Source organism: Garra rufa, chromosome 15, assembly GCF_049309525.1.
Source record: "Garra rufa chromosome 15, GarRuf1.0, whole genome shotgun sequence".
Taxonomy (NCBI): Eukaryota; Metazoa; Chordata; class Actinopteri; order Cypriniformes; family Cyprinidae; genus Garra; species Garra rufa.
Genome location: NC_133375.1, coordinates 37,328,191 through 37,400,279, shown reverse-complemented (window position 1 = coordinate 37,400,279; position 72,089 = coordinate 37,328,191). Strand labels below are relative to the sequence as shown.

The 72,089-nt window shown below is 34.1% G+C and overlaps 3 protein-coding genes across 4 annotated transcripts; 2 read left to right on the top strand and 1 right to left on the bottom strand.

Moving 5' to 3' along the window:
• Nucleotides 1-15,043: 15,043 nt before the first annotated feature.
• Nucleotides 15,044-29,139, bottom strand: LOC141287565 (uncharacterized). Its single transcript, XM_073819729.1, has 5 exons — nucleotides 29,022-29,139; nucleotides 27,468-27,618; nucleotides 25,430-25,546; nucleotides 21,346-21,591; nucleotides 15,044-17,440 (listed from the first exon to the last, which is right to left on the bottom strand). Exons 2-5 carry the CDS (start codon nucleotides 27,595-27,597, stop codon nucleotides 17,181-17,183), a joined length of 753 nt encoding a protein of 250 aa, XP_073675830.1. The 5' UTR covers nucleotides 27,598-27,618; nucleotides 29,022-29,139; the 3' UTR covers nucleotides 15,044-17,180.
• Nucleotides 29,140-31,351: 2,212 nt separating this feature from the next.
• On the top strand, nucleotides 31,352-42,479 carry LOC141286928 (CXXC-type zinc finger protein 1-like). The gene is made up of 15 exons (XM_073819057.1): nucleotides 31,352-31,545; nucleotides 32,767-32,879; nucleotides 32,960-33,060; nucleotides 34,813-34,940; nucleotides 35,068-35,223; nucleotides 35,860-36,003; nucleotides 36,308-36,415; nucleotides 38,564-38,751; nucleotides 38,840-39,047; nucleotides 39,997-40,104; nucleotides 40,232-40,281; nucleotides 41,503-41,599; nucleotides 41,688-41,840; nucleotides 41,957-42,104; nucleotides 42,221-42,479. The coding sequence occupies exons 1-14, from the start codon at nucleotides 31,543-31,545 to the stop codon at nucleotides 42,101-42,103; spliced, it is 1,704 nt and encodes a 567-aa protein (XP_073675158.1). The 5' UTR covers nucleotides 31,352-31,542; the 3' UTR covers nucleotide 42,104; nucleotides 42,221-42,479.
• A 1,746-nt stretch (nucleotides 42,480-44,225) lies between these two features.
• mbd1a (methyl-CpG binding domain protein 1a) lies at nucleotides 44,226-70,262 on the top strand. 2 transcript variants are annotated; one of them, XM_073819161.1, is made up of 14 exons: nucleotides 44,226-44,296; nucleotides 52,968-53,424; nucleotides 55,450-55,561; nucleotides 55,992-56,503; nucleotides 58,005-58,081; nucleotides 58,188-58,228; nucleotides 60,885-60,941; nucleotides 61,101-61,139; nucleotides 61,262-61,300; nucleotides 62,436-62,621; nucleotides 62,735-63,019; nucleotides 63,467-63,547; nucleotides 64,489-64,737; nucleotides 67,949-70,262. In XM_073819161.1, exons 2-14 carry the CDS (start codon nucleotides 53,201-53,203, stop codon nucleotides 68,414-68,416), a joined length of 2,370 nt encoding a protein of 789 aa, XP_073675262.1. In that variant the 5' UTR covers nucleotides 44,226-44,296; nucleotides 52,968-53,200; the 3' UTR covers nucleotides 68,417-70,262. The 2 variants fall into 2 exon arrangements, with proteins under 2 accessions (XP_073675262.1, XP_073675263.1); XM_073819162.1 differs by lacking the exon at nucleotides 60,885-60,941 and having other exon boundaries at nucleotides 61,104-61,139.
• Nucleotides 70,263-72,089: the final 1,827 nt, after the last annotated feature.

Sequence of the window (72,089 nt, the reverse complement as noted above, 5' to 3'; positions counted from 1 at the left end):
GTAGCTTCAGCATGGAAGAAGACTTGTGACGTCTTCAAACCGGACGATAGTTTTGCTTTTTGTCGCAAATCCTGCTTGCGCACTCCGTTGTCGGCCAGTAGAGGGTAATGTTAAGGTCTTTAGATATCACTGTACTGTAGAAGTCTGAGATCTTCAAGACTTGATATGGAAGTATAGAAAGACTTCAGGAGGAGACGCTGACATTTAGATCTTCGTTTATTATCTGGACCTCTGAGAAATATATAGAAGAATATATGTACATAGAGTAGATTTAGTGCTAAACATCTATTTTGTGTTTTTAATATGCAGTTGTATGAAAAGTAGCACTATAATATTAACTCGAGGACACTCACCTCATGAATTTATTAGACATGTTGAGTAGAAAAAAAGCCTGAATTGCAATTCAAACTTCACTCATATAGTCGGCTCCAAAAGTATGAGATTTTTTTTATTTTATTTTATCGAAAATTATCGAAGCATTCAAAATATTTTAAATTCTGCACTTAAAAAGAGACCAACCAAATACTAAGAACTTTTAAATTATTGTGCTAATAATACAGATCATTCAAAATTTGCAGTCAGTAAGATGTTTTGAAAGACATTAATACTTTTATTCAGAAATGATGCATTAAATTGATCAAAAGTGACAGTAGAGACATTTACACTACTAGTCAAAAGTTTTTGGACAATTTTCTCATATGTTTTTGGAAGAAGTGCATTTATTTGATCCAAAGTACATCAAAACAGTAAGGTTTTGAAGTATTTTTTACTATTTAAATAACTGTTTATCTATAAAGTAACTGCTAAAAATTCAGCTTTCGAAATTGCAGGAATAAATTACATTTTAAAATATATTTAAATAGAAAACCGTTATTTTAAGTAGGACAAATATTTTTAAAAAATTGCTGTACTTTAGATCAAATAAATGCACTTTTTAAAAAACATAAAAAATCTTCATCATCAAAAACTTTTGGCTGATGTGTGTAATGTTACAAAAGCTTTCTACAAGGAAGAAATTGATCAGTTTTCACAAAAATATTAACTTTAATATAAAAAATCAATATAAACATTAAAATATATATTTTCCAACATTGTAGAAATGTTTCTTAAGCAGCAAATCAGCTTATTAGAATGATTTCTGAAGGATCATGTGACACTGGAGTAATGATGCTGAAAATGTAGCTTTGATCACAGGAATAAATTACATTTAAAAATATTTTCAAATAGAAAACAGTTCATTATAATAATATGACTCTTTTTAACAACTGTAATTTCCTATGCAAAATGTTATATTAAATTACAAATGTCTCAGATTTTTGGAGCTGACTGTATGTCAGTGTTTACAGTAGTAGCTCATCAAATACAAAAGGGACAGTTGTGTTTTTTTCCTTGGCAGTAAACCTGTTCCCAAACCTGCTTTTAATGTCCTCAGGAAAAAGCAACAGACAGAAAAGAGAACATCCTGTTCAGCTCAGCTTTCATTTCCTGCTGGGATTGTGGTGTTTGATTATGGATAAAATTAAAGCCAGCTTCATGTCGAGGGGTTGGAAAAATTAACAGGGATCACAAACAGCATGAAAAAACAGGTTAAGAGTCAAAAATAGTGTTTTTACCGTGATCAATAAGTCATAGCAACATAATTGTAACTCATCAAAATAATGTAATTCAAGCTGAAATGACTTGTACAGCCAATTTGATACTTAACATATGCTTACGATAGCACCTGAACTTAAGTACGTTTTTAAGTTGAAGTAGGTGGAATTTGTTTCCAGAATTTTGTGCCATTGAACTTTGATTTGATCCAACTCTTCTCTGGTTAAATCGCTAGTCATGTGCTGATGTCAGATTGTCTATGCAAGTACTTTCATAGTGAAGTAGCAGAGGTTCTTGTGAGCAGATGACAGTCGTGTTTCCTTTGACATTCAAAGACCTTTCAGCTCAGAATATTGTTCTTGTTTTCAATCCAACATCTTTACATCCCTTATCAGGATTATGATGACATTCAGAAGTTGTTTTTGTTTCTACGAAGACTCATTATGCTATGAATGGCTTTTATATATGCTTATGATCAGATGCTGTTTAATAGACCTGTTTTTGAGCTGAAAAGCAAAAGAAATCGGAGGGAAACCATTTACTGGATGACCATGTTGTTGTTTTTATTAGTGCTTTCAAATCAATCGCATCCAAAATGAAAATTTGTGTTTGCATGAATTATGCGTGTATACTGTGTATATTATCAATACACACATACACGTATATATCTAAGAAAATATTTATACGTGTGTGCGTGTATATTCATATATATACTACCAGTCAAAAGTTTTTGAACAGTAAGATTTTTAATGTTTTTAACAAAGTCTTTTCTGCTCGACAAGGCTACATTTAAAAACATTTTTACTATTTAAAATAACTGCTTTCTCTTTGAAAATATTTTAAAATGTAATTTATTCTTGTGATGCGAAGCTGAATTTTCAGCATCATTACTTCAGTCTTAAGTGATACATTTCCTTCAGAAATCATTCTAATAAGCTGATTTGCTGTTTAAGAAACTATATTTCAATAAATCAATATTTAAAACAGTTGAGTACATTTTTATCAGGATTCTTCGATGAATAAAAAGATCCAAAGATCTGCATTTTTCTGAAATAAAAAAGCTTTTGTAACATTATACACTATACTTCAATAGCTTGGAGTCAGTATTAGTTTTCTAGAAGAAAATTATAGAAATAAATACTTTTATTTAGCAAGGGTGCTTCAAATTGACCAAAAGTGATGATAGTGAAGTGATTTGAGATAAATGCTGTTTTTGATAAATGAACTTTTTATTCGTCTAAGAAACCTGAAAAAAATTCTACTCAGATGATTTTAACAGAATAATAAATGTTTTTTGAGCAGCAAATCAGAACATTTGACTCAAGTAATGATGCTAAAAAATTAAGTTTTAAAATCACCGGAATAAATTAAGTTTTTAAATATATTCAAATAGAAAACGGTTATTTTAAAAAATTAAAATATTTCAAAATTTTTACAGTTTGTTCTGTACTTTGGATCAAATAAATGCAGGTTTGGTGAGCAAAAGAGACTTATTTAAAAGCATTAAACATAAAACACCTTACTGTTCAAAAACTTTTGACTGGTAGTGTATATGATTTACATTATATGAAAATATAAATATATATTACCTATATTTCCTAAAAATATACATGTATGTGTGTATTTATATACATATACACATAATTATGCGCAGTACACACATATTATGTAAACACACTTATTTTGGATCCGATAAAGTCCATTTACTCACGATTAATCAATTTGACAGCACTATTTTTTATATACACAGATCTAAAAAAGAGAAAAGTAGTTTTATTGTGTACATTAGCAATATCAGCTTGGGAAACTACTGTAGTTATACAACATTACAGCTCATCTATGTGTTAATGTGTCCTCGTGAACTGTAATATCCATATATTATAAGCTGATTTAGCTCTATGGCTAACACATTCGAAAAAGAGTTTTAGTTTTTACCACATATATCAAGTTATATCATATATTTAATATTAAACAATATATTTTCACTGCTATTTACTGAAAAAAAATAAAGCAGAATTGCATTAATATCCACAGTGATGGATCGTTTTAGTACATGGCTGGTGAAGAGGGAAAGATTTACTTTTCTAAACAAATGTGTAGAAAATACCTTCTAGAAAAATCACAAAACAAAAAAAGTTTTTTTGTTTAAAACCCAATTAACCCTTGCAAAAATCTTGTGGTTCTCAGTCAAAAAGTCCAAAAACAGCATTTAAAAAATATGGTTGTAAATTTCTTGTGCTCAGTTATTATCAAATATTGGATTCAGTCTTTTTGTCAACATGTTTTCTTTTAATTACCACAGGTTTTGTATTTCCAAGATCATTTTTGAGTGAAAAGATTGTTTTTAGATATGTTTAGCAAGGTTCACTTAAAAACTGAGGTGGATAAGCTCAGATTAATGGTAATAATATAGCATAAAAAGACATTTAAAGCAATTGTAGGCCAGTCATTTTTGACTGGGGACACCACTGGGAGAGAAAAAAAAATCCTAAAAAGTACTAAAATTGTACACGTTTTTGTGAAGTTGTGAGCAAAAATCTAGGTTTTAGTCAAATCCAACATTACCAAGCATTTAAAAAAAAAAAAAAGAAGATCCCCGGATCAAAATGACCGGTTTAGGTTTCAGATCTATGCAATGTCAATGTGATCCCTGTATCATCGCGTTTAGTGACATCGCGTTAACACTCCACTTTTTTTTGGAAATAGGCTCATTCTCCAACTCTCCCCGAGTTAATAAGTTGATTTTTACCGTTTTGAAATCCATTCAGCCGTTCTCCTGTTCTGGAAAATGTAAAGCTGCGATTTTCTAGGCCGATAAGATTAGGAACTACACTCCCATTCCGGCGTAATAGTCAAGGAAGTTTGCTGCCGTAATATGGCTGAAGCAGGCGGAGTAATATATGCTAAAAGTGATATCGCTAGAACAGGAGAACGGCTGAATGATTTTCAAAACGGTAAAAATCAACTTATTAACTCGGGGGGAGTTGGAGAATGAGCCTATTTCCAAAAAAAGTGGAGTGTTCTTTAAGGTGGTTTTGTCTCTGGTTAAGTCGTCTTTTGTCTTAAAATGTCCACAGCTCGTGTTCAGCTGCCATAGGGAATCATCTGTTCTGTGGCTTTTTTACCTAAATTATTGAGTACCTTTGTATATATTTCTTTGACACCTTCGTGTTGGATGTCCAGCGACTGGATTTGGGCATTTCTTGGTTATTTTGGAGGTTGTCTTGCAGTTTCCGCCTGATGAAATGTCCTCAAACTTGCCATCAGTTGTGTGGTCGGTGCTGTCGAGAGCTACAAATTGTCTATGAATTCATTATAAATCCTGACAATTCACTGTGTAAGTGTCCTGCTGGAGACTAGAGAAGAATTAGACCGCGTTTACATTCATCTCATGATTATGTACTTGATGATAAAATCCTGTAGATGTCCACTGTCCGTTCAGACTCGAGCAAAGGGAACGTGTTTATCATTTATTCTGTATCTCATCATGTCCTCAGTGCTTGTGGATGTCTGTTCCTGTATTTTCTTAACAACATTGAAACAAGCAACAGTTATTCAGATTCCTTTTTATACTCTTCAATATATTGTTTTTTTTTTTTTGTTTTTTGTTTTTTACTTTCTAGGAAAAGTGTATAAATAAAGTTGTAAAACAGCTATGCACTTGAGTGTTGTTGTTTTTTTAAGCAACTTCTGTATTTTTGCAAACATCTGTTTGAGAGAATGGTTGAAGATTACAGCTAACCACAAAATTAAAATGATAAATATGATTCCCACTTTTCAGGAACATTCAGGCCTTAGTCTGCAAAACATATCAAGGTGAAGAAGTCCAGGTCAGTTTATGTATTTATTATATTGTATTTATTTATTTATTTTTTACATTAATTATTTTGTACTTTTATTTACTTCTTTATAGTCTTAAGTTGATAATTTATGTATTCTTTGTTTTTGTTTTTTTGTAAATTTCATTAATGGTTCTCATCAGATTTCCACAGTATCAATATCAATACAGTAATATCATCTTGTCAGGACTCAATTAGTGTTATTTTTAAAATTATTAAATTATATTGTTTGTTTTCATGTGTGATTTTATTTAATAAAAAAAATATTTATTTTGTGCTTTTTTTTACATTATTGTTTATTATTATGAGTTTGTCTCATTAATGATTCTCATCAGATTCTCATTACTGCAATACAGTAATATCCTGTCAAGACCTCATTAGTTTTATTTATTTTTAATTATTAAATAATATTATTTGTATTATTTATTTATTTTAAATATATATTTATGTGCTTTTTTACTTGTTTATTGTTTATTGTGATTATTTTATTTTTTGTAAATTTCATTAATTATTCTCATTAGATTCTCATTACTGCAATACAGTAATATCCTGTCAAGACTCAATTGGTATTATTTGTAAAATTATTAAATCTTGTTATTTGTTTTTATTTATTAATGTATGTATTTATGGTGATTCTTTTGAGTTTTTCTTTTACAACTTTGTTTATTTTTGTTATTTTTATTATTATTGTTTATTTTTTGTAAATCTCATTGATGATTCTCATCAGACTGTCAATACTGCAATAATACAGTAGTACAATAATATAATAACATCTGAACTCAATTAGTATTTTTTTTAATTATTAAATATTATATTTTACTTATTATTTGTATTGTTGTTGTTTAATTTTGTAATCTCATTGATGATTCTCGTAAGATCTTCCTGTCAAGACCCAATTAGTATTATTTTAAAATGATTAAATATTATTATTTTTACTTATGTATTTATTTTTTATTTAAAATATATATATTTTTTGGGCTTTTCTTTTACTTCTTTATTGTTTATTATTTTATTTTTTGTAAATTTCATTAATGATTCTCATCAGATTATCATTACTGCGATACAGTAATATTCTGTCAGGACTCAATTACTAATATTTTGTAAATGATAAAATATTTTTGTTTTCATTTATGTAAAAATTATTTATTTGAGCTTTTATTGTTTATTGTTATTATTAATAATAATTATTATGATTTATTTATTGTGAATATCATTAATGATTCTGATCAGATTCTTATATACAGTAATATCTGGTTAGGACTCAGTTAGTGTTGTTTTAAAATTATGAAATATTTTTTTTATTTTGTTCTTTTATTTTACTTATTAATTACCTTTTAATATAGTTAATATTTTAATTATTTATTGTTGATGTTTTATACATGTTTATATGTTTAAATGACAATACATATTCAAATAAAAATATTTAACGTCATATGTATGTATGTGTATATATATATATATATATATATATATATATATATAAGTTGAAATGTTACATTAATACTTGTTAATTACTTTAAATGTTCTTGATGTGCTTATTTTTAAATATATATATATATATATATGTATATGTATATATATGTATATACATGTATATATATACGTGTGTGTGTGTGTGTGTGTGTGTGTGTGTGTGTACAGTTGTGGCCAAAAGTTTTGAGAATTACATAAATATTGGAAATTGGAAAAGTTGCTGCTTAAGTTTTTATAATAGCAATTTGCATATACTCCAGAATGTTATGAAGAGTGATCAGATGAATTGCATAGTCCTTCTTTGCCATGAAAATTAACTTAATCCTGAAAAAAACTTTCCACTGCATTTCACTGCTGTCATTAAAGGACCTGCTGAGATCATAATCGTCTTGTTAACTCAGGTGAGAATGTTGACGAGCACAAGGCTGGAGATCATTATGTCAGGCTGACTGGGTTAGAATAGCAGACTTGACATGTTAAAAGGAGGGTGATGCTTGAAATCATTGTTCTTCCATTGTTAACCATGGTGACCTGCAAAGAAACGCGTGCAGCCATCATTGCGTTGCATAAAAATGGCTTCACAGGCAAGGATATTGTGGCTACTAAGATTGCACCTAAATCAACAATTTATAGGATCATTAAGAACTTCAAGGAAAGAGGTTCAATTCTTGTTAAGAAGGTTTCAGGGCATCCAAGAAAGTCCAGCAAGCACCAGGATTTTCTCCTAAAGAGGATTCAGCTGCGGGATCGGAGTGCCACCAGTGCAGAGCTTGCTCAGGAATGGCAGCAGGCAGGTGTGAGCGCATCTGCACGCACAGTGAGGCCAAGACTTTTGGAAGATGGCCTGGTGTCAAGAAAGGCAGCAAAGAAGCCACTTCTCTCCAAAAATAAACACCAGGGACAGATTGATCTTCTGCAAAAAGTATGGCGAATGGACTGCTGAGGACTGGGGCAAAGTCATATTCTCCGATGAAGCCTCTTTCCGATTGTTTGGGGCATCTGGAAAAAGGCTTGTCCGGAGAAGAAAAGGTGAGCGCTACCATCAGTCCTGACTCCTGTGTCATGCCAACAGTAAAGCATCCTGAGACCATTCATGTGTGGGGTTGCTTCTCATCCAAGGGAGTGGACTCTCTCACAATTTTGCCCAAAAACACAGCCATGAATAAAGAATGGTAACAAAACACCCTCCAACAGCAACTTCTTCCAACAATCCAACAACAGTTTGGTGAAGAACAATGCATTTTCCATCACGATGGATCACCGTGCCATAAGGCAAAAGTGATAACTAAGTGGCTCGGGGACCAAAACGTTGAAATTTTGGGTCCATGGCCTGGAAACTCCCCAGATCTTAAAACTTGTGGTCAATCCTCAAGAGGCGGGTGGACAAACAAAAACCCACTAATTCTGACAAACTCCAAGAAGTGATTATGAAAGAATGTATTGCTATCAGTCAGGATTTGGCCCAGAAGTTGATTGAGAGCATGCCCAGTCGAATTGCAGAGGTCCTGAAAAAGAAGGGCCAACACTGCAAATACTGACTCTTTGCACAAATGTCATGTAATTGTCGATAAAAGCCTTTGAAACGTATGAAGTGCTTGTAATTATATTTCAGTACATCACAGAAACAACTGAAACAAAGATCTAAAAGCAGTTTAGCAGCAAACTTTGTGAAAACTAATATTTGTGTCATTCTCAAAACTTTTGGCCACGACTGTATATATATTATGTGTGTGTGTGTGTGTGTGTGTGTGTGTGTGTGTGTGTGTGTGTGTGTGTGTGTATTTTGCTATTATATATATTTATGTATTTAATTATTTCTTCATATTTATCGTTATTATGTTAATTATACATGTTAATAAATAAATAATACTTGTTATAATAATAATCTTATTTATAATTTATTTATTGTAAATCTTTCTATTGATCTATTGATAATTCTCATCAGATTATCATTAATGCAATACAGTAATATCATCCTGTCAGGACTCAATTAGTATTATTTTTTAAATGAAAATAAATACATTTAAGGCCATATAACATTTTTTTTTTATTTAGAGTGAAATATGACCCACATATGCATTTTAAGAAAAAAAAAAAAAAAAAAAAGCGTGTGAAAATTAATATGGACAAATCGTTAATATTAAAACACTATTTTTACTACTTGTACTAATATTTGTTTTACCCTCTTTTTGAGGATAAAACAGCCAGAAGTTGCTGATTGCAGGTGTTTTTCCAGCAGAGGGCAGTAACATCTCAGGTTTTCTGTGTGTCACTTGCATCACATTTCAATAACCTTAATAACTCTTGTCTTTATAAACGAGCCAACTAGGTTAATTAGTTTGCTGTTGTTAGTCAAACCATAGGGAATGTTGTTTAATTGTCAAACGCACTGCGTCTTCCTGTTCTGTGTCAAACTCTGCGCTGAATATGTGTTGGTTTAGCCTGACCACAGTATAACACCATATTATTGTTATTCCAGCTATCCTCCTCCCTGCTATAAAATGTGTTTCTGTTTCTTCTGAAATTTCACTTCCCCACATTTAACTGTGTTAGTTTTGGATGAAGCCCCGCGCCCACCCGCAGACCTGTCTGGGCTGCGCTGCATTCTGGGTAGATGTTCTCGATTGTGTGTTTTAATAGTTCACTTGATCCTTCATCAGGGAGTGTCATTTTTTCTTCTTCTTTTTTTTAATATCACGGATAGGATATAAAACACTCGGACGGGAAGTGTCTGCTTTGTTCTGAGAGGAGATGCCAACAGGGTTGTTTTTATTAGCACTTCGTGGCAGGACAAAATCATTTTCCAAGTGTGAAAATAATCAGATTCCCAGAGTAACTGAACCGTAAATCAAAAAGAAATAGCCTGTAATAAAATGGACGCCAAGCTGTTTATTGCAATTAATTAATTAAGCAAATGAATTAATTAATATTAAGTAATATTATTTTTTTATTTTAAGTTGAAAGGTTGTTTTATTAATACTTCTAAATTTATTGTTCTTAAATTTATTGTTCTTTATGTATTTAATTTTTAACGTGTTATATTTTTAACATAATTCAATAATTGTATAAATTTATATTATGTGAATATATTTATCATTTCAATTTTATATTTTCTGAATATATTTATTTAATGTAATAATATTAATGTTTTTATAATAATAATAATAATTATAAAAATATACGACTCTACATGTAGGTATTTATTTATTCATTTATTGTTAGTTACACGTGTATTAATATATATTTAATAACTTAATATTTATATATTAAGTTATTTAAAGTAATATTTTTTTATTTTTAGTTGAAGTTATTTTGTTAAGACTTATTAAATTATTTTTTTTTATTATTATTAAATTATTATTAAATTAATTGTTAATTACTTTAAATATGTTATGTATTTATTTTTAATGTATTATATATTTAATATTTAAATTATTGTATATTATTTATATATGTGAATGTATTTATCATTTATATTTTTTTATGAATATATTTATTTAATTGAATAATATTAATGATGTTATAATAATAATCCGACTGTACTGGCAGGCATTTATTTATTCATTTATTGTTAGTTACACGTGTTATATACAGTATGTATGTGTATATGTATATATATGTAATGTCAAATATGGCAATATTTCAAATAATATTTAGTTTTAATGAATAGTTAAGTAATTAATGTTTTTATTATTTTTAATATAGTTAATATTTTAATTATTTATTGTTAATGTGTATGATATACATGTTAATATTTAAATGGTGTAAAAAAAAATCGAATTTTCAGTTAAAATGTTACATTGTTAATACTTGTTAATTACTTTAAATATGTTATGTATTTATTTTTAAATATATTATATATTTAATATATTTAAACATATTTATGTTTTTCATTTTTGAATATATTTAATAGTAATATTTGTTGTTATAATAATAATAAATTAATTATATTTATTATTTATTTATTTACATGTTATTGTAATTATACATATTATTTAATTTAACATGTTGCAGTATAAGTTATATATAATTATATATATATATATATATATATATATATATCTGTATGTGTATATATATATATATATATATATATATATATATATATACACACACACATACACACACACACACACACACACACATATATATATACATATATATACATATAATATATGTATGCAGTTAAAATAATCTGTAAATAAATAAATTTTTACCTAAACAGTTGTTCTTTATTTAGTCTACCTAGCATTGCTCAAACAAGAGAAGCAGCATTAACATAACAGACAGACATATTATAAGTGTGATTTTCAACCTTGAAGGGCCAAAATAAAGGAAGTTCAGATTATTTCTTCACCCCGTTTGAATGTTGTGGTGCTCCTCAGGCATGCAGAATCTGCAGAGTTTGTTGTTCTTCATAGGTGAGAGTCTGCACAACGTCAGCACTCTTTCTTCTCCAAAACCTTGAATGAACAAAAGGAGGATTGTGGTCAGACGTCTAGCGAACCCTTCACGCAGCCCCCGAGGAAAAGACGTCACAGACTACAGGAGATTCGCCAGATGGTCAGTTGCCACTAAAACAAAAGCATCTACTAAATGGATAAATGTCGAATAAAAACTTGACTTCAGTTTGATTTCTGCTACTAGTATAGGAGAAATCAAATGTAGTGATGTAAGCAGAGCAGACCCACTATGCTACTGACTTCTTCAGCTGTGCCGTGACATTTGGGCTTTGATGTATGAAACTGTTTTGTCTTTTTTCGTGCAGTGATGCTGAAAGCTGCTTCCTGTCCCTCCAGACACAGAGTGGCGGCAGCTCTTTGAAACAGCGGGCAGGAGCGCTGGGTCAGAACCGGGCCTGGATTAGGGCTGTGTGGCCTATCCTGTCGCCCCAGCACTGTCATTTCAGTCACTTCCTCCATTTCCTGTTGACGCAACTTGGCACATCTGTACAATAAACACTGCCTTCCTGCCTCCCTGCAGCCTACGGTCCAGGCGGTAAGATTCATCTCCACATGCTCCCAACATGATTGCTTTAAAGCAATAATATGGGTCAAAAATGACTCACCCTATTTTTGTAGGTCATATCATTGATATTACATGAGAAGTTGAAGAAATATGCTAGAAAACTTAATACAATTTAATACATGGAGGGAGTAAGAACATAAGGTAGTCAAAATGATTAAAACGTGTGCACAGTTCATTAAATGATAAAGTTTACCCTCTTTAACTTTGTTGTTATGTTGTTTTTTTGTTCATCTGCTTCTCCCATTTGCTCGTTTTACATTGACTTACTCTATAGGCCAATACAATCAGATATAACAATAATTTCTCAAATATTTATTACAATACTGATCAATCTAACATTCACTTCAATGGCAAAAACAGTGCAGCTCATCATATTAATGTTTGTGAGTGTTTCACTATTAGCTGTAAATCAGTTACCTCATCTGAATATTTTTGTTGATTTGTGTTGAATGTACTTGGAATGGAAATATGGATATTTTATTTGAAAAGCATCATACTTTTTCACTTCTTCCAGTTAATGTCAAAAACTAGAGAGCTAATTCAATAGCAGTACTGACAATGCTGTGTAAACATGGCTGAAGACGCTAACAGAGGAATGGACAAACTGAATCAATTGAGTGAGTCATTTACACTGGAACCACTCTGATTGATTCAAACTTGTGACTTCGATCATTCAGTTCAAACGATTCACTTGCAAACACCAGATCAAAAGAGTCATTCATTTTCGAATGTCCACATTGCTAAGGATTTTAAAAAGCATGTATAATGATAGGTGAAATGGAGCTTTTCGAAACTCTGAATCAGTTAAACCATTGCGTCGCAAAATGAGTCACTTCAGAGTGCCTATTGGAAATCTTTTGATTCAGTTTGGACCGAACTTTGGAGTGGGTTAGCGAATTGAATGATTTGCAATCCTTGCTCCGAAGTTCAGATCTGAAATGATTTTTCGAGAATCATTATTCAGATTGAGACTAGAGTGCGGATTGCGAATCATTTGATTCAGATCAGAACTTAGGTGCATGGACTGCGAATCATTTATTAGATCGAAACTTCCGACCGGGTTTGTGAGTCATTTGATTCAGGTCAGAACTTCAGAATACGGATCACAAATTATTTCATTCAGATCGGGACTTTGGAGCGGGTTCGCGAACCATATTTCGCAAAATGAATGATTTGCGATCGTGAATCATTTGATTCGGATCGGGACATAGAAACGCAAATTTCAGCAACCACAGACAGTTTGTATGAAGTAAATACATTTTCTGTTCATATAAAGTAAATTCAGATACCCGTCCGCGATCGCAGGGCTTTGGTGTCAAACCAATACATTTCATAGTTTTGTACTGTAACATCAACTACGTTTCAGCAATCTCATGCGTTTTGAATGAAATCCATTTTTTATTCATAAATAATAATTTCAGATACATGTCAGCAATCGCAGGGGGTTTGTCAAATTAAAAAATTTTCTATTCATATACTGTAGCTTCAAATAACTGTCAGTGATCGCAGGTGTCAAATACATTTTTTATATTCAAATACAGAATCTTTAGGTACCTATCAGCAAACCGCAGGCAGTTTATGTCAAATAAATACATTTTCTGTTCATATGAATAAGTTCTGTAAAAAAAAAACACAATTTGTTGAGTCAATTTTAAATAATGTTACCCCGCTACCTTAAAATTTTAAGTTAAGTCAACGCAAATTGAAATGTTAAGTTGTACTAACTTTTTTGCAATTCATCCCCTCAGTTTATAAACCGTACTCATGAATTCTTAAACAGTTCCCTTGGTTTAACAAATCATGCCCACGGATTAAAAAAAAAACATACATTTTTCAGATTTTGTAAACTGTACCATCAGTTTTTGCAATCCGTTCCCACAAGTTTGTAAACTGTATTCACGTATTTGTGGCCCCGCACCTGTTTAGGCATGGGATGCTTTGTATTGTGTTTATTAAACTTTTTTATATGAGACCTTAATATAATAAAATCACCAAAATAAGTCTTAAATCTTAAGAATTAATAGTAGGCAAGGTCTACACAAACACATTTTATAAAACTGTAAAAGGTTATTTAAAAATAAGCATTCATTATTTTTTTATGATAAACATTTAGCTATTCTAAGTGCACTCATTTATTTAGCATATACAACATTTATAATAATATAATAAATATAGAATCACTACTATTATTATCACTATTATTACATTTACGTTACATATGCATTTAGAAGAATGTTTTATCCAAAATGACTTACAAAAGAGGAACATGAGTCCTTTGTCCTAAGCTGTTCAACTGCCTGCTGTTCTTCAGAAAAATCCTCCAGCTACTTTTACACCAGATGTAATGGGACACAGACCTTCCATAAAGTTCAACTTTTGTCTTGTCTCGTCAGTCAAAGTATTTTCCCAAAAGTCTTCAAGATGTTTTCTGGCAAAACTGAGACGAGCCTTTATGTTCTTTTTGCTCAGCAGCGGTTTTCGTCTTGTGGATAATGGCTCTCACTGTGGTTCCCTGGAGTCCCAAAGCTTTAGAAATGGCTTTATAACCTTTTTTTCCCTGAATTTCTTTGGATCTCAACATGATGTGTAGTTTTTGAGGATCTTTTGGTCTACTTCACTTTGTCAGGCAGGTCCTATTTAAGTGATTTCTTGATTGCAAACAGGTGTGGCAGTAATCAGGCCTGGGTGTGGCTGGAGAAACTGAACTCAGGTGTGATAAACCAGTTTGTTTTCCCTTCATAAAAAAAAACCTTCATTTAAAAATTGCATGATGTGTACTTGTGTTATCTTTGATTAATATTTAAATTTGTTTGATGATCTGAAACAATAAAGTGTGACAAACATGCAAAAAAAAATAAAAATAAAATAATCAGGAAGGGGGCCAACACTTTTTCACACCACTGTATATATGTATAAAAAAAGAAATATGCTCAAGAATCATTTTTATGGTTATTATCAATGTTCAAAATAGTTGTGCAGCTTAATAGATCATTGTTGAAACGGCAATATCTTTTATTTGTATTTTTATAATTAAATATGAAATAGTATATTTAATTATAAATATAGTTTACACACATATATATATACATGTTGTATGCATACATGTTTTGTATTATCAATTCACTGGTTTTTTATTATCAATAAATCAGTGAAGGTGGGCAGATATGGTGTTTTTAACTAATATTTATAATGTGGAACCCACAGCAAAATGAAGTGAGGAAGGTGGTGTCAGTGGAGCTTGTGAGCTTTTGTTGGCCTCACAGATCTCTGTCCCTCTGCCAGATTCAACATCAGCTCTCTCTACAGCAGTGCCCGTTGTCTAAACACTGGGCAGAGTCATCTGGAAAAAGCCTGTGAAATTCAACATGCCCAGAGGAATATGCGAGCACTTTATAGTCATCCTGACTGGTTATTTTTGCATCGCCCAGCCTTCCTGCGGCACACACTTTAGATAAGAGTGCTGAGAACGGACAAAGATCCTCACGCCTCAATCTCAGCTGTCACGCTAAATCCTTTAAAATAGAGAATGCATTATTAAAACAAAAATGTTTTTTTCAGAACAAATTACTTTCTTTAAAATATCACAGTTCATGACAATGTTTAATGCAGTAATAAGGCATTTCAAGCATGCACATGTTTGCGTCATTAGTTCATGAAGATGAGAATGTAGAAGAGTCTGACACATCTTTAAGCTTACTGCAGGAATTATTCCACATAAAGGTGGATTTTCTCTCACAGTGGCCGCTATTTTGTGATCACATCATGACCAGCAGAATAGTAATTACTATACCTAGATAACCCTCTTGTTATTAAGTATTTTGGCTGCAGACTAATTTATTTATTAATGTTGAACTTAAGATGACAAATACATAAATTACCATTACATGAATTACCATTAAGTTTGTAGTTGGTTCGATTTTTTTCTTCAGCAAAGATGCATTAAATTGATCAAAAGTGACAATACAGACTTTTATAATGTTACAAAAAGATTTCTATCTCAAATAAACGCTGTTCTTTCGAATTTTCTATTCATCACACAATCCTAAAAACAGTGTATTAAGGTTTCCACAAAAAATGAAGCAGCACAACTGTTTTCAACATTTATAATAATAAGAAATGTTTCTTAAGCAGTAAATCAGCATATTAGAATGATTTCTGAAGGATCATGTGACACTAAAGAATGGAGTAATGATGCTGAAAATTCAGCTTTGCATGACAGGAATAATTACATTTTAAAATATATTAAAATCGAAAACAGTTACTTGAAATTAAATTTAAAGGAAAAATCAAGATTTTTATTGATTATTTTTATGTTTCCTGTTTTATGCATAAACTTGTTCAATTTTAATATTTAAGGCTTAATATTTTAAGTTTACTTCCTTAAATGTATCTTAATTCGTTTAGATATTTGTGACCCTGGACCACAAAACCAGTCTCAAGTCGCAGGGGTATATTTGTAGCAATAGCCAAAAATACATTGTATGGGTCAAAATTATAGATTTTTCTTTTATGCCAAAAATCATTAGGAAATTAAGTAAAGATCATGTTCCATGAAGATTTTTTGTAAAATTCATACTATAAATATATCAAAATGTAATTTTTGATTTGTAATATGCATTGTTAAGAACTTAATTTGGACAACTTTAAAGGTGATTTTCTCAGTATTTAGATTTTTTTTGCACCCTCAGATTTCAGATTTTCAAATAGTTGTATCTCGGCCAAATATTGTCCTATCCTAACAAACAATACATCAATAGAAAGCTTATTTATTGAGCTTTCATATGATGTATACATCTCAGTTTTGTCAAATTTAACCTTATGACTGGTTTTGTGGTCCAGGGTCACATTTGTACTGGAAAACAAGACAAAAATAAAGTAATAAAATCATTTTTCGCTGTCCAATCTTACCAAATCCAAACGTTTGAATGATAATGTAAATGTAAACAATTGTTTTTGCTCTTCCAAATGACTTTCTACACCGTTAAAGATAATTTGTTTTCAAATAAACAAAGCAATGCTTCACATTAAAACAGATTTTGTGTGTATTTTAACATAAAAAAGGAACACTTTCGATTTCAGACCTGTTGGAATTCAGAGAGTAGCTTCGTACAGAAAAGTCCCAACTTTGAATGATGCAACAATTAAATTTTTTATACTAAATAAATACAAAATGCAGGAAACAGTACATTATAAACCCAACGCTTACAGTTATTTGAGCACTTGATATCATTCCTTTGAGAATCCAGTTTAGGTAGGGAAACAGATGGAGCAGCATTCCAAACAGATCTCCAGACAGTCTGAAGACTGGCAACAGTCCTCCAGTATCCCACAATCCAGCAGGGCAGAGCAGGTGTCCTCAGCGCAACACACCAGACCACCGGTGGCCGCTTCCCCACAGCAGCAGAGAGCGTCACACTCCAGACCGCAGGCCAGACACTGAGTCACAGCCGAACACCACGACAGCATCTCGCAGAACAGACAGGCTAGTATGCAGTGCGCACAGCAGTCTGAAGACAACCACAAACATAGTGTTTATGACAGTATTTGAAACTATTTGTGCTCTTATGACATGTAATGATAGATTTCATTGGACTTTGTCATATGTGACCCTGGAGCACAAAACCAGTCTTAGGTAGCACAGGTTTATTTGTAGCAATAGCCAACACATTGGATGGGTTAAAATGATCGATTTTTCTTTTATGACAAAAATCATTAGGATATTAAAGGAACACTCCACTTTTTTTGGAAATAGGCTCATTCTCCAACTCCCCCCGAGTTAATAAGCTGAGTTTTACCGTTTTGAAATCCATTCAGCCGTTCTCCTGTTCTGGCGATATCACTTTTAGCATAGCTTAGCATAGATCATTGAATCCTATTAGACCAATAGCATCACGTTCAAAAATGACCAATGAGTTTCCATATTTGTCCTATTTAAAACTTGACTATATCGTGTACTAAGACCGGTGGAAATGCAAAGCTTCAATTTTCTAGGCTGATAAGATTAGGAACTACACTTCCATTCCGGCGTAATAGTCAAGGAAGTTTGCTGCCGTAATATGGCTGAAGCAGGCGCAGTAATACCACGCAGCACATGTGCAAATGCTAAACTAGCTGGGAACTCATTTCTGATAATACTCCGCCTGCTTCGGCCACATTACGGCAGCAAACTTCCTTGACTATTACGCCGGAATGGAAGTGTAGTTCCTAATCTTATCAGCCTAGAAACTCGCAGCTTTGCATTTCCACCGGTCTTAGTACACGATATAACTACAGAAGAGTCAAGTTTTAAATACAACAAATATGGAAACTCGTTGGACATTTTTTAACGCGATGCTATTGGTCTAATAGGATTCAATGATCTATGCTAAGCTATGCTAAAAGTGATATCGCCAGAACAGGAGAACGGCTGAATGGATTTCAAAACTGTAAAAATCAACTTATTAACTCGGGGGGAGTTGGAGAATGAGCCTATTTCCAAAAAAGTAGAGTGTTCCTTTAAGTAAAGATTATATTCCATGAAGAATTTTTTTTGTACATTACTGTAAAACCTAACATAACATTGCTAAGAACTTAATTTGGACAACTTCTAAGGCTATTTTCTCGCTATATTTAGATTTTTTTTTTTGCACCCTTAAATTTCAGATTTTCAAATAGTTGTATCTCAGCCAAATATTGTCCTAACAAACCATGCATCAATGGAAAGGTTGTTCATTCCTCTTTCAAATGATGTATAAATCTCATTTTAAAAAAAAACCCATATGACTAGTTTTGTGGTCGAGGGTCACATTATTTGCAAGATTTAAACCCTGTCTTTCATGTAATGCAATCATTTTTTTATGTTTTTGAAAGACATCTCTTCTGTTCCCCAAGGCTGCATTTATTTGATCTAAAATCCAGTACTCCAGTAACTGTTTTTTTATTTGAATATATTTTAAAATGTAGTTAATTTCTGTGATGCAAAGCTGAATTTTCAGTATGCTTATTCCAGTAGTCAGTGTAACGGCGATCCTTCAGAAATCATTCTAATATGTTGATTTGCTGCCCAAGAAACATTTCTGATCATTATAAATGTTAAAAACAGTTGTGCTGCTTAATATATATTTTTGTGGAAACAGCGATACATTTTTTCAGGATTCTTGAACAGAAATAAAAATATTTCGTAGCATTATAAATGTCTTTACTGTCACTTTTGATCAATTTAAAATTTGGCTTTGCATCACAGAAATAAATTACATTCAATAATATATTAATTTGAAAACAGGTATTTTACACTGCCCTCCAAAAGTTTGGAAAGCCCTTGAAAAGTTGGGTTTTGGACAATATTGGCATGAATCCTTTTTGATTTGTGATCATTTTGCACTGATAAGGGACAACACAAACAAAGTTTATACATAGAAAAAACTTACATTTTAGATTCATCAAAATATCCACCATTAGCAGCTATTACAGCTCTGTATAATTTGGGCATCCGAGCTGTCAGTTTATTCAAACATTGACTTGATATATTACTCCAAGCCTCCTGAAGGATTGCCCAAAGATGATTCACACTATGCTGATATCCTGCAAAACCACACTTTGCCAGGGGTGTTTCCAAACTTTTGGAGGACAGTGTAAATTTGAATAATATTTTACAATATTACTGATTTACTGTTTCTTTTTTGATTAAATAAATGATTGCAGCCTTTTTTGTTATTTTTTTCAATTACAAATATCTAACAATTCTTAAATCAAGATACATTTACTTAAGAGGCAAAATTACTTAAAATTATTAAGTCTTGTTTTCTGAAAAAAAATCTGGACAATTGAGTTTAATATTGTAAAATATTATTACAATTACAAACATTTTGAATATAATTTAAAATGCAATTTATTTCTGTGATGCTGTGATGTTATTTTAGAATACAAAAAACTATTATTGAAATTACATTGTCCACTGTGTAATTTTCTTCTAACTTTTTATGCATTTTCTGAGAATATACTAATTTTGTATTAAACTCCGCGCTTTTTCCCCCCAACCTTTTTATGCTGTGATATTTTTTTCTTTTTTATTTGTGATGGTTTTAACTTCCTGGTGTTATTATAATCAAGAGAAAGACATAATTATTTTTATCACAGTATTCTAACTTAAGGCGAGACACTGCAGGAAATTAACTAATAATTATCACCTTACTTAGTTGATTGATTACATTGATAATTGCAAACATTTTTTTTGTATTACAAGTTAAAAAATGTTAGGCTTTAATATGCAAATAAGGCATTATTTAATGTAACATGCACTAATTTGCATACATTTGTAGTACAAAAATCAAACACTGGATGAAGTCAGTTTCAAAATTCTTGTTTAATTTTTTTGACATGTTAGAGTCAAATGTTTTTACAGAAGGAATTTTGGGTATCTCATTTTGTCACTCTATAATTCAGAAAATACTTAGAACAGGCAGAAAACTATGAATTATTTTTTACAGGTTTTTGGGGAATAAAATGTATAAAATCAAGCAAATTATATATGAACAAATCCCTCTGTAAAATCCTTCAGGATATAGTCAGGGATAAAAATGTAAAGTTTGGTGTGTGTAAGTGCTACTGAAGTGGAGATTTATGGCTCAGTGTGGGAGAAAAAACTCATTTTGAGAAAATGGCCTTTAAAAATATGTATTGTAATTCTATTGACACAAATAGATAAAGTGTTATAAAGGAAACACTTAACTGTGTCTTTAGGATGTTTTCTTTCCACTAGTCTGAAAAAACACTTTATGAAACACCAAAAAGCCCAAAATCTCAAATTTGACAGGTGCATGAAAAACAGTGTTTTTGCCTGCAGTGTCTCCCCTTAAGTCTCTACTAGGCTTTATTATTATTTAATTATATCTACACTTATATTACCCTCTGAAAACTCACAGCAATCCTTTTTTTTTCTACATTGAATTAGTTTAGTCATTTCTATTTCAAGTACACAAAAACATAGTGATACCACCAGAATGTGCTATTTTATCTATTTAAATCATGTAAAATTCTTTACAACATTTGAGGAATGTCACAGACTCATGATATTATCAAAACATCAAGCCCTCTGAGTATTTAAAGTCACTGATATCTAATGTAAAAGAATATGTATCGGCTAATGGGAGTTAGTCATCAAACAGATCAGTTTGACCTAATGGAAAGAATTATCATGCGCTGACGTGAGGAGCCCATTAAAGACATGAAGATAAAACCACAGGCCCGTCCTAGTGTTGCTGAAAGATAAGACCAGACCCTATATTTACGAATAGCACTGTGGGTGGAGGCCTCTTTTCAAACATACCCCACATGCTCTAAAAATATATAAAAAATATTGACACTAAATTGTTGATGGCTTGACTGTGGGTTGAAACTATAGATATATTTATGAAAGGCCTAATGGTTTTCTCACCGTCTCCAGCTACTCTCTGTATCTGCGAAGCATCGCCATTGAAGCTCTGCTGGCTCTTGGAGGTGGAAGTGGAGGGCGTGTGTTTTTTGTGAGGGTGTTTGTGTCCGTTGCACTTTGCATGTCCGTTGCATTTCTGCTGTGCTGTCGGGTGAGGTGTCGATCGTCCTGATGAAGAAGCCGGAGGTGTACGGATGATAGCAGAGCCATTGACTGGTGGAGAGGAGCCACTGGGAATACTGGGCTTTGCTGAAATGTGTTCAATTCACATTATAATATATTCAAATTCAGACATTAATACATTTTAGTATATTACAGTTTATAAAATATATACATGCAAATACTAGGACTGCCCTCGACTAAAGATTTTTCTGGTTGACTAGTAGTCGTTCATGTTAAGCATTAGTCGACTATTAGTCGTTTATTAATAAACCATATAAATCACAATAATGAGTTATTTAGTTACTTTAACAGTAAAAAAAAAACAGTAAAGAGACTGCATTAACGTTTTAATAATTCATTGGAAAAACTAGCGCTTTCTTTGTTTTTGTCTTAAGAGATATAGTCGGCGACACTGACTCGTCGTCATCTCCGCAGTGTGTGTTTCATATGGATTACATAATCTGAGAATATTTGTTTTCTATTTGAATGGGTTCATTTAAAAGTTGACATTTTACTCACTGTTATGGATAGATTTTTCATGTCTGTAAGGCAAGTGTACACTGTGTTTCGAAGTCTCATGCTTAAGCTCACAGAGACCGTGACGGCAGAAAGCGCATCCTGTTTTCATACTGTTATTTTACAAAAGCGCAACGTTTTGTTGTTATTCTAAATGCAAACAAATTAACATCAGAGTCTATACAGATTTGAAAGATGTATTACTCTTATTTGTATGACCAAAAATGACGGAGTATTTTAAGAGGAAGTGACTGCACCGGCGCCTCCATCTGTCATGCAGTAAACACGCTACTGTTCAGCTTCCACACTTTGCACAGACTCTTCAATAGCGCACATTTTTCTACATTAACATTACATGTAAAGATGCTACTTCATACATCTTTTAGATGAAAATCATATTTGAGGTTGATGAATGATAGGTGAGACCACATAGAAAAGCCATTAACGATCTGTCTGTCACGAACTGCATGACTTTCTGTGTTTTTTTTTTCTGCGACTAATAAAATTTTGGTTGACCAAGCCTCTTCTCATTGACAATTAGGGGACAGCCCTAACAAATACATACAGTCGTGGCCAAAATTTTTGAGAATGACACAAATATTAGTTTTCACAATGTTTGCTGCTAAACTGCTTTTAGATCTTTGTTTCAGTTGTTTCTGTGATGTACTGAAATATAATTACAAGTACTTTACGTTTCAAAGGCTTTTATCGACAATTACATGATATTTATGCAAAGAGTCAGTATTTGCAGTGTTGGCCCTTCTTTTTCAGGACCTCTGCAATTCGACTGGTCATGCTCTCGATCAACTTCTGGGCCAAATCCTGACTGATAGCAACCCATTCTTTCATAATCACTTCTTGGAGTTTGTCAGAATTAGTGGTTTTTTTTTTGTCCACCCGCCTCTTGAGGATTGACCACAAGTTTTAAGATCTGGGGAGTTTCCAGGCCATGGACCCAAAATGTCAACGTTTTGGTCCCCGAGCCACTTAGTTATCACTTTTGCCTTATGGCACGGTGCTCCATCGTGCTGGAAAATGCATTGTTCTTCACCAAACTGTTGTTGGATTGTTGGAAGAAGTTGCTGTTGGAGGGTGTTTTGGTACCATTCTTTATTCATGGCTGTGTTTTTGGGCAAAATTGTGAGTGAGCCCACTCCCTTGGATGAGAAGCAACCCCACACATGAATGGTCTCAGGATGCTTTACTGTTGGCATGACACAGGACTGATGGTAGCGCTCACCTTTTCTTCTCCGGACAAGCCTTTTTCCAGATGCCCCAAACAATCGGAAAGAGGCTTCATCGGAGAATATGACTTTGCCCCAGTCCTCAGCAGTCCACTCGCCATACTTTTTGCAGAAGATCAATCTGTCCCTGATGTTTTTTTTGGAGAGAAGTGGCTTCTTTGCTGCCCTTCTTGACACCAGGCCATCTTCCAAAAGTCTTGGCCTCACTGTGCGTGCAGATGCGCTCACACCTGCCTGCTGCCATTCCTGAGCAAGCTCTGCACTGGTGGCACTCCGATCCCGCAGCTGAATCCTCTTTAGGAGACGATCCTGGCGCTTGCTGGACTTTCTTGGACGCCCTGAAGCCTTCTTAACAATGCAGTGGAAAGTTTTTTTCGGGATTAAGTTAATTTTCATGACAAAGAAGGACTATGCAATTCATCTGATCACTCTTCATAACATTCTGGAGTATATGCAAATTGCTATTATAAAAACGTAAGCAGCAACTTTTCCAATTTCCAATATTTATGTTATTCTCAAAACTTTTGGCCACGACTGAACAGTATAATGCAATTGCAACTATTATTACTGTCTTTATCTATGCCTTGTGTTAAAGGAGTAGTTCACTTTCAGAAAATTACAGATAATGTACTCACCCCCTTGTCATCCAAGATGTTCATGTCTTTCTTTCTTCAGTCGTAAAGAAATTGTTTTTTCAGGAAAACATTTAAGGATTTTTCTTCATATAATGGACTTCTATGGTGCCCCTGAGTTTGAACTTCTAAAATGCAGCTTCAAAGGGCTCTAAACAATCACAGCCAAGAAAAGAAGGGTCTTATCTAGCAAAACGATCAGTTATTTTCTAAAAAAAATGTCAATTTATATACTTTTTAACCTCAAATGCTTGTCTTGTCTAGCTCTGTGTGTACTCTGTGTAGAGATTAAAAAGTATATAAATTGTAAATGTTTTTAGATGAGATAAGACCCTTCTTTCTCGACTGAGATCATTTAGAGCCCTTTGAAGCTGCATTTAAACTGCATTTTGGAAGTTCAAACTCGGGGGCACCATAGAAGTCCATTATATGAAGAAAAATCCTGAAATGTTTTCCTCAAAAAACATAATTTCTTTACGACTGAAGAAAGAAAGACATCCTGAACATCTTGAATGACAAGGGGGTGAGTACATTATCTGTAATTTTTTGTTCTGAAAGTGAACTACTCATTTAAAGAGATTGTTCAACCAAAAATAAAAATTCTGTCAGTATTCTGTCAGTACGCACCCTCACCTCGTTCCAAACCCATAAGACCTTTGTTCATCTTCGGAACACAAATTAAGATATTTTTGATGAATCCGAGAGCTTTCTGACCCTGCATAGACAGCATGGATCCTACCACAGTCAAGGCACAGAAATGTAGTACGGACATCGTTAAAATAGTCCATGTGACATCAGTGGTTCAACCGTGATGTTATGAAACTATGACAATACTTTTTGTGTGCAAAGAAAACAAAAACAATTACTTTAAACAATGATTTTTTTTCACAGTCTGCTGCCATTAACGAGAGTGCCACGATGCATGTGTGAAACAGTTAGTGCTGCTGATGAAAAATGTGCATAAATAAAGAATAATTGTTGAATAAAGTCGTTATTTTTGTTTTCTTTACGGTTGAACCAATGATGTCACATGGACCATTTTAATGATGTCTTTCTTTACTACCTGTCTGAGCCTTGACCTTGGTAGAGCCTTGCTGTCTATGGAGAGTCAGAAAGGTTTGGATTTCATCAAAATTATCTTAATCTGTGTTCTGAGGATGATTGAAGGTCTTATGGGTTTGGAACGACATGAGGGTGAGTAATTAAGGACAGAATTTTCATTTTTGGGTGAACTATCTTTTTAATAGTTCACTCTAAATAAAATTAATTATTTTGTCACTCTCATTTCATTCCAAACCCATATTATTTCTTCATTTCATAAAACACAAAAAGGATGTCTATTTTGTGAAGAAGAAAAAAACAAAACATGAGTGATACTGCCAAGCTTTAAAATGGATAAAAAAGCCTCATAAAGGTTTTTCACATGCACACGAAATATACTGAAGCTTAGCGTTTTCTTTGGTGTTTCACAGAAAAAAAATCTGTTATTTTCTTTTTTGGTAGAATTATTCTGAAACATAACAATGTAAATACCATTGCCTTTCTCTATTTTGCGTGAAATAGTAGGTATGTGGTCAGGAAGCAGTAAATCATCATCACTGGTTGTGACACCGTCTGTCAGGGATTCATTGCTCTCAGCTGAGACAGGACCTGTCAGTCACAAACAGTTATTTAAAAGAATAGTTCACTAATAAGAATTTGCTTAAAATGTACTCATTCTCAGGCCGTCCTGAGTTGTAAATGAGTTTGTTTCTTCATCAGAACACATCACATTTGATGAAATGTAGCTTTACATCACTTGCTCACCAATGAATCCTCTGCAGTGTTTGGGAGTCCAAATAACTGATAAAAACATCACAATAATCCACAAGTAATCCACACCACTCCAGTCCATCAACTTATGTCTTGTGAAGTAAAAAGCTGAGTGTTTGTAAGAAACAAATCCATCATTAAAAGGTTTAACTCCTAAAGGTTTAAATCTTCATAATTGTCAGAGTCCAACATAATTGTTGTGAACTGTTTTCACTGGTAAACAATGCTTGATTTAAGCATATTCCTATCCTGATTCAGATCAGACAACTTTTTCATTGGAGAAAGCAATATCATACATTTTAAATGATGGACTGGAATGTTGTGGTTTATTTTGATGTATTATCATCTGTTTGGACTCTCATTCTGACGGCACCCATTCACTGCAGAGAATCCATTGGTGAGCATGTGATGCGATGCTAAATTTCTCCAAATCTGTTTCCATGAAGAAGCAAACTCATCTACATCTTGGATGGCCTGAGGATGAGTAAATGTTCAGCAAATACAACTCGTTTATGCCTGTCTAAATGCTTAAAGGGGTCATCGGATGCAATACTAACTTTTACATGTTGTTTGAACATTAATGTGTGCTGGCAGTTTGTATACACAACCATGATAAAAATCCACCCAGTGGTATTTTTTTAATGTTTAAAAGTAATTTACCCTTTTTAAAATCGGGTCATTCTCAGCTTCTTGTCGGTGTGATGAAACACAGTTGATTGACATGAGCGCCGTACATTAGACCCGCCCTCACCGAGCTGAAACAGTGAAACAATGACTCCGATCGCCATTCTGACATCTGAGCCGCTTAAGAGGCAGAGGACAATGTTACTTTCGTTTTTAAAAAGGAAAGCACAGATCCAAATCTACATATGCATCTATGTCCGTGTGAATCATTCGTGATGCAGCTTCACCCACAGCAGAAGTGAGTATAATGGTTTTTTATGCATCTTTGCAAATGGCCTTTCTTAATAATTTGCTTAATAAACGCAGCTAAATGCAGCTAAACATGGCTAAAGTAAACATTACAGCTCATAATCCCTCAGCAGAGAGGGGCGGGGTGAGCAAAGCTCATTTGCATTTAAAGGGCCCATGCAATAAAATGAGCTGATATTTTGCAGAGCTGATTTTGACAGGGTAAAAGGGTGTTTTTTTTACACTACTATTGGGAATTTTTAACCAAAGTACATTAGAGACTTTTCATTAAGACCCTAAATAATCATGTGAACTTGGGCATCCAATGACCCCTTTAAAAAAAATGCCATATAAATGTCATGACAATTTTAAATACTATTTGTGACCCTGAACCACAAAACCGTAAGTCTAAAGTAGCACAGGTATATTTGTAGTAATAGCCAAAAATACAATGTATAGGTCAAAATGATCGATTATGACATTTCTTCTTTTATGCTAAAAATCATTAGGATATTAAGATCGTTTCATAAGATATTCTGTAAGTTTCCTACTGTAAATATATCAAAACCTAAATTTTGATTAGTAATATGTATTGCTTAGAACTTTATTTGAACTTTAAAATTTTCTCAATATTTAAATTTGTTTTGGTACCCCTAGATTCCAGATTTTCAGATAGTTGTATCTCGGCCAAATACTGTCATACCCTAACAAACCATAAATCAATGGAACGCTTATTAGCTTTCAGTATATGTATAAATCTCAATTTAATAAAAGACCCTTTTTGACTTATTTTGTGGTCCTGGGTCACATTAATCTTAAAAAAGCTACACATAAACACCTCTCTCACCTGTGACGTCAGGTTTGCCAGTGGCCTGTGGTTGTGTCGTGTGGACATGATTCTCCTGGGGCGCGACCCTGTCCGCTGCGTTGCCCTGCCCTGCGTCCTGCTGTTGGACATCCATGGCTTCTGTCTCCATTTGAGACGCTTGACTCTAACTCTGAGAAAACATCCAGAAACAGATGCATTTAGCGCAGACGGACAGTATGGAGTCAGTCTGGGTGTTTTTGTGGGGTAAGGGAATGTTAATGGAAACCTCTAATATGATGGTTTTATCCCCTAAGACAGCTCGAGAAACATTTCAAAGTGTGACTTGAGTGCATGAAAGACACTGGCACTGCTGCTGCTCTGAAATGACCTGAAGTGATTTGGGAAGGTGACTAATCTGAACATCCTGCTGAGTCAGACACAACTGACAATATTATCAAAGCCCTGAGTAAACATGCAGGAGACATAATAAACATTTTTGACGATTGTTTGCCGTATTAAAAGTCTGCATGCTTTTACCTACAAAGCATTTATTATTATTAAATGCTTGTCCTTATCTGACCCGGATTCTGAGTCAAACTATGTTTGAACTATACTCTAATATTTTTAAATGTTATTTCATACTTTAGTATCTGGTAATAAAATTAATTCATTGTTTATATACATACTTGCCTTAAATATAACAAAAGGACATTTCTGCTGTCCTGCAGATCACTTTAAAACCTTGAATATTACTTGCTTTTATTTTGAAGGTTACTTAAAAATGTTGAGTATGATAACTGATAACATACATGATTAATTTATATTTGTTACACATGACATAGTAAAGAATTGAACGGAAGCAGTGACTAATAATAATTAGTTGTAGGCTGTCAAAGAATAGCACAACAAAAACAAACAAAATATTCCTTGGACCATATACACTTCATATGTGACCCTGGACCACAAAACCAGTCTTAAGTCGCTGGGGTATATTTGTAGCAATAGCCAAAAATACATTGTATGGGTCAAAATTATTGATTTTTCTTTTATGCTAAAAATCATTAGGAAATTAAGTAAAGATCATGTTCCATGAAGATTTTTTGTAAAATTCCTATTATAAATATATCAAAATGTAATTTTTGATTAGTAATATGCATTGTTAAGAACTTAATTTGGAGAACTTTAAAGATGATTTTTTCAGTATTTTGATTTTTTTGCACCCTCAGATTCCAGATTTTCAAATAGATGTATCTCGGCCAAATATTGTTCCATCCTATCAAAAGAAAGCTTATTTATTGAGCTTTCATATAATGTATACATCTCAGTTTTGTACAATTTAACCTTATGACTGGTTTTGTGGTCCAGGGTCACATATGGTAAAAATATATATAAATTTAAAGTTTGGTTTTAAAAAGCCTGTGCATAATATTTTAGTCCAAATTAACAAATTAGTTAAAAAATTGTACATACATTTGCACTTGAGAGAAGTAAACAGAAGTGAACTTTCACATTAAGTGACTCTCTTTTTCTATCGTCACAGAATGAAGCGAAATTACCAAAGCATGAAGACGCAGTGTTGAATTAAAGTTTTACCTTAACTCGAATAACTCCAGTCTTGTACCGAGGACGTTTTAATTCACTTTAATTCAGAATGAATGCGCGATGTTCGTCCTTCCGAGCTGTGCGTCTGCTCCGATGAGCGCGTGTGGAGATCTCGGGCGTGTGCGCGTGCACGACATCCTTCCTGCACTGCAGGGAATCGACAACTTTAGTAACTATTTATTTTATTTCGTTGTGGTTAATCACATGATTTTCCTGCAGTACTGCCACACCAAAAACATCTGGTTTATTTATCAAACATATCCTTTATCCATATAGCCTGATTGTTGTTCATAACTTCATAATTATTTATTTATATTACTAAATATATTTACTCACATTCCTTTCTGGCTAACGTTATCTCTCTGAATTCTCTCTGAATTGGCGGTATTATCAGCATTAATTCGTTCATAATGATATGATACTCTAATAGCCTAATATTTCTAAATAATAGTAGAAAACTACATAAACTTAACCATCAAATCACTTAAAACATTAAATCAATACAAATTATAGACATTTACACTCTTAAAAATAAAGGTGCTTAAAGGTTCTTCAAGCAATGCCATAAGAATCATTTAGTCAAAGGATCTTTAAAGAACCATCTCTTTCTTACCTTTTTATAATCTGAAGAACCTTCTTTCACCACAAAGAACCTTTTGTGAAACCGAAATGTTGAAGATTCTTAATGGAACCATTTAGACAAAGAAGGCTCTTCTATGGCATCATGAAGCACCTTTATTTTTGTGTATAAGTGTTAAAAAAATATTTATTTAAGTGCTATCTAACAATCAGTTGCGATTAATTGCATCCAAAATAAAAGTTTATGTTTCTATAATATATGTGTGTGCGCTGTTTATATTTATTTATGTATATATAAATACACACACATACAGTAGGCTGTATATTTTGGAAACATTTACATGTATGTATATATTTATATTCATATAATTGATATCATATATAATTTTTAATATATAAACAAACATTTTTCTTACATGCAAGTGTGAAATATACATAGTACACACACAGATATGTAAACAAAATATTTTGTTTTTTGCGACTAATTTTGATTATTCGTTTGACAGCACTTTCTTTCTTTCTATCTATCTTTCTTTATTAATTTATTTTTACTGTAAAATAAAAAGAAAATGTTTGGTGTCTGTTGGCAATTAGCAAAGTTTATTTCATATATTTAAGATGCTATTATAGCTTTTTAATAATAGATTTTATTAATATTTTATATATATTATATTTTTATAAATTTTATAAAATATATTATAATTTTTTTAACATGTCTGTATGGTTTTATCAAGTTTTATTTCCGTTTTAATTGTTTTAGTATCAAGTTAAACTAAATGAAAATGAAAAATTTTGCCTTAGGTTGCCTAGAAGTTTTTATGACCCTGGAACACAAAAGCAGTCATAAGGGTCAATTTTCTGAAATTGAGATTTATACTGAGCTGAATAAATAAGCTTTTTATTGATGCATGGTTTGTTAGGATAGGATAATAGGTCGAGATGCAACTATTTAAAAATCTGGAATCTGAGGGTGCAAAAAAATCAAAATATTGAGAAAATCGCCTTTAAAGTTGTCCAAATGAAGTTCTTAGCAATGCATATTACTAATCTAAAAATTAAGTTTTGATATATTTATGGTAGAAAATTCAATGGAACATGAATGATGATTTTTGTCATATTAAAAAAAAAAAAGATAATTTTTGACGCATACAACGTATTTTTGGCTTTTGGCTATATATTTTTTGATTGTATTTTATTTAACATTTATTTATTTCAAGTAACGAAAATGTTATTTTTGATGGGTTTATTTTAATTTTATGTTATTACTAGGGCTGGGACACGATTAATCGCGATTAATCGCATCCAAAATAAAAGTTTATGTTAACATACTAAATGTGTGTTTACTGTGTATATTTATTATGTATATATAAATACACACACATACATGTAAAGCCTTTAAAAAATACTTATATGTGTGGATAGTTATATTTGTATTTAATTTAGATTATATATAGAATTATAAATATTTTATTTATTTTAATTTAATTTTTATTTTCAGTTTTCTTTAATATACATGTTTGTGTGTGTATTTATACATACATTATATATACACACAGTACACACACATACAGTATGCAATCATAAACTTTTATTTTGGATGCGATTAATCGCGATTAATCGTTTCCCAGCCCTAGTTATTACTAAACCCTGGATGTCTCCTGTCTGTCGGTGCGCCTCACTTAAACACACATCCAGTAGGTGGCAGTGAATCATTTGTCAGCTAAACCGTAGAAGAAGAATCATGGAAGCGGAAGTACATGTTGTTGTGCAGTGTTCCGCTTTGTAAACAAAAGGAGTGAAATATTAAATCAATGTACTGCACACCTGTTTAGTTCACCTTGGTTATGACAGCCTATTAGTTTTTGTGCTTCAGATGTTCTGAATGACTGTGGTCGCATTACTTTCCTTTGGACACTAACCGGAGAAATCCGTCATGGTAAGTGAAATATGTTTACAGTTGTTTTGTCATTGTAGTAAGAAAGTTACTGGGCGGTACAGTGATACAGGTTGTAATACTTGTGGTAGTTTGATATACTGTATTGTACTGAATGAAGGTATTTGAGAGAACACCATACATTATGTTTTGTTAAAAATATGAAAAAGTCGTAACAAGCTGTTATGTATTTATAGACAGAGAGAGAAGGTAATATTTTATTAGCTAAATGGCCATGGCAGCTTAAAATAGCTGTTACACAAATGGACCATCGTTCAAATGAAGGTTTAAAATCACTAAGTATCAGAGGATACATAAAATGTAATATATAGCAGCATATTAAAATATGCTTGCTGACATTTTGCAAAATATGAACTGCACAGAAAACAGGAATAGTTGTTGGCTGTTTTGTTTTGAAGTTATACTGTATATGCCTGGACTCAGGTACACAAAAGTATTCGCTCACCCCCTTCTAATGAACAGGTTTGACTACTTTAGTGATTTCCATGAGTACAAATCTTAATGTTTAAGCATAAAATGATATTCTAGGGAATTGTGTGCTTCTAATTTTATAGCAACTGTTTGGACAGGACCTTCTTCGATTCTAACATGGCAAGGTTCAAATCGAAATGACTGATTCAGTCTGTGTGGAAGAACTTGACTGGTCTGCATAAACAAACAAAAGAAGGACACCCCTTCTTTAAAACAGAAATAGGCACTTCTAAAACTGTGGCAACAAATACAGAAACATAATTAATGTATTAAAAAATTGTATTTCCATCTCCGTTGCAAAAGTTTTGGATTTGTCTAAAATGACTGTACCCATACGAACAAGTCATTGGTGTTTGGTGATGAGTTTTTGGCTCAAGGTCTGCATTTAAAGTCACACCAGAGGTGTTCAGATGGGATTAGGACTTGGCTTTATGCAGACCAGTCAAGTTCTTCCACACTGATTAATTCAGTCATTTCGATTTGAACCTTGCCTTATACACAAAGGCATTGTCATGTTAGAATTGAAGAGGGTCCTGTCCAAACTGTTGCTATAAAATTAGAAGCACACAATTCCCTAGAATATCATTTTATGCTTAAACATTAAGATTTGTACTCATGGAAATTACTAAAGTAGTCAAACCTGTTCAGTAGGAGGGCAATATAGTGTTGCTACAGAACATGCAAAAAATACAAAATTGGATCCACGTTCTGTTTGCTTCTCTCATGTAACAGGACAGCGAAGTGTCAGACATGGAGCAACCCCCTGGACCAGAGAGGAGTCTGAACCGGGGCAATGCACCGGTTTATTGCGTTTGTCGCAAACCAGACATCAACTGCTTCATGATGTACGATGTGTTTCTCTTTAATGTTTGTATGTAAAACTGAAATTTGAATATCTTGTTTCACATTATTTTCATGTACACAGTGGTTGTGACAACTGCAATGAGTGGTTTCATGGAGAATGCATTCATATATCTGAGAAGATAGCCAAAACCATCCGCGTTTGGTACTGTGAAAAGTGTCGAAGTAAGGAAATTTAAAGTTTATAGAAGTTTTATAGATTTTTTTTTTCTTTGTTTTGGTGTAAAATACAAAATAATTATATTTCATTTATTGTATGTTTTCAATTTTAATACAGTTGAAGTCAAAAGTGAACATACACCTTGCAGAATCTGCAAAATGGTAATTACCAAAATAAGAGCGGAATCATACAAAATGCATGTTATTTTTGATTTAGTACTGATTTGAATAAGATACAGTGCCCTCCACTAATTTTGGCACCCTTGGTAAATAAGAGCAAAGGTGACTGTGAAAATAAATCTGCATTGTTTATCCTTCAGATCTTTCATTCGAAAAATTCACAAAATTCAAACCTTTCCTTTAAGTAAAACTATGAAAACTGAGGGGGAAATCTCATTATAAAATAAATGTTTTTCTCTAGTTCATGTTGGCCACAATTATTGGCACCCCTAGAAATTTGTCTAAGTAAAATTTCTCTGAAGGATATTCCCATTAATATTACAATTTTTTAGCACACCATGGTGGCAAGGAGTATAAAATTGTCCAGTCATGACTTTCTGTTCTACAGGATTATAAATATGAGGAACACAAAAGCCAAATTCCCTTAATTATCCATCACAAGAAGTAAAACCAAAGAATGTAGTTCTGATGTGCAGAACTGGTTTGTTGAGCTTCACAAAATAGAAAGTGGCTGTAAGAAAAGAGCTAAAGCACTGAAAATCCCCATTCCCACCATCAGGGCAATAATTAAGAAGTTCCAATCAACTAAAGATGTTACAAATCTGCCTAGAAGAGGATGTGTGTCTATATCATCCTGATGCACGTTAAGGAGAAGAGTTTGAGTGGTCAAAGACTCTCCAAGGATCACAGCTGAAGAATTGCAGAGAATTGTTGAGTCTTGGGGTCAGAAAGCCTAAAATAAAATGATCAAACAGCCCCTACATCACCACATGTTGTTTAAGAGGGTTTCAAGAAAAATCCTCCTGGCTCATCCAAAAACAAACTCCAGCATATTCACTTGTCAGACATGATTGGAACTTCAAACAGGGCTGGCTTCTATGGTCAGATGAAACTAAAAATGAGCTAACCCTCTAGATGGTTTTGGTGCAGACAGGGATAAAAAAAAAAAAAAAAGTACCCCATGTCCACGGTTAAAAATACTGCTGGGTCTTTAATGTTGTGGGCCTATTTTTCTGCTGGAGGTCCTGAACATCTTGTTTAGATACATGGCTTCATGGATTCTATCAAATACCAGCAGATAAAAAAATCAAAACCTGACCCCCTCTGTTGGGAATCTTATAATGAGCCATGGTTGCATCTTCCAGCAGGACGATAATCCAAAACAAACATCAAAATCAACACAAAATTGTGTCACTGAGCACAGAATGAAGCTTCTACCATGGCCATCCCAGTTCCCTGACCTGAACCCTGTATAGAAACTGAAGAGAAGAAGCACCAACATGAAGCTGGGAATAAAGAGATTCTGGAGAATCTAGAGAGATTCTGTTTGAAGGAATGGTCTCTGATCTCTTGTCAGGTGCTCTCCAAACTCCAAACTCCAAACCAATCCCGCTTATTTCAGTAAAATAATTACCATTTAGCAGATTCTGCAAGATGTATGCAAACAACTGACTTCAACTGTATTTTATTATATTATGAGTATTATTACTATTTTATTATCATTGTTTAAAAAAAAAAAACTATATGACTTTATAGCATCAAAAAAACGCCCCTGAGTATGTCAATCTTGCAATCTAGGTAAAAATGACTCCTTAGAAATCAAATTCCGGCCCAAGAAAAGCCGAGAGAAAGAAGCGGAGACAGACGGGACTGACACCCAGCACGACACACCGGATTTCAAATCGGATGGACGGCGTGGGTCACGGGTGAGAAATTCTGATTGTTGATAACACTGCTCTCTTACAATGACCTTTGTGAAGACCGTGACTGAAAAAAAGTGTTGCTTGTTGACCTTTGGACTGGCTATGGGGAATATTTGGGATTTGTCCTCAGATTAAGCGCTCAGCTCGCATGTGTGGAGAATGTGAAGCCTGCATGCGCACAGAGGACTGTGGACTGTGTGACTTTTGTAAAGACATGAAGAAGTTCGGCGGCCCGAATAAGATCAGGCAGAAGTGTCGGCTGAGACAGTGTGAAGTGCGCGCTAGGGTGAGTTTCACATCCTAGTCATTTTACAGTGATTTTGTCTTACTATCATATGCCTTTGTGGTATAGTTTGAGGTATGATAATGTTTATTGACTCTGTGTACAATATGTTGCATCTCAGCAAGTATTCCTAAATCGTTTTTGGGGTTTTCATTTAGCAGACAATTTTATCCATAGCAATTTCAATACACTCATTACAGAGAAAATTTGTCTGCAGTGAGTCAGGGTTCTTATAGTGAAATAAAACTAAAACCATAAAAGCATTTTTGTTACTTGAAATAAAATAAACAATAATAATAAAGTATTTTAAAAAAACTTACATTTCTTTTATTCCAGCTAGCTGCCAAGGTAACATTTCTCATTTTCATTTAGTTTAACTTGTTGACTAAAATAGCTAAAACTGAATTAATAACTAAAAAAATATTAATAAATAACTATATAGATATATAGATATATATTTAAAAATGACAAAGACACACAACAACATGACTAAAACTTTAAGCTATTAATAAAAACTATAATAGTATCTCAATGATACTAAAATAACACTGGAAGTAACCTGAGGGTTAAGATCATCCCTTGTGCAACCTACAACCTTCTTTAATTACCATGAATACTGTTTTACTTTTAATTTTTCAGAAAATGTTGCGAGTGAAGGATGAGGAGTGCTCCATGTCTAAGGGCAGAGACTATCAAGACGGCCAGCTGTCGGAAGACTACAGTGAGAATGAGATGGAGCTATATCAACAGTACTGCGCCGGGAAGTATGGGGACCACAGCACGGTACCTGCTTCTCCTCACACGTCAGAGCTACAAAAAAATACCTTTTTTAATAGTTAGCTCACTTGGATATCTTGGTACAACTTCTGGACAGATATTTTCAGGAATGCAAGAAGTACTATGTTCTAGAAGGGAAAACAATACCAATGTCAAATCTTCAATAAATCCTTAGATTAGGTCAGACAAAATGTGTGTTTTTCAGATTGATGTGCAATAAGTCAATTACTTCATAACGTCTGTAGGATGTGATTGACAATACTTCTTTTGGCAAAAAAGTGCTTAAACTGTGTTTGTTTTTTGTGACCAGGGTTGGAACAGTGATGACGATGATGGTTCATTTGCCGATTCAACTATGAGAAAAAGAGCTGTTAAAGTCAAACACGTGAAAAGAAGAGAAAAGCGTTCTGAAAAAAAGGTAAAGACCTAAAATTTTGCACATAAAAACATAATATTAGTAGAATCCAATGATGATTGAGAGACATACAAATAAGCTTTCCCCAAATGCCTGATGGTTCATATTTGTTATGACGTCAAAGGTTTACATACACCTTGCAGAATTTTCAAAATGTAAATTATTTTACCAAAATAAGAGGGATCATACAAAATGCATGTTTTTTTTTTTTATTTTAGTACTGACCTGAATAAGATATTTCACATAAAAGATGTTTACATATAGTAGATAATAATAGTTGAATTTATAAAAATTACCCCGTTCAGAAGTTTACATACAATCGATTCTTAATACTGTGTTGTTACCTGAATTATCCACAGCTGTGTTTTTTTTGTTTAGTTGTTTTTGTTTTGTTATAGTTGATAATGAATCACTATAGTTGATAAAAAAATCCTACAGGCCCCACAAATTCTTTGGTTTTTCAGCATTTTTGTGTATTTGAACCTTTCCAACAATGTATGATTTTGAGATTTATCTTTTCACACTGAGGACAACTGAGGGACTCATATACAACTATTACAGAAGGTTCAAATGCTTGCTAATGCTTTAGAAGGAAACACGATGGTTTAAGAGTTAATCTTAATGAATTTGAAGATCAGGGTAAATTTAACTTATTTTGTCTTCTAGGAAACATGTAAGTATCTTATGTAGCTTCTGAAGGGCAGTACTAAATTGAATAAATATGATATTTAGGCAAAATAAAAAAATGTACACATCTTCATTCAGTTCAAAAGTTTACACCCCTGGCTCATAAAGGGATAGCTCACCCAAAAATGAAAATTTGATGTTTATCTGCTTACCCCCAGGGCATCCAAGATGTAGGTGACTTAGTTTCTTCAGGAGAACGCAAACGAAGATTTTTATCTCAAACCGGTGCAGTCTGTCTGTCAAAAAGTGGCAGTGGATGGGCACCAAACCTTTAAAAGTAAAAAAAAAAAAACATGCACAGACAAATCCAAATTACACCCTGCGGCTCGTGACGATACACTGATATCTTAAGACACGAAACGATCGTTTTTTGTGAGAAACTGAACAGTATTTATATAATTTTTTACCTTTGATAGACAGCCAAGTCCAACTGTGCCGAGCACGATGATATAATGATATGATATAATGATATAAATGATATAAATACTGTTCAGTTTCTCACAAAAACCAATCGTTTCGTGTCTTAGGACATCAGTGTATCGTCACGAGCCGCAGGGCGTAATTTGGATTTGTCTGTGCATGTTTATTTTAACTTTTAAAGGTTTGGTGCCCATCCACTGCCATTATTTGACTGACAGACTGCACCAGTTTCAGATAAAAATCTTCGTTTGTGTTCTTCTGAAGAAACAAAGTCACCTACATCTTGGATGCCCTGGGGGTAAGCAGATAAACATCAAATTTTCATTTTTGGGTGAACTATCCCTTTAATGCATCGTGTTTTTTCTGGAGCATGAGTGAGTGTTTGAACCTTCAGTTATAGTTGTATATGAGTCTCTCAGTTGTCCTCAGTGTAAAACAATGGTTTCAAAATCATACAGTCATTGTTGGAAAGGGTTCAAATGCACAAAATTTTTTCTGAAGAACAGCAGGCAGTTTACCTGTTCAGGAAAAACAAGGGACTCATGAACAACTATCACTAAACAACAACAACAAAAAAAAAAACAGTTGTGGATCTTTCAGGTAGCAACACAGTATTAAGAATCAAGTGTATGTAAACATTTAAACGGTAATTTTTATAAATTGAACTATTATTTTCACTTTTCACTATATGTAAATATTTTTTATGTGAAGTATCTTATTTAGGTCAGTACTAAATAAAAAATATCATTCATTTTGCATGACATGAGTTGTAAAGATAATTTAGTCCAGTAAGTGTTTAATATTACTAACAATATAAAAGTAATTCTTAACTTGAAGATAGATGTTTTTTACAATTACACTAAAAGGCCTTTTACTTGCTAAAAAAGTATGAACTATTAATCAGATGACAGAAGGTATGTAGTAGAATGTATACAGCAAAGCTTCGATCATGTTAATAATTTAGAGGCTTTAAAAATCAGTGTATCAAATATGACTTTGTTCATTGTTCAAGTAAATAATTATGACTTTGTCTTCATTCATAAGAAAGAGGAGAATAAGTCTCGGAAGCACAAACCCAAACAGAAGCACCGCGACCGGGTGAGACACAACGAGCGGGCAGAGGTTCGGGACACCGGAGGAGCCAGACAGTGCCTCGGACCCGGATGCGTCGAAGCTGCACGCGCCAACTCCAAATACTGCTCTGATGACTGCGGCATGAAGCTCGCTGCCAAGTAAACCTGCAAATACTTTACAGTTGTAGAGAATAGTATGTATGTAGGAGATTAGACAGACTCTGATGTCTGTTTTTTGTCTTGCCAGTCGAATCTATGAAATCCTGCCCCAGCGTATCCAGCAGTGGCAGCAGAGCCCGTGTATCGCTGAAGAACAGGGCAAGAAACTACTAGAGAGAATCCGCCGTGAGCAACAGTCAGCTCGCATGCGACTCACTGAAATGGAGAAACGGTTCCACGAGTTGGAGGGTATAATCGCTAAAGCCAAGCAGCAGGTTGTGCAACACGATGAAGAGGTGAGAGCATTCTGTTGCTTCAGAAACACTGTAAATACAGTAGTGGTCAAAATTAATAGAGCACTAGTATTTTAACCAGCCACAAAAATGGTTTTAAGACAGTTATTTCTATCTTTTGCTGTAGTGTGTCAGTAGGAAATATCAGTTTACATTTCCAAACATTCGTTTTGCCATTTAATTGTAGTAATCCAGTGAGATTTTTGTTTGCACAAGGAGTCTGACAACAGCCAGTGCTCCACACAGAGATGGGATCTAATAGTCATCCAGTCTGTCTGGAATGACATGAAGAAACAGAACCAACTGAGACAGACTAAAGAAGAACTGTGGCAATGTCTCCAATATGCTTCAAGAAACCTACCTGTAAATCTACCTGAAAAACTATGCACAAGTGCGCCTAGGGCAAAAGCTGCTTTAAACGCAAAGGATGGTCACAGCAAATGTTGATTTAATTTAGTTAATAGAATTTTATCGTTAATTAATTAGGACATTATTTTGACAGCATCCTCATTTTACAGCATTTTTACACAAGTGCCTAAAACTTACCAGTATTGTAGCTTTGCAGGTAGGCATCTTGGAGACGTTGCCACAGTTCTTTTGGATTTAGTCTGTCTCAGTTTGTTCTGTTTCTCCTTGTGCAAACAAAAATCTCACTGGATTACTAAAATTAATGGCAAAATGAATGTTTGGGATTGTAAACTGATATTTCCTACTGACACACTACAGCAAAAGATAGAAATAACTGACTTAAAACCATTTTTAGCTGATGAAAAAGTTTCCTAATAATTTTGGCCACCACTGTGGAGTGGAGTTCGAGTATAATTGTTTAATCTTATATTTTAAATAAATAAAATGTAACTAAATGTAATTAAAAGCTGAATTTTCATCATTGTGTCACATTATCCTTCAGAACACATTACAGTCCTGAACATTGCTTTTCTTTTCCCCAAAGGTGAATGAGGGCGATGACGACACAGATTTGCAAATCTTCTGTGTGTCCTGCAGTCACCCAGTTAACCCCAAGGTGGCGCTGCGTCACATGGAAAGGTGCTACGCCAAGGTGTGTTGTTTTTAAGGTGTCTGTTTATACAAATCATGATGTAAAGATCTTTAAACAGTGACTATTTGTTTTAGTGTTGTGTTTTTAAAATCATGTAATTCATATTTCGTCTTTTTCTTCTAACCAGTATGAGAGTCAGACATCTTTTGGCTCCATGTACCCCACTCGCATAGAGGGGTAAGTAAAAAAAAAATATATATATATATATATATATGTATGTCACGATTTTCTAAGTTACTCGGATGGCGATTCTTGAATGTAAACGACAGCATGGATTATGCAGTTAACTACTGAATCCGTTGTTCTGCTAATTTACACTGTCTAAACCACAAAAAAAAAAATGTGTGGAGGCTGCTAAATCCTATAGAGAAGGACTTAGTAAGCAGAAAAGGGTGCAATATTTTGACTAACTAAAGTTAATAGGTGGTAAAGATACATACAAGCAGTATTATATAAGATATTAGCCTAATATTTCACCTACCTGACTGGAAATAAGAACAAACATGAATGTTGTCAAGATTCTTGCCCTGGAAAACCTGGTTCAGTTTCAGTGCCATTTGTTCCTTAGACAGTTTTTTGCACGCTTCTCCTTGATTTGTTATAACTTTTGGAAATCTGTAGTACTCCAATTGTTTTCCCGGTCCGACAAATTAGTACAGGCCAAAACATGACAATAATTGACCAATTTTGCCAGCAATAATCAGAAAACTATGCACGCTTCATTCGGTTCAGTGGCATTGTTTATGTTCAGTGCCGCCAATTGATAATGCATTGTGAAAACACTTTATAGTAGTATATGTATTTACATTTTCTTTGTGAAAGGAGTCTCTTCTGCTCACCAAGGCTGCATTTGTTTAATCAAAACTACAGTAAAAAAGTAATATTGTGAGATATTATAACATTAATTAAAATAATCATTTTCTATTTGAATATATTTTAAAATGTAATATATTTCTGTGATGCAAACCTGAATTTTTAGCATTTTTACTTCAGTCTTCATTCTCATATGCTGATTTGCTGCTCCAAAAATTTGGGGGGCAGCCGTGGCCTAATGGTTAGAGAGCCGGACTTGTAACCCAAAGGTTGAGGGTTCGAGTCTCAGGTCCTGCAGGGATTGTATGTGGGGGGAGTGAACGTACAGCACCCTCTCCACCCTCAATACCACGCCCGAGTTAAGTCCCTTGAGCAAGGCACCGAACCCCCAACTGCTCCCCGGGCGCCGAAGCAAAGGCTGCCCACCGCTCCGAGTGTGTGTTCACTACTGTGTGTGTGCACTTGGATGGGTTACATGCAGAGCACAAATTCCTAGTATGGGTCATCGTCACCTCCTTTCCTCCTTTCCTTTCCTTCCTTTTCAAAAACATTTCTTATTATTATTGCTCTTTTTTCTGTATATAGTGCTACACGGCTCTTCTGTGATGTTTACAATCCACAAAGCAAAACCTACTGTAAAAGACTGCAGGTTCTCTGTCCAGAACACTCCAGAGACCCAAAGGTACTTCATCATGTGCATTTTATACATAAACACTGAATCTGCATAGACATTAAGGACATTATTCATAATTGTGAATGCATGCATGCAGGTCCCTGCAGATGAGGTCTGCGGGTGTCCATTGGTTCGTGATGTATTTGAACCCACCGGAGAATACTGCAGGGTGTCCAAACGCAAGTGTAACAAACACTACTGCTGGGAGAAACTCCGAAGGGCCGAAGTGGACCTGGAACGAGTCAGAGTGGTCAGTGCTTGTGCCAAGAAATCATTATTTTTTTGTTTAAAAATCAGACATTTCAAGACTGTTTTCACACAAGGTCACTCACTCACTCATTCCCATTATCTCTTCTCTTCTCCTAGTGGTACAAGTTGGATGAATTGTTTGAGCAGGAGCGCAATGTCAGAACAGCCATGACGAATCGCGCGGGTCTCATGGCCCTCATGCTGCACCAGACAATCCAGCACGACCCAATTACCACAGACCTGAGAACTAACAAGGAGAGATAAGGTTACTCTAGTTCCCTCTTATCATCTTTTCATCTTTTTATCCATTCCGTTTGCACATTATGTTCAACTGTGAAACAACTCTCTTGACAGTCTGAGGTTTTGTCTTTGATCTTACAGAGAAAACGAACCGTCGCTGCTGAAGTCACCTCACGTTTGTCAAGAGTCACAGTCTTAGTAGTTGTCTGTTGAAACTGTAATTCATGTACAACACTCATATGTTTCTGTATTGCATATGCTTTTGTGTAACCCCTGGCTTCACTCTTTGAATGGTGCTGTAACAACACTGAATGTTGTGGTAGAATTTTTAGATTTTTAAAAATCTTCTAACCATGTATTGTGCATTAAAAAAGTAAACTGAAGAAGGATTGAAATATTATGTTGCTGGTGAAATGTGTTATTTGTCTTTAGATTGCATTTGTTGTGCCTCTATTATGTTAACTTTTTCGAGACTTCTTACAACCCAAATTTTGACCAAAGTTTAGATTTATATAAACTACCAGACGAAAGTTTTAATGTTTTTTTTTTTAAAGAAGTCTCTTGTGCTCACCAAGCCTGCATTTATTTGATCCAAAGTACAGCAAAAAACTGTAAAAATTTGAAATATTTTTACTATTTAAAATAACAGTTTTCTATTTGAATATATTTTAAAATGTAATTTATTCCTGTGATTTCAAAGCTGAATTTTTATCATCATTACTCAAGTCACATCATTCTTCAGAAATCATTCTAATATTCTGATTTGCTGCTCAAAAACAAACATGCATTATTACCTTGAAAACGGCTTTGAATTTTTGAACTTTTAAACAACTTAAAGCACCCTTGCTAAATTAAAGTATTAATTAGTATAATTACTATAATTTCTTTCCCCCCAAAAAATCTTTTGAATGGTATAGTGTATAATGTTACTTTTTTTTTTTTTTTTTTTTCAGATACATGCTGAGCTTTCGATCTTTCTATTCATTAAATAATCCTGAAAAAATATACTCAGCTGTTTTAAATATTGAAAATAATAAAAATGTTTTTGGAACAGCAAATCAGCATATTAGAATGGTTTCTGAAGGATCATGTGAAACTGAAGACTGCAGTAATGATGCTGAAAATTCAGGTTTGCATCACGGAAATTAAATATATTTTAAAATATATTCAAATAGCAGTTAATTTAAAAAATATTTCACAATATTACTGCTTTGGCTGTATTTTGGATCAAATAAATGCAGACTTAGTGAGCATAAGATAATTCTTTAAAAAACATTAACAATCTTACTGTTCAAAAACTTCACAGGGTTGCATTCTAAAATCTATATTAAATATTCATTTTCTAAATTCAATATTACTTGATTATAATTGTGGTCCATTTAAAATGTCAAAATTAGATGCTTTTGCTAATCGCTAATCAGTGACGAGGACTCTTCAAGGACGTCTCTGACTAGGATGGAGCGATTCTGAGGTAAGGCATTTCACGGTAAGATTAAAGTTCAGAAATGATTAAGAATTAAAATGGCGATTACCAATAGTTGAGTAAATGTTAAAAGTGCCTCTTTTTTAATAATAAATCTCACTTTCTACAGCCTAATTATTCGTGACTGAAACTAGTATGTTTATTAGTCCCCTGATAATTTTTAGCGTTTAAATCTGAGAAGTTAAAACGTTAAATCACATGTAATTAAAAAAATAAACTCAGTTTTAGATTCTAAGTACGTCCAAACGTACTTAAATGCATTTTGTAAAGCACATTATTATTTTAAGCGCCAAATATTAAAGTGTTTTCGTAAACTAATAATTCAGATATGCACATAATACATTTTAAATCTGTTGGTATTAATTTAGGATAAAGGACGATGGTACGTCACGTACCACGTACCACGCACAATGTTTTAATTTACTGTAGCGATGCGCGACTCTTTATATTGATTTCTATGTTTATTCATATTCGCACACGCTTATCAAAAATACCTGCAGTTACTGTTTATCTACCTTTATTATTGGTTTACCCTAAAAGGGACTATTATTGCAGGGACTCTGAACTATGAGCGACTGTTCTACCGCTAAATTTAATTGTTCGAAAGCTTAGTGAGGATCGACTTCCCACGATGCTTGTGTCAGCACATGCGCAGTAGATCACCGAAAGTATCGCTGATCGGAGAGAACGAGGCGCAGATGAACGGCTCGATCGACTGCGTGAGACGCGATGAGGTAAGAATATCTAAGTGCTGCGAGTCTTCGGTGCGCTGTTTGTTTCTGTGCACGGCCAAAACGCGTGCTTATAACGCGCAGATAGCGTCATAATTTCGGGATATCGCTGTAGTGAAAGAATCGAAAGATCGGCGTGGTTCCGTGCAGCAGAAAGCGTTCGAAAGTCGTTTGCGAGGCTGCATCGCTGAAAGCAATGGGGAGTGTGGAAGGGGAGGGTCAACAGGGAAGGGGGGGCTGCTGGAGCTCATTCAGCACAGCGAAATGGACGTTGTAGAGTCGTGCAAAATAAACTTATCGTGCCTTTAAAATCTGTCATAATTAATAAGAGACGTTGCCGGTGGGATACACTTGCAAAACGCGCTGTATTTTCTAGTAATGTTGTTGAACGTTATTATATCGGGCGTGTTTTTGATCGCACGTCGGGACAGCATTCCTCACTCCAGCGATCTGTAATGGAGGCTGGCGAAACTCGTGTCGATTTATTACGATGTGTTTATTTTGCTCACCGTTTATCACGTAATCACAATGTTAAGAATTGCACAAACTATATTATAACTTTAAGTTTTGAGTTAAGTTATTTTGCGGTGAAAAAGTGCATCGCTTTATTTAGTGCCATTTCAGCGAATTGTTCACGCGCTTTTGCGCGATCCATCGCTACTAATGACCACGAGTCCGAACAAATCAACTTGCACTTAATGTGTCACGTAATTAAAAAAATACTAACGTCAATCAAAGCTTCACCGAAGTCAGTCAAACCACATTACAAGCATATTATATAATAACAATACCACAGCAGTGTCAACTTTTAACATATTGCACATTATAATGCACAATGTAGAATATGTAACGTTCTTGGGACATTATAAAAAGCTTGTATATAAAAAAAAAGTTAAAACGTGAACAATTATTTTGTCTCAGGCTGCAGTTTTCATAACCACTACAAGAACAACAACACAGTAATCCCACCCTTAAATTACCATAAACACTGATCTGATGATCATATCAAAATGCAAATGTAACCTTATGTTTTTGCTTTTCATCACATTAAAAGGAAAACAGATTGTTGTTTAAAGTACCTTTTAGCTTTTTAACATTTACGTTTTTAACTATGATTCTGGACTGATTAGTGTTCATTGGTTTATTTGGGTACACAGTTCTGTATTTGTATAGCAACTAATTAGTCAAACTAATCTTGCAGACATTAGCGTCTTAAATACTGCATTTTCTGACTACATTGAATGGAGCTCATCTGTAAGAGTTTACAGTTTGGTCGTTATTTGTGAAACAAACTTTCTTTCTGTTCCACAGTTGCATACCTTTAGAAAGTTATTGTACATTTTATTCATATAGAAATGAAAAGGAATTGAAAGTTGTACCAAATTTTGCTCTAAGTTTGATTGCAACATATAATCATTACTGTTAATAGTGTATATCATCTGTTTGATTACACCATGAACTGATTTTACCATGCATCTCTGCCATATGTAAATCAGCTTGACATAGACACCATTAGTAAGCTACTAAATATATTGTAGAAACTTTCATTTTCTGTAAAGCTGCTTTGCAATGATTTGTATCGTTAAAAAGCGCTATACAAATGAGCTTGAATTGAACTGTACTTGTTACCTTTTGGCTAAATGAGAAATGACAAAATTGCTTGTATATTTTCTTCATAGTAGTTGTGTTGATAATGAGTTGCTGTATTTATTTTTTGGCTATATGAGAAATCACTGAAAATTGCTAGGCTATATGAGAAATCACTGAAAATTGCTAGTTCATTTCTTCTTACTAGTTAAAAAAGATGAGGAAAAAGTTGTGATGGTAATGAGCAACTGTATTTCTTTCTTTTTGGCTATAATGAGAGATTACTGAAAATTGCTAATTCATCATTTAAGATTATCATTAAAGTTGTGTTGATAATGAGGCTCTGTTGTATTTTGTTATTTTTGGCTATATGCTATATGAGAGTTGACAGAAAATGACTAGTTTAGTATATTTTCTTCTTAGTAGAAAAAAGTTGTGCTGACGATGAGCTGCTGTATTTGTTACTTTTTGGCTAAATGAGAGATAAATTACTAAATTAGTCTAAATTACTAATTCAGTACCATTTCTTCTTAGTAGTTAGAAAAACTGAAGAAACTAAAGTTGTGTTGATAATGAGCCATTGACTGTATTTGTGACTTTTGGCTATATGAGAGATGACGGAAAGTTACTAGTTTAGTACATTTCCTTCTTAGAAGTTAGAAAAGGTGAATAAACTAAAGTTGTGTTGATAATGAGCTGCTGTATTTGTTGCTTTCTGGCTAAATTAGAGTTGACAGAAAATTACTACTTTAGTATGTTTTCTTAGTAGTTGAAAGATGTGGAAACTATAGTTGTGTTGATATGTAAGAGCTGACTAAATTACTAGTTCAGTATCATTTCTTCTTAGTAGTTAAAAAAGATGATTAAACTAAAGTTGTGTTGATAAAGAGCCGCTTTATTTATAATAGATATAAGATGAGGAAACTAAATTTGTGTTCATAATGAATGACTGCAATTTTTACTTTTTGGCTGTATGAGAAATAACTTGATTACTAATTTAGTATAATTTCTTCTTAATAGTTAGAAAAGCTGAAGAAACTATAGTTGTGTTGATAATGAGTGACTGTATTTATTTGTTGGCTATGTAAGAGCTGACTTTAGTATAATTTAACAAAAAAACAAAAAACAAAGTTGTGTTGATAATGAATGACTTTGTTTGTTACTTTTTGGCTATATGAGAGATGACTAAATTACTAGTTCAGTATAATTTCTTCTTAGTAGTTAAAAGAAAAGTTGCGTTGATAATGAGCCGCTAAATTTGTTACATTTTGGCTATATGAGAGATGACTGAAATTGCTACTTCAGGCCTTTTTTTCTTACTAGTCAAAAAAGATGAGGAAATGAATGACTGTAATTTTTATTTTTTGGCTATATGAGAAATAACTTAATTACTAATTCAATATAATTTCTTAGTAGTTAGAAAAGCTGAAGAAACTAAAGTTGTGTTGATAATGAGCTGCTGTATTTCTGATATTTTGGCTGTGTGAGAAATGACTGAAAGTTGTTAGTTTAGCATGTTTTCTAAGTTAAAAAAGATGAGGAAAGTAGTGTGTTGATACTGAGCAACAGCATTTGTTACTTTTTGGCTATGTGAGAGATGACTAAATCAATAGTTCATATAATTTCTTCTTGGTAGTGAGAAAAGATGAAGAATGTAAAGTTGTTTTCTTCTCACTAGTTAAAAAAAGATGAGGAAACCAAAGTTGTGTTGATAATGAGCGACTATATGCGTTACTTTCTGGCTATGTAAGTGTTGACTAAATTACTAGTTCAGTATAATTTCTTCTTAGTTAGAAAAGCTGAAGAAACTAAAGTTGTGTTGATATAGAGCTGCTGCATTTGTTATTTTTTGGCTGTTTGAGAGAGGACTGAATATTGCTAGTTTAGTACGTTTTCTTAGTAGTTAGAAAAGATGAGGAAACTAAAGTTGTGTTATGAGCCACTGTATTTGTTATTCCTGGCTATGTGAGAGTTGACTAAATTACTAGTTCAGTATAATTTCTTCTAAGTAGTTAGAAAAGCTGAAGAAACTATAGTTGTGTTGATAATGAGCCACTGTATTTGTTATTTCTTGACTGTGTGAGAGATGACTGAAAATTGTTAGTATGTTTTCTTTTTACTAAAGATGAGGAAACTAAAGTTGTGTTGAAAATGAGTGACTGTATTTGTCATGTTTTGGCTGTGTAAGAGCTGACTAAATTACTAGTTCAGTATAATTTCAAAAAGAAACCAAAGTTGTGTTGATAATGAGTGACTTTGTTACTTTCTGGCTATATGAGAGATGACTAAGTTACTAATTCAGTATCATTTCTTTTTAGTAGTTAAAAGGTTTTGGCTATTTGAGAGAGGACTGAATATTGCTAATTTAGTATAATTTGTTCTTGGTAGTTAGAAAAGATAAAGAAACTAAAGTTGTGTTGATAATGAGCCACTGTATTTGTTATTTTTTGGCTATGTGAGAGATGACTGAAAATTGATAGTTAAGTATGTTTTCTTACTAGTTACAAAAGATAAGGAAACTAAAGTTGTGTTGGTAATGAGCTGCTGTATTTCTTACTTTTTGGCTATTTGAGAAATGACAGAAAATTACCAGTTTAGTATACTTTCTTTGTAGTAGTTAGAAATGCTGAGGAAACTAAAGTTGTGTTGATAATAAGCTGCTATATTTGTTACTTTTTGGCTATAATAAGAAATGACAGAAAATTGCTAATTCATCATTTGAGATTTTAATGTTACTGAACCGATTCAGTGAGTTTCTTGCTTGCTTGTTTAAGAAATCTTACTCAGGTCACATTTTTAACTACACAAATCCCTCTGTGACCTAGATTTGAGCTGAAATCCACGTCTAGGTTTAATTATTACTGAGATGTTGATTACATCAGTTTTGTCAGGTTTGTATTGTTTTCATAATTGTGAAAGTGCTTATTAACTTGATCAACCCATTCTCAAACAGCAGTTGTCTTAAACAGTTTGTCTTAATTACATACAATTAGGGTTTCAGGAAATGAAGTATTTCCATTAAACAAACTAAACAAACGCTGGCTGCTTGCTGCACTGTAGCGTATTTCTTTGCCATAGTAATTGCGCTGCATTGCAGATATCGAATGTTGTCAGCCCATTTGTATCGACCTCCCTGCCGTCGCTGCTGGGCTCGCTGCAATTCTGTCACCATGGCAACCGCTCGTTTCAGCCCCGTTCTATAAATATGCTCCTTCACGCTAGTCCAACGTGTTTCTGCTAGCTTGAGTCTTCAATAAAGGGGTTTATTTACATCGGTTGCGTTGCATTGGGAAAGACTTACTTAGAAGCTGTCGCTTAAATGTTTTATTAAAATAGCAGTATGCAGATCATGATACAAGTAAAAAAAGATACATGTAAAAAATAATATTTAATGCTAAGCTGTATGTGATTGGTTTACAATTCATGTGTATACACTCTAAAAAGTGCTGGGTTAAAAAATAACCCAACCATAACCCAGCTGCTGGGTAACTATGGGACAGAACACGCGTTGGGTTGTTTTGACCCAAGTGCTGGGTTTAACCATTTGACCCAAAATGCTGGGTTGTTTATTTGACCCAACCAGTGGGTCAGATTAACTGTGCTGCTGGGTTAAAGATTACCTAAACATTGGGTTATTTGTTGTCTCATTGCCTTGCTACCTTCATTTTTTACCAATAATAATATATAAATCACAAAGGAATGTAAAATTATTATTGTTTTTCTGTAATACATTTACACAACACAAAAAAAATGCAACTGTAAACATCAATTTAATGAGTTTTCACATTTCTTTTTAATACAATTTTCAAAAGGGGTACACATTTTGTCCAACCCCTACAGACACAAATAACGGTTTTAGTAGATCAGTTTTTTAAAACACAAAACTGTAAACTAGGCACTGTACATTCCTATTCTTTGTCGTTATTGCAGCAGCAGAACAGTCAAAAATGAATTATTACCACATTAGAATCATTCCAAACATTGTGCCATTAAACCTAAGCCCAACAAAGAGTCCACCAGACAATACTTACAATTTAAAATATGTTAGTGTTTAAATGTTAAGTGGCCAGAAAAAAACAGTTGCCCACAAAAACACAAGAAGACTTATGTCCATCAATATGATATACTGCACGCCGGAGAAATCCACAGGCAACAAGTCCACTTCAATGGCATGGCCTGGAACAATGGCGAAGGTCTGGGAAGTCGTTGTCTCATCCCCAAGGCACAAATCCACCATGTTGATCCCCACCTGTTAATTATATGACATTTAGTCTTGCAACATAACTAACATTTTAAGTTAAGTGTATTTTATGAACATAAACACAGAGGTGTGAAATAAATACTCATTTCAGAAGAAAATTTCAAACTGCACTTTTAGTCTTTTACATCTGAACTCTTCATACAAGGGTTGGCCAAAATTATTAGAATATTAGTATTTTCACCAGCTAAAAAATGGTTTTAAATCAGTGATTTCTATCTTTTGCTGTGGTGTGTCAGTACGGAATATCAGTTTACATTTCCAAACATTCATTTTGCCATTAATTGTGATAATCCAGTGACATTTTTGTTTGCACAACAGCCAGTGCTCCACACAGGATCTGTTCTCATCATCATCCAGAAGAACTGTGACAGCGTCTCCAAGATGCTCCAAGAGACCTAACTGCAAAGCTACAGTACTGTTAAAAGTTTTAAGCACTTGTCTAAAAATGTCATAAAATGATGCTGTCAAAAATAATGTCATAAATAAATGTTCTTTATCAATTAACCTTGATTAACTAAATTAAATCAACATTTGGTTTGACCATCCTTTTGCGTTTAAAGCAGCTTTTGCCCTACACTAGGTGCACTTGCACATAGTTTTTCAGGTAGCTTTGCAGGTAGGTCTCTTGAAGCATCTTGGAGACATTGTCACAGTTCTTCTGGATTTAGTCTGTCTCAGTTTGTTCTGTTTCTTCATGTCTTTCCAGACAGACTGAATGATGATGAGATCAGATCTCTGTGGAGGATTGGCTGTTGTGCAAACAAAAACCTCACTGGATTATCACAATTAATGGCAAAATGAATGATTGGAAATGTAAACTGATATTTGCTACTGACACACTATGGCAAAAGATAACAATCACAGATTTAAAGCCATTTTTAGCTGGTGAAAATACTACTGTTGTAATAATTTTGCCCACCTCTGTGTTTATATATACACCCTTATTAGAGTAGAAAAAGTAAAACAAAACTTACAGGTTGTACGTCAACGAATGGCTTCCGGGATTCCGTGGTTGTGGGTCTGAAGACATTTTCTCCAGAGTGGGCAGGACTTTGAAAACACTCTCCTCTTTAGCATCTAAAACATAGGAATAATATGCAAACTGTGAAACTTATCTAATAAACACACAATAAAGCACTTTCATGTGAAAGTTTCTTCATTCGTTTAAATAATGCTAATTAATAACTAGTTAACCAGTTGATGTGTGTCAAATACAGTTGCATTTTGTTTTTATATAATGACATATTAAGATAAAGCTTACCTTAAGTCATGTCACCCAGCTCTAAATGCACCTATCCACCTCGCTGAGCATTGGCAAGAATTAGGTCGCAATTGTAGCCCAGTCTTCAAAAATCTGCCTCTGGATTTACCTTCTTAAAGTCTTGTGAAATCTGGTAAAATTTGAAAAAGAAAGACAAATCTGGTTAAATAAGTTAAAGTTTTATACTGGTCTCCTAGTTTGTAAAGCAACACAAGCATTCACTAAAATAGAGGAAGAGTAAGGGGCACGCTTTCTCCTTTCCAAAACCATAGATATATATATAGGTGTCCAAAACGCTCTGTAGCTTGCTCTCCCTTGGCATCTGCCGTTGCTAAACAACTATGATTGGTTCTCGTCACATGACCTGCGGTGGTGCGGAGTGCGGACGCGCCTGGAAAAAACGAGCTTCTATTATGAGCGCGCATACGGCGCATCTTCATTTCAAATAACGAACTTGAGCGCGCAAAAGACGCGACATGAACGGCCCCTAAATGACCGCATATACCAAGAGAGATAAAGTCTAACTTTACATACTGTAGCTAAGACAACATTACATCTAAGTAACATATAGTAGTACATACCAGTCATATTGTGGTTTAATGTTATTAAAGTAAGGAGCAGGGCGTTTTAGCTAATGCAGATACCTGAGGGAAAAAAGCGCGAAAATGTTCAACATTCAAATGATGGATCTATCGTTTGATTCGGCACGTCGCAGACATTTACTTGTAAAAATATGCCCTTAAAAGATCAATTTTTGTACGAAATCGTCTAATTTTGACAAAACACATTGCAAAGCCATACAGTACACAGACAGTAACAGAACTTACCCCCGTATTTCTGACCTACCCTTTCCATAAGACGTTAAAATAAAGGCTATACTGCAAGTTATATAAATAACATTAACGTTACACACACACAACTTTTATATAACGATAAAGCGACTGTTGAGGCAAAAATAGTAAATTAACTCGATAGGCTGCTGAGGTAACGTTAGGCTACTTAACGGTCGTCATTCACGGAATAAAATGCTAACCCCGCACAGCGACATATCAAATATTGCATTAAACAGTGAAATCAGTGTGCTCTTAAACACAACTTATTTAAAATAAAGGTAAATAATTATTTAATCATATTATTAACTTAAATTACCTTATAATCCTGCTTGCTGCCAGGTGCCTGACCACCTGGCGACGAGACGACTGAAGAATCCAGAAGGTTCGATGAAGTGAAAAAATAAATAAACCGGTTGGGTCAAAATAACCCAACCCAGGTGTTCATAGTGAAAAAACCCCTTACAGTCATTTTGACCCAGCATGATCAACCCAACTGTGTGTTTACAGTACCTCAAACAACCCAACATTTTGACCCAGCACAATTAACCCAGCAATGTGTTTAGAGAAATAACCCAGCACTTTTTAGAGTGTAGAAATTCAGTATGTCTTCGTAGAAAAATAACCACATGTTGGCAGAAATGTAAAAGCAGGCTGTGCTGTATTAATTTTATTGCATCTATAATTTGGTAATTAGTTTATTTCTCCCCTCTAACGTCTGTTTTTTCTTTACAGGTATAATATGATGATTCACAACCTGTAAAGACATGGATAAAAGATTGGATTTTTGACATTTGATGCAACCCAAGCTTCATGAGATGAAATCTATACTTCCGATTTCTATGTAATAAGTCATTTTTCCTTTTTAAAAATGTGAGCCGGCGGTTCAACATCTCAGCTCTTCCTGGTATGACTCAAAAGCATTGGTATCACAAGTCTACTAGTAATACAGAGACCTGGGTTCAGATATGACGGATGAGCTGAACAGAGCATCAGCTGAACCAGAGACGACGAAACCGGAAGAGACTGTGCCGGTTGGAGCAGACGTTGTTACTGTCATTGTGGATAATGCAGCGGGGAACAACATGCCGGGAAAGGTGACGGTCGAGTTGCCACCTGATTGGCTGAAGCCAATGGAGGACGATGAAGATGATGGTGGTGAAGGTGTCAAGAGGAAGACCATTGATGACGTGTATGTGCTTATACCTGATTTTTCTTTGCATCTAGTGGGAAGATTTAAAAGTTTGTGTCTAGCAATACTCAAACAATTCTCAAAACGTCAAAGCTTAGACATCAAATAATGGTGCATCAAATAAGGTAAACTCCTGTGTTGATGAATTATTATGAAAGGATTAGTTCACTTCCACAATACAAATTTCCTGATTATTTACTTTCTTTATTCGAAAAGATTTTTTTTTTTTTTTTTTTTTTTGAGGAAAACATTCCAGGATTTTCTAGTGGACTTCAGTGGGAGCCAATGTGTTGAAGGTACAAATTGCAGTTTCAGTGCAGCTTCAAAGGGCTATACACAATCCCAGCTGAGGAATAAGGGCCTTGTCTAGTGAAAAAATGGGTCATTTTCTAAAAATAAAAAATGTATATACTTTTTAACCACAAGTGCTCGTCTTGTCCTAGCTCTGCGATGCAAATGCATGTTTTCACGCAATGCGTAATCACATTTGAAAAGTTACTCACTGTTAGTTCGGCAAAAAAACTCATCTTCAAAAAACTAGAACTTCAGAATCATCCAACATTGTTGTTTTACCTTTCTTTGTAAAGGGTGTTGGACTGTGTAAACACTGAGTCGGTACTTCCGCTGGGTCAGTATGTCGTATGCGTGATTACGTAATGCATGAGGTCGAGCTAGTGCAAGATGAGCATTTGTGGTTAAAAAGTATGTAAATTGTTTTTTTTTTTTTTTTAGAAAATGTTAGATCATTTCACTAGATAAGACCCTTATTCCTCGGCTGGGATCACGCCCTTTGAAGCTGCATTGAAACTGCAATTTGGACCTTCAACCTGTTAGCCACCATTAAAGTCCACAATATGGAGAAAAAAATCCTGGAATGTTTTCCTCAAAAACCTTAAAGGAGAAGTTCACTTCCAGAACAAAAAATAACAAATAATTTACTCACCCCCTTTGTCATCCAAGATGATTGTGTCTTTCTTTCTTCTGTCAATAAGAAATTGTTTTTTGAGGGAGCCAATGTGTTGAAGGTACAAATTGCATTTCAGTGCAGCTTCAAAGGGCTATACACGATCCCAGCTGAGGAATAAGGGCCTTGTCTAGTGAAAATTTTTTCAAAAAAAAAAATTGTATATACTTTTTAACCACAAGTGCACATCTTGCCCTAGCTCTGCGATGCAAATGCATGTTTTCACACATTGCGTAATCACGTTTGAAAAGTTAGTTTGGCGAAAAACTAGAACTTCAAAATCAGCAGCATTGAAACTGCAATTTGGACCTTTAAACCATTGGCCACCATTAAAGTCCACAATGTGAAGAAAATCCTGGAATGTTTTCCTTAAAGAAGAAAAAAAACCTTAAAGGAAAAGTTCACTTCCAGAACAAAAAATTACAAATAATTTACTCACCCCCTTTGTCATCCAAGATGATTGTGTCTTTCTTTCTTCAGTCGATAAGTAATTATGTTTCTTGAGGAAAAAAATCAGAAATTATCTTTATATAGTGGATTTCAATGGTGCCCCTTAGTTTGAACTTTAAAATGCAGTTTAAATGCTGCTTTAAATGGCTCTAAATGATCCCATCCTAGGAAGTAGGGTCTTATCTAGCAAAACAATGTCATTTTCTAAACAAATTGACTATTTAAATATTTTTTTTAGCCTCAAATGCTCATCTTGTTTAAGTCTGCTTTAGCTTATTTTTTTAGTTCAATACGGTCAATACAGTTAAACTCGGGAATTATTGGGAAATTTTTATTCTGGAAGTGAACTAATTCTTTAATAAATTAAAATTAAATATATTATTTAGTAAAATGCAACATTTAGAAACATGTTTATATGATTAAATATACAAATAATGAATCAATTGGGTCAGATTTTCTTGTTCGCATATGAAATGTATCGAATCATGCTATAGAATATGAGTAGCAACATTTCAGTTTATTTGATAATCTATGTCTTTAGACATTTATGTTACACCTGTTGATCAAGTTCAGTTGATAAACTGACTATCCTACTTTTTATGTTCTCACAGTCCGAAAGTAAAACGACGCAGAGGTCGGCCTCCCATTGCCAGAAATGTTAGACATGGACTTACTCGTGTAGATTTTAAGAGAGGATTGCATGCAGATCGCCCTAAAAATAAGGTTTGTGTGGCAATCTGTCTTGATTTGAAATTTGTTTGCATTGTTAGAGAGAATAATATGTGTGCACTATGGGTCAGAAGTTTGAAATAATAAAGATTTATTAATGTTTTTAAAAGAAATCTCTTATGCTCAGCAAGGTTGCGTTTATTTAATCAAAAATACAGTAAAAACAGTAATATTGTAAAACATTAATTCAATTAAAAAAAGTTTTGCTATTGCAATAAATGTTGAAATGTATTTGTTTCCTGTGATGCAAAGCTGAATTTTTAGCATCATTATGATCCTTCAGAATTCATTCTAATATGCTTTGATTTGCAATTCAATTATTAGGCCTATGCGTTTGTCCATTTATAGGATTTCATTTAGTGAATTTTATTTAATATAAAGTTAACACTTTCTTCTTGTCTGTGTGGTTGTTGGGCACATGTAGACTGTTCGTACTCTACAGGAAAAAACACATTCAAGTCTCCCATCCGAAACTGCCATTCCCGTCCCAGAACCAACCCGGACACCTGAGGTTTTACCCCGAACAACCCCGAGAATCATTCGCAAACCGACGTCGACATCCCAAAGACCCCGACCCATCCCCATCTCATCTGGAGGAGGCAGCAGTCTCTTCAAAACCCCCAACACCGAATTTCAAAGCCCGCCACGCCTCACAAGGGTCTCGCCGCTCAGCATTGACACATCCGTGACAAGGAATTTTGTTCACTCTCCAGTTTTAAAAGTGGGTAATGTTTCCGAACAGGCCATTTCCACTACCGGACCTGGAACAAATGGCACTGAGCCGCCCCTACGACTGTGGCTTTGTCCATCTCTGGAGCCCATTAGCCCTACAAAAACTCAGGATACGTTCTCAGATCAGACTGTAAGTTTACCAGATTTTTCGGAGACAACGCTTAATGGAAGAGTGACCCCAAAGGAAAGTTTTCCTCTGCTCAGGTGAACATCTAAATCATGTTATACTATCTAGGAAATATGTTAAAAGCTCTAGTTTTAACCAGGGTCTTCATGAATGCTGTAACATCACATCCAGTTCAGGGTTTCTGCAGGCCTTAAAAGGACCAGGAAGACGTGTCAGTGAATCAATGTGAAAACAAAGTAACTTGCTTTACTTGTTTGAAAAAGTAACTCTCTTTCTCTTTAAATTTAAAAGGTAATGGATTACCTAACTAGTTACTTGAGAAAAAAAAAGTAATCTGATTACATAACTTGCGTTACTTCAACACTGGTAATGAATATCCGTTTGAAGTAGTTTTTCAAACTAGATATTTACATTTAGAAAACTTAAGGTATTGTGTTCTCTTAAGATTACAGTTGAGGTCAAAAGTTTACATCCCCCTTTAAGAATCTGCAAAATGTTAATTATTTTACCAAAAATAAGAGGGATCATACAAAATGCATGTTTTTGTTTATTTACTGCTGGCCTAAATTAGATATTTCACATAAAAGATGTTTACATGTAGTAAATGAGAAAAATAATAGTTGAATTTATAAAAATGACCCTGTTCAAAAGTTTACGTACAATTGATTCTTAATACTGTGTTGTTAGCTGAATGATCTACAGCTGTTTATTTTTTTAATGATGGTAGTTGTTCATGAGTTCCTTGTTTGTCCTGAACAGTTAAACTGCCTGCTGTTCTTCAGAAAAATTCTTTGGTTTTTCAGCATTTTTGTGTATTTGAACCCTTTCCAACAATGACTATATGATTTTGAGATCCCTCTTTTCACACTGAGGACAACTGAGAGACTCATTTGCAACTATTATAGAAGGTTCAAACTCTCACTGAAACCATGCATGAAGAGCCAGGGGGTGAAAAGTTTTGAACAGAATGGAGACGTGTAAATTGTTCTTATTTTGCCTATTAATATATATATATATATATATATATATATATATATATATATTAGTACTGCACTACAGAAGACAGTTGCATGTTTCTCAGAAGACAAAATATGTTAAATTTACCCTGATCTTCAAAAATGGCTCTTAGTGCATTGTTTTTCCTTCTGAAGCATCAGTGAGTGTTTGAACCTTCTGTAATAGTTGCATGTGAGTCCCTCAGTTGTCCTCAATGTGAAAAGATGGACTTCAAAATCATACAGTCATTGTTGGAAAGGGTTCAAATAAATTGTGGGATCTGAAGGATTTCTCTGAAGAACAGCAGGCAGTTTAACTGTTCTGGACAAACAAGGGACTCATGAACAACTATCACTAAAACAAAGAAAAAAAACAGCTGTGGATCATTCAGGTAACAACATGATCCCTCTTATTTTGGTAAAATAATAAACATTTTGCAGATTCTGAAAGGGGGATGTAAACTTGAACGCAACTGTTAAATTGTGCGTCAAATTTCCTTAACTTGGTCTTAAATAAGTCTTAAATTCTTACATTTACCTTAAGAAAACCTGCAGGAACCATGAGTTGTTTGTCTTTCTCCAGTGCATGTGAAAGCTGTGGCTGCCCATTTTCTGCTCAGAAGATTGGAGACACGGTGTGCTACAGATGTAGGCCGAAACGTATGTGAATTTGTAATTACACCCTTCATTTCAGCAAACAGCAAAGGATAAGTATGATATATGTGTGGTTTGTGTTGTCTAATGTCTATAATTCTCATTTCTGCAGCAGAGAAGAAGCAGTCCCCTCCAAATATTGTGTTTAGGAAGGTATGTAACATTAGACAGTCATTGCAAAAGCTGTCAGACCTGCTTTTCTGCACTTTCTGTCACTGACTCTTGACACTCAGATAAATCTAAAAGTTAATTTAGCAGAAACGGTTTTGGATTAAAGGAATAGTTCATCCAAAAATTAAAAAATTCTGTCATTAATTACTCGCCCTCATGTCGTTCCTAACCTGTAAGACCATCATTCATCTTCGGAACACAAATTAAGATATTTTTGATGAAATCTGAGAGCTTTTTTGACCCTGCATAGACTGCAATGCAACTGACACATTCAAGGCCCAGAAAAGTAGTAAAGGCAATGTTAAAATAGTCCATGTGACATCAGTGGTTCAACCGTAATATAAAGCTACGAGAATACTTTTTTTGCGCAAAGAGAACAAAATTAGCAACTTTATTCAGCAGTTTCTTCTCTTCCGTGAAGATGATTGAAAGTCTTGCAGGTTCGGAGCAACATGAGGATGAGTAATTAATGTCATAAGTTTTCTTTTTGGGTGAACTATCCCTTTAGTCAAAGCTATATATGAATGTTGTGGTCCTGCTTCCTCTATTTTAAATATTTTTCCATCTCTGAATCTCACCTGCATGTCTAAAATGTATCTCATTTATATACTGACACTCTACTTTGATAGATGAGTCAGTTGAAAATATTTCTCAGCTTTTATTTATATTTGAACAAAAAGTGGCATGTCAAAAATTATTCATACCTTCTCAATAATCACTAGAAAAGCCTTTACTGGCTATTACAGCAACCAAACGCTTCCTATAATTGCTGACCAGCTTTTTGCATGTCTCCACTGGTATTTTTGCCCATTCATCTTTAGCGATGAGCTCCAACTCTTTCAGGTTGGAGGGTCTCCTTGCCATCACCCTGATCTTTAGCTCCCTCCACAGATTCTCAATTGGATTTAAGTCAGGACTCTGGCTGGGCCACTGCAAAATGTTAATGTTTTTGTCTGCTAACCAATTCTTCACCACTTTTGATGTGTGTTTTGGGTCGTTGATGCTGAAATGTCCACTGGTGCCCAAGGCCAAGTTTCTCTGCAGACTGCCTGATGTTGTTGTTGTTGAGAATTTTGATGTATTGTTCTTTTCATGGTGCCGTTTACTGTGATTAGGTTCCCTGGTCCACCGGCTGAAAAACATGCCCAAAACATTAGGTTCCCAGCATCATGTTTGACAGTGGGGATGGTGTTCTTAGGGTTGAAGGCTTCTCCTTTTTTCACGCCAAATGTAGGCTACATCATTTTGGCCAAACAATTAAATTTTTCCTTCATCTGACCATAAAACAAGACCAGAAGTCTTCTTTGTCCAGATGAGCATTTGCAAAGGCCAAGCAGGCTTTTGTGTGCCTTATCTGGAGAAGTGGTGTCCTCCTTGGTCTGTGTCCGTCGAACCCAGTGGTGTGCAGTGTCTTTTGGACTGTCTGCCTAGAGATGTTGCTACCAGCAGAGCCCAGATTCATCAGGATGGCCTTGGTGGTGATCCTTGGATTCTTTTTTTTTTCTCTTTCACTATCCTCCTGGCCAGCACAGGTGTCACTTTTGACTTCCAACCACATCCTCTTCACAGTGCAGAAAGTCTTGTATTTTTTAATAATACTTTGCACTGGAACTTTTAGAGAACATTTAGATATGGTCTTTTCTGACTTGTGAGCAGCCACAATGCGCAGCCGCAGGTCCTCAGTGAGCTCCTTTGTCTTAGCCATGACTGTCCACAAACCAATAGCAGAGAGCTTCTGTTTTTCACCTGTTGAGTTGATTAAAACAGCTGTTCCCAATGAATCAGGGTAATTAGGATGCTTTAGAACAGCTTGGACTATTAGGAATGGTATAGAACTTTGGATTTTCCCATAGACTGTGACAGTTTGCAAAGGGTATGGATAATTTTGGACATGCCACTTTTGTTCAAATGTAAATAAAATCTGAGAAATATATTTTCCACAATGATGCCTCGTCGTCTTATGTTTTGGGAGAAGCCTGTGTCATATCCGGTAAAAAGTCAGAATTATATATATATATATATATATATATATATATATACAGAGAGAGAAATTAAGTGGTGCATATTTAGTTATGAATATTGTAGTAATCTCTGATTAATTTCAAAGTGGAAAGTCACTATTTTCAAAACTAGAGGCAGGTTATATTTTGAGTCATGCTTTTTCCTGTGTTTCAGTGCTTTATTTTATTGGTTTATTAATAAATTGTGCTTTTCTAGAATCATTCATGGCTTTTATTACTTATCTGTGCTATGGTGTTGTTGATATTGGGAAGTGGAAGTGAAGCAGTATTGCTTAGTCTGTGTTCATGTTAGTTTTATAAGAGGTACTTTGGCGATACTTTTGCGTCTTAATATCTGAACAAACACAACCTAGTTTCCCTTTTGTTCTGTTCACAATCTATGAGCCAAACAGTTGTTTGCTCACCATAAGTAGCTAAACAAAGTCCAGGTTATTCTTAATTTCTCTGATTGTGTTCTTTACTTTATCCCTTTATTTATTTGATCATTCTTTTGTAGTAATTTATTTTCTTTTTATTTCTGATTCTGTTGCATATAACTCCTTTTATGTTTATTATATTTCCTTTGCTTCATTTTTTATTATGCTTTTGCATGCATTTTTATTCTTCTTCTTTTCAAGGTTGGGCAGGATCAGTGGGAGGTTGGGAAAACAAAACATCCAAGAAAACAAATTCTGGTAATAATAATCACATAACATCATATAGGCACATTCATGACAATTTTTCGGCTGAAACATGAAACTGCAGCACACACAAAAGCATTGCCAAAGATCATCAAATAATCCATCAGTAGCTGTGCTACCACACACATAACCACAATGTCACTCTGTCTTCAGCAGAAACAACATCCCAAATTTAAGAAAATTGTAAAAGAGGTGAGTGTACATGCTTTATGTAGCTTCTTTTCTCAGCTAATGCATACTGCAAGCCTTTAGACCGGCAGATTCATTCCGTGCTTAAAATACTAATCCAGGATTTTATTGTATTTGTCATGTAGGATTTTGTTCCTGATGGTGATGACGATGAGGATGACTGGGTGAGTGAGTTTTTTTGTCTATAATGATGCTAATGTTGATGGCATGCGATGTGATTAACCCTATAAAGCTTTCTGAATTATATTTGACACATAAAAAGGCCTTTAAATTATCAACATAATTTAAACTTTGCTGAAAAACCTCTTGTTGAAAATCCTGCCTTCAGTCGTTTGATAGATTATACCTTTTTAGCAAGGCCTTTTAGTATGATAATGATTTGTCTATTTGCTGTAAATGTTTACAGATTTTTATGAGCTAGGTGTAAGAATAATTTCAGATTGTTAGTAATAAAACTTACTATAAAGTCTTACTTTGACGTATCTAAAGCTGGACCACAAAACCAGTCATAAGGGTACATTTTAATTTTTTAATCTTTTGAAAAGAAGTAATAAATAAGCTTCCCATTGATGTATGGTTTGTTAGGATAGGACAATATTTGGCCGAGATACAACTATTTGAAAATCTGGAATCTGAGGGTGCAACAAAAATCAAAATATTGAGAAAATCACCTTTAAAGTTGTCCAAATGAAGTTCTTAGCAATGCATATTACTAATCAAAATTAAGTTTTAATATATTAAGGTAGGAAATTTACGAAATATCTTCCTGGAACATGATCTTCACTTAATATTGTAATGATTTTTGCCTATTTGCTACAAGTATACTAATTCTTACGACTGGTTTTGTAGTTCAGGGTCACATATTATTGGAAGATATAGCATGACAGCTGATATTTATATGCCTTTTATGTAAGTAGTCTGCTATACTGTTAAAATAATAAAATCTCATTGATAAATTGATCATGGATCATTCTGGCCATATTAATATCAGCAATTGCTCACTGAGCTCTATATTCCCCTATATCCAATATATAGGCTATAAAAGCCTAATGTGTCATATAAATTGATAATTTAATTCTTTAGACAATTTTTTTATGTCAAAATTTGCATAGTTAAAACACATTATGAATTGGACAGGGAAAGTTCTTTTCCTGGTTATTGCTGAACTCATGAAACACTTAAAAGCTTTAGTTTTGTTTTTACTGCATGTCAAAAAGATCAGCTCACATATGACATAATCTTCAGACCTTTAATTATTTAACAGAAAAATACAATTTCTCTGTCAACTCTTGATTTCAGAATTCAAAGAAGCGCAATCGCAGGATGTGCCGACAATGTGTTGCTTGTCTTCGTGAAGATGACTGTGGCAAATGTGATTTCTGCATGGACAAGCCCAAGTTTGGTGGCAGTAACAAGAAAAGGCAGAAATGTCGCTTAAGGCAGTGCAAGTTTCAGTCCAAGCTTCTTCATGGTCAAAGAACAAATGTATGTATTTGTCAGATTAACATCTAATGGCATCAATCAAGAGTAAGATTATCACCTGACCATATGCCACATACACATTTGCAAGATGTTTCTTGTCTTATCGTATCATGCAGGGAATGCTAAATCAATCTCTTCCACGAAGAAGGAGAAATGTGAAGCCCAAGCTCAAGAGGCGTGGGAGACCACCGAGAAAACGGAAATTCAGAGACAACCCCTGGGAGGATGATGAGGAAGTGTCTGATAAGGATGCTGATGATGATGAAGAAGACTTGGGGCATTATAAAATGAATGGCAAGGCAGGAGGAAAAAGCAAATGGAATTACAGTTTTAAGGAAGATGATGAAGACATGTTCGTAGAGGCTGTGATCGAGGATGACGAACCGTCCAACGGAGAGGAGGTTCTGATTTCTAAATATTGCACAGCTAGTCACTAAAACTAGATTTATGCTGCTTTCATGCCAAAATGGAATTACACGAATTACATGCTCGCAGCTTTAGAGCTTCTATTAGTTTCTGTGGGACAGCCATTATAGAAAAAAGCGCTGAAGCTGCTGCCATTTTGGTTTTATGGCATCAGAATAGTCAAGTGAGAGACATCAGACCTGCCATTAATTTCTGAACTTGTTTCATATTCGTGGATATGGGATTAACAATTACGTTAATGGTTTTTATGAGTCAGAATTTTGTCAGTAATTATGGTCATTTTGATTTTAAGAGATTAGACTGTAAGTAATTGCAACAGAAAGTCACCATCAACCATGTAATTTATTAGGTTATTAAATATTTGACTAATTATATTCAATGTTATATTATCTTGCTAAATGTTTTGTTAACTGTTTTTATAGGATCCTGATATTTTGGGCAGTGAGGGGTCAGTGATGGTGTCTAATGAGATGTACGCAAACACCTCTGGACTTGGTGCTCAGGTAAGATTTTCCAGCCTTGGTTAAGTAATAAGTTTCCTAATTCATAGGCATTAAAAAAAGACGTATAAACCGTCAAATGAACAAGTTAGCTCTAAGATTAATAACAACACTTACGTAAAAATAATAAAAAAGGCAAGACACTGCGGTTGAATAGGGTAAAAAATGTACTAATAGTTATCACCATACTCAGATGATTGATTACATTTGTTAAATGCAAAAAATGTTTTGTATAACAAGTTTTTTAAAATGTTACATTTTAATATGATATGCAAATAAGGAATTGTATAATGAATGTATGTGCTAATTTGCATATATTTCTAGTACAAAAATCTAAACACTGGATGAAGTCAGTTTCATAATTCTTGTTTGCGTCAAATGTTTTTACAGAAGGAATTTTGGGTATCTCATTTTGTCACTCCATAATTCAGAAAATAATTAGAACAGGCAGAAAATGATAGATTTTTTTTTATTTTTTTTTTTTATAAAATGATGTATAAAATCAGGCAAATTGTATATGAACAAATCCCTCTGTAAAAACCTTTAGGATATATTTAGGAATAAAAATGTAAAGTTTGGTGTGTGTAAGTGCAACTCAAGTGGAGATTTATGGTTCAGTCTAGGAAAAAAACTCAATTTGAGAAAATGGCCTTTAAAAATATGTAATGTAATTGAAATCTATTGACACAAATAGATAAAGTGCTATAAAAGAAACACACATCAGTGTCTTTTGGGTGTTTTCTTTCCACTTAACACTTTATGAAAAACCAAAAAGCCCAATATCTCAAACTTGAATAAAACTGTTTTTGTCTGCAGTGTCTCCCCTTAAAGGTCTTCTTATCATTTTATGCTTTTGGGAGATGCTTTTTTTTTTTTAAGCAACATTCATTGCATACATTGCATATTTGTATTGGTGGCCATTGAAAGTTGATATTTGTCCACAGGGATTATACTACAACATGTCGGGCGTGCCGGCGGTGCCTCATATGCTTGGATCAGTACCTCTGTGTAACAGCAATCCGGTGCCGATGGGTGAGGTCATGAGCGCTCTGCCGATGGGGGACGATATGACTCAGAACGGTTTTCTTCAGATTGAGATGGTGAGAGTGGGATCACCACTGTCACATTACACAGAAGAACCTCAGATCGCAGAACAACACATGCCAGAACCTCACCAGGAGCCCACGCCTGTGGTGAGTCTGTCTTCACTGCTACCACTAAAAGTTGAAAGAGGTCTCTTCTGCTCACCAAGGCTGTATTTATTTGATCAAAAATAAAGTAAAAACAGTAATATTGTGAAATGTTATTACAATTAAAAAAAGCTCTTTTATATTTGAATATAATTGAAAATTAAATTTTATTTCAAAGCCGAATTTTCAGCATTACTCCAGTCAGTGTCACAAGATTCTTCAGAAATCATTCGTTGTTGATTTGGTCAGCAAAAACATTTCCTGTCATTATCAATGTTGAACTGCTTCATATTTTTTGGAAACTATGATACAATTTTTAGTCTTTGAATAGAAAGAAATAAAAATCCTTTACTGTCACTTTTAATCAGTTTCACGCAAACGTGCTGAACAAAAGTGTAATTACTTTAATTCTCATGATTTTAATTAATTTATTAATTTTATACATTTATTTCATTTGAATTAAATTGTTACTGTAATTACTTGAAATCTTACTAACTTTTTTTAACAGTATATAGTATACAGTTGTGGCCAAAAGTTTTGAGAATTACATAAATATTGGAAATTGGAAAAGTTGCTGCTTACTTTTTTATAATAGCAATTTGCATATACTCCAGAATGTTATGAAGAGTGATCAGATGAATTGCATAGTCCTTCTTTGCCATGAAAATTAACTTAATCCCGAAAAAAACTTTCCACTGCATTGTTAAGAAGGCTTCAGGGCGTCCAAGAAAGTCCAGCAAGCGCCAGGATCGTCTCCTAAAGAGGATTCAGCTGCGGGATCGGAGTGCCACCAGTGCAGAGCTTGCTCAGGAATGGCAGCAGGCAGGTGTGAGCGCATCTGCAGCACAGTGAGGCCAAGACTTTTGGAAGATGGCCTGGTGTCAAGAAGGGCGGCAAAGAAGCCACTTCTCTCCAAAAAAAAAAACATCAGGGACAGATTGATCTTCTGCAAAAAGTATGGCGAATGGACTGCTGAGGACTGGGGCAAAGTCATATTCTCCGATGAAGCCTCTTTCCGATTGTTTGGGGCATCTGGAAAAAGGCTTGTCCGGAGAAGAAAAGGTGAGCGCTACCATCAGTCCTGTGTCATGCCAACAGTAAAGCATCCTGAGACCATTCATGTTTGGGGTTGCTTCTCATCCAAGGGAGTGGGCTCACTCATAATTTTGCCCAAAAACACAGCCATGAATAAAGAATGGTACCAAAGCACCCTCCAACAGCAACTTCTTCCAACAATCCAACAACAGTTTGGTGAAGAACAATGCATTTTCCAGCACGATGGAGCACCGTGCCATAAGGCAAAAGTGATAACTAAGTGGCTCTGGGACCAAAACGTTGACATTTTGGGTCCATGGCCTGGAAACTCCCCAGATCTTAAAACTTGTGGTCAATCCTCAAGAGGCGGGTGGACAAACAAAAACCCACTAATTCTGACAAACTCCAAGAAGTGATTCTGAAAGAATGGGTTGCTATCAGTCAGGATTTGGCCCAGAAGTTGATTGAGAGCATGCCCAGTCGAATTGCAGAGGTCCTGAAAAAGAAGGGCCAACACTGCAAATACTGACTCTTTGCATAAATGTCATGTAAATGTCGATAAAAGCCTTTGAAACGTATGAAGTGCTTGTAATTATATTTCAGTACATCACAGAAACAACTGAAACAAAGATCTAAAAGCAGTTGAGCAGCAAACATTGTGAAAACTAATATTTGTGTCATTCTCAAAACTTTTGGCCACGACTGCATACAGTAGTCAACATTTGAAGTGAACATTTTTTATTTAATTTATATACATTTTATTTAATATTTTTCTTTCTTTTGCATGCACAGGCTTATTTTCAGACAAACTTGAACATCATTATAGACCTTTTTCCTGGGCAAACGATGAGCACCGCTATTACGAATTCTAACATCAGATTGAATGCTTTTCTGTTCTGGTCTCCATAGGAACCCTTTCAAATAGCGTCCATCTGTTTTTAATGTAGCTAATGTTCGCACCTTTGTGTCATTTACACGCTCACTAAAGTGAAGCAATGACAAATGACGGTCATTGTGATTTAAAACATTTTAATAGGTTTAACATTAGATTATTAGCTCGGAATATACGCTCATTTGACTAGAAACAATGGAGACCGGAAATGCAAAGCATTCTTTAAGTTAAGAGTTGGACTGGCTTCCGTGTTCAGGAAAAATGTCTGTATTATCATTTATTAAAAGGACTAAGCATTTTTGTCACTGTGATTGTAAAGTGTTAGTGGATCATGTTCATAGTTATCAATGTTCAATATCAATGGATCAATGTTCATAATTGTATTCTGAAACCTTTGTAAACATGAGGAACACAAATCTCATATGTTCAATAAAAAAAATCACCAAAACACAAAGAATGACTAAAAAAGTAAAGTTAATTCATATTTTGCTACCTAATGCCACTTGGTTTGATATTTTGTTTCTGTATACAGTGAAATTCAGACATTTAGTAATTAAGTAAGTCATCCGTTGTATACTTAAAAATAAATCCTTGTTTTAAACCATTCAAGATTAAATGAATATGATGATTTTAAGGGGATGGTTCACCCAAAAATTTAAATTCTGTCATTAATTGGTCACTCTCATGTCAATTCAAACCCATAAGACCTTGGATCATCTTCGGAAAACAAATTAAGATATATTTCAAATTAAATCCGAGAGCGTTCTGACCCTCCACAGACAAAAAAAAAAAAAAAAATCTGACATGTTCAAGGCCCAGAAAGGTAATAAGGACATCAATAAAATAGTCCATGTGACATCATTTATTTTATGAAACTCTGAGAATATTTTTTGTGCGCAAAGAAAACAAAAATAATGACTCCTCCTTGTCAGTCTTCGATGTGCATTCAGGACAGTCATTATTTTTGTTTCTTTGTGCACAAAAAGTATTCTCACAGCTTCATAAAATGACTGTTGAACCACTGATGTCACATGGACTATTTTAACAATGTCCTTACTACCTTTCAGGGCCTTGAACGTGGTAGTGCCGTGCTGTCTGCGCAGGCTCAGAAAGCTCTCAGATTTCATCATAAATATCTTAATTTTTGTTCCGAAGATGAACAAAGGTCTTACAGATTTTGATCAACGTGAGGGTGAGTAAGTAATGACTGAAGGTGAGTACCTAATGATTTCTGTAGCTACTAACTATGTCAGATCATGCAAATATCATCTGAATTTGCTTTTGTAGATCACTCAGATCTTCAGTCTGGCGGGAGGAGAGAGCGACTGCGACCGAGACCAAGGCCTGATGGAGCTGTTCACTTCCCTAGGCCAGACGGTGCTGCCCGCTCACTGGGTGGCCGTCATGGCCAAAGGCCCGGTCCTCCAGCTCCTGCAGTGTTCCAAAATCTCCACCATGGCCGACACAGTGGTCCAGATCGAGAAGGGCTTCTTTTACCAGGTCAGCGTTCAGAACCAGCCTCTCCTACTTATGCACGCCATCTACTCGCGCCACCCCACCTGCCTCGAGACAGTCGATGATGTGGTGTCACTCTTGCTGGACTTGGAGGGGCTGGGCGTGTGTCAGGGCTACCAGAACTTCAACATGGGTTCCCCATGGGAGCCCAGAATGAGCGTGCGAGCGGCTCTGTGCGATTTGCTCATTCCCAAGGATGAGGAACAGTGTTCAAAATGCACACAGCCTGTGGAGGGTTAAGCAACCGTGCAAGAATTTACTGTACATCTAAAAGTAGTTCAAGGGAATCTTCCACCAGTTTTTAAGCTTCTAGTGCAGTCAAAGCTGTTTCCGACCTCACGATGAATTGACATCTAAAACGGTGCTTCTTATTTTGTTTTTTTAGAATTAAGTTAGTGACACAACCTTCAAAAAAGGTCTTGCAAAACTACCGAAATCCCTTCTATTCGTTGCTCTCCAGTTGGGATTAGGACATAAACACATTCAGTTCTCATTTAAACTACCTCTTTATTATTTTTTGGACCAATTTTAACCTTAAACCTCCCAGGTGCCCTTATTGATTCAGATGTTTGGCGAATACGTTTATTGTAGTACACTGAAAAGCATGTAAGCTTGTTTCCGCCATAGAATAAAAAAAATACAAAAGATAATTGTGACTTTTTATCTCACAATTCAGTTCTGAGTTTATATACAGTTGAAGTCAAAAGTTTACATACACCTTGTGGAATCTGCAAAATTGTAATGATTTTACTAAAATAAGAGGGATCATACAAAATGCATGTTTGTTTGTTTGTTTGTTTTTGTTTAGTACTGACTGGAATAAGATATTTGACATAAAAGACGATTACATATAGTCCACAAGAGTAAATAATATTAATGTATATAGTTTACATATGCTTGATTCTTAATACTGTGTTGTTATCCACAGCTGTTTTTTGTTTCGTGATAGTTGTTCATGAGTCCCTTGTTTGTCCCAAACAGTTAAACTGCCTGCTGTTATTTTAGAAAAATCCTTCAGGTCCCACAAATTATTTGGTTTTCCAGCATTTTTGTGTATTCAAACCCTTTCCAACAGTATCTTCTGTAGCTTCTGAAGGGCAGTACTCAATGAAAGAATTTTTTTTTTAGTTAAAACAAGAAAAATGTACACATCCTCATTCTGTTCAAAAGTTTTCACCCCCTGCTCTTAATGCATCGTATTTCCTTCTGAAGCATCAGTGAGTGTTTGAACCTTCTGTAATAGTTGCATATGAGTCCCTCAGTTGTTCTCAGTGTGAAAAGATGGATCTGAAAATCATACAGTCATTGTTGGAAAGGGTTCAAATACACAAAAATGCTTAAAGAAGAAAAGAAAAAGAATTTGTGGTACCTAAAAGACTTTTCTGAAGAACAGCTGCCAATTTAGCAGACTCATGAACAACTATCATTATATCAAACTATATATTTTTTCGCTTGTGGACTATATGTAAACGTATTTGTGTAAAATATATTATTCAGGTTAATGAAAAATAAATCATTTTGTATGATGCCCCTTATATTTTAGTAAAATAATTAACTTTTTGCAGATTCTGCATGGTGTATGTAAACTTTAGACTTCAACTGTATTACAATTCAGACTTTGTAAGATTTGTGAGGTGAAAAGTCGCTTTGATTTATTTTGTGGCGGAAACAAAAAAAAAATTGCGAGATGTAAACTTGGAATTGCAAGTAAGAACATCAGAATTGCGAGATAAGTCGTTTTATTATTTTGTGGCGAATATTGAGATGTAAACTCAGAATTTCAAGAATTACGACATGTAAACTTGTAATTGTGTGAGTTTATATATCATTATTATAAGAAATTGTGAGATATAAAGTCAGATTTGCAAGAAAAAGAGTCTGAATTGTGAGATAAAGTCACAGTTACCATATTGTTTTTTTGTTCCATGGCGGGCTTCCATAGGAATCCATAAGATTATTCTGTACTGCCTTTCTCTTGCTGAATAAAGTTATAATAAAGTTGTTTGAACACAGTTCTAAACCAAAATCATTTAACCTTTAGAAAACTTGTGTTTAATTGATATCTTACACTGTATTTTTTTTTTTTTTTTTTTTTACCCCAAAGCAAGCACACTATCTTTCATTATGTGCGTTTTTACTTCTTGTTCTTTTGCAGGATTCTCATTACATGCGTGTTTTTATGCAACGGAAGATGGTCTTTTTTAGTCCTGTTGTTAATCACACCTGCTTTTGTGTGACTGAATTGTGTTACGCATGATAAAGTGCAACTAATGGCACCGCAGATCGCAGTGCATCTGTGTGCATTTTTAGCTTTTGTGTGTCTTATTCCCAGCCTACAGTAGACATCTGACCGGAGTAGATTCCTCTGATCAGCCTTTATACGGTTTACATATATTTGAATTCTTCCTAGGAGATAAATCGATGCAGTTAACATTTTACTAGTTTTTATTTCCATGCAACGTTTTCTTTTTTTTATTCTGGAGTGATTTTAATTAATGTTTAAAGCCAATTTTTTTTAAACATCTACCCCTGGAGATCTGTACAAATAAGCTGTAAAATATACATAATTGTCTGAAATTATTTATAAATAGAAGATGTAAGCTAGAGGTGTTTCCAAGAGCATCTCTTTATTGTAAATCTCGCTCTTTAAGTCTGTTCAAACCCCGAGTTCAGTTTTTGAAACATTGTAAAGTAAGATTTTTATGAAGGGTGAGTAAAATAAAGGTTTCTTTTTTCTTATATACAGACAGTTCTGCTCTTTTTTTTTTTTTTTTTTTTTTTTTTTTTGGTCTCTTTCTCTTTTGGACCATGAAAAATTTAGGAAGATAAAGTGAATATGAAACATGTGTTTTTCATTAATTTAATTGTTTGATCAAAATTATTACTAGGGACAATTTAGTAGTTGCTGGATATTGGTAGGGATGTCATAGCGTCCCAACTAAATTCTACACCCTATTCATGTCTGACTTTGGAAACTATAGCCCTGTCCTTAAATATGGAAATGTATAAATATAAATATTTAACCAATGTGTCCTCTTAATGTAAAGGGAAAAAACACGGTTCTATAGTTAAACCGTGGTAACCACAACTTAACTATAGTTTAACCATGGTATTTGTAGTAAAATGGTTATAGGGTAAATAAAGAGTGACTGGGACAGTTTTTGAATTTCCGCCTTGTGCAAGGTTTCTTGCCATAAATTAAAAACGTCAGCTCAACACATGATATATTTCTGTAACACTTAAGATGTCAGCTACCCATTTGAGGAGGAAACAATGTTATATTAGAATAAAAGGATGTGTGACATACACATTTCTGTAAACTGAGCCAAAAAAAATGTTTTGGTAACATTTGGGTAAATGGACAGCACATTTTTAAATTGATTTAGGGCAGTGTAAGAATAAATACTGTATTGCACAAGTTATTTCATACTTTAATATAATTTTATATGCAATATTTCCTTTTATGTTCATTATCATTAAGAGCTGATGCTTATTCCTGTTCATCATTATTTCTCAATTCATAAATCCATCCAAAATGCATACAACACAAAATATGTAACTGAGGTAAAAGAAGGCTTAAAAGTCATTTAAAAATGTTAAAAAATTGACAGCATAATAGTAAGGTTAAAATTCGAATTCGAATTTAATTTAAAATTGATAAATACATAAATGGGGGATATGAATGACATTTGCTGTAAAAAGCGGTAAACATACAATAAGATTAAATTTAAGGCGAGACACTACAGGTGAATAGGGTAAAAAAAAAAAAAAAGACTTATCACCTTACCCAGTTGACTGATTTCATTGATAATTGCAAACAATTTTTGTATTACAATTTTTCTAAAATGTTAGCTGTAAATATGCAAGTGATGCATTATTTAATTAAATATTCGCTAATTTCTACATTACATTA

Bases quoted from the DNA above. Each gene is read 5' to 3' on its own strand.
- LOC141287565 (XM_073819729.1), bottom strand. From the start codon at position 27,597: ATGGAGACAGAAGCCATGGATGTCCAACAGCAGGACGCAGGGCAGGGC. The intron at 25,547-27,467 runs GTGAGAGAGGTG...TGTGACTGACAG, and splicing joins TGGCAAACCTGACGTCACAG to GTCCTGTCTCAGCTGAGAGC. The intron at 21,592-25,429 runs GTATTTACATTG...AACACATTTCAG, and splicing joins CAAAATAGAGAAAGGCAATG to CAAAGCCCAGTATTCCCAGT.
- LOC141286928 (XM_073819057.1), top strand. The intron at 40,282-41,502 runs GTAAGTAAAAAA...TTCTGTATATAG, and splicing joins TACCCCACTCGCATAGAGGG to TGCTACACGGCTCTTCTGTG. The intron at 41,841-41,956 runs GTCAGTGCTTGT...CTCTTCTCCTAG, and splicing joins ACCTGGAACGAGTCAGAGTG to TGGTACAAGTTGGATGAATT.
- mbd1a (XM_073819161.1), top strand. From the start codon at position 53,201: ATGACGGATGAGCTGAACAGAGCATCAGCTGAACCAGAGACGACGAAA. The intron at 53,425-55,449 runs GTATGTGCTTAT...ATGTTCTCACAG, and splicing joins AGGAAGACCATTGATGACGT to TCCGAAAGTAAAACGACGCA. The intron at 55,562-55,991 runs GTTTGTGTGGCA...GGGCACATGTAG, and splicing joins CAGATCGCCCTAAAAATAAG to ACTGTTCGTACTCTACAGGA.